Raw genomic sequence first — 72,089 nt, 5'->3', positions numbered from 1 at the left:
AGCTGCCAATAAAGGCCAGCAACAAGTGTAGTGCATTAACAGAGGGATAGATATTCAAGATCAATGGTGTGATAGTATTAATACCACTCTTCATGCCTTGTAAGGCTATAACACTTGGATATACGGATCCAGTTTTGGTCACCACGATGTAAAAAAGATGTTGAGACTCTAGAAAGAGTACAGAGAAGAGCAACAAAGATGATAGGGGACTGGAGGCTAAAACATATAAGGAACGGTTGCTAGAATTGGGTATGTCTAGTTTAATGAAGAGAAGGACAAGGGGGGACATGATAGCAGTATTCCAATATCTCAGGGGCTGCCGTAAAGAAGAGGGAATTAAGCTATTTTCCAAAGCACCTGAAGGCAGGACAAGAAGCAACGGGTGGAAACTAATCAAGGAGAGAAGCAACCTAGAACTAAGGAGAAACTTCCTGACAGTGAGAACAATTAATCAGTAGAACAGCTTGCCTCCAGAAGCAGTAAATGCTCCAACACTGGAAGTTTTTAAGAAGAGACTGGACAGCCATTTGTCCGAAATGGTGTAGGGTTTCCTGCCCGAGCAGGGGGTTGGACTAGATGACCTCCAAGGTCCCTTCCAACTTTACTAATATGAACAAGGACCTAACTAAAATACTGTACTTAGAATAATATTATAAAGATAGGATGACACAGCACTGAATTCTCCACATCAGATCAATAGCACATTTATATACCTCACGGCATTTAGAAATGAAACATGCTTTCCCTAGGAATGTATTCCCTTAGTCTGTCAAACCAACTGTGGTAAATCTAATGAAAGTAGATTAACTATCTATTGACAGCAAAGAGAGTGAAAATGTTAGTGTACTGAAAAGCATATTGATTCAGTGATGTGACTTGTGCTCAAATCCAAATGACTTCCAACAGTTCTCACACATTCTGAAACAAGGATCACAGTATTACTTATCTTTCTAATTCAAATGTAATTGACTCTCTCCCCAAGTGGTGGGATTCAAATATGGGAAAAACTGGTTCTTTGTTTGGATGCTGCTTCCGGAAGTCTATTCTGAGCCTGGGCAACAGAAAATTAGCTACCGGACTTCCGGTTTTGAGTTGCAGTGGGTACAGGCACACAAAGAGACTCTCTCTCTTCGTTATCTGCTTTTCCTCTGCCGGTAGACCCTTAATTGGGTCGAAAAGTCACCCTGGAGGGGTGACTACTGATGAGGATGACTCTTGTTGATTGCGGGGGGAGGAGGCAGCTACTTCCATGCTCCGTGGCAGCTCCTCAGGCCGACGGAGAAAAGGTCGGCCAGTAACATGGCCGATCATTTAGCTGCTCCAGCCGAAAGTCAAAAGAATATCTAAGCATTAAGAAACCATCGTGGATGATCCTGGTGTGACTTTTCCCTCTCTCTCTTTGCCTAACTACTCTCCTGTTAAAAGCCTTTTGGAATTACTTTCCTGCTTTGAAAGAGCTGCTTTTGTTTATCTGGGGAAAAGAGCTTTCCATAAGAAAGGAAAAAACGTCTTATTGACTATTTTTATTTTTGGTTACTTGGGGGCCGTGGAAAAATCCTTATCATAAAACTTTATTATTATATCTCCTAAGCTGGAGAATATTGTTTTCCTATGTCTTGGACTTATTTTTTTAAAGGGATAAAGCTTTATTGTTTGAAAAAACAACAAAGAAGAACTCTATGAGAAGCTGGAAAAGAGATTCCATAGCTCTTTGACTTTGCTAATCTCATTCTTAGTGTCTGGAAGAGACTTTCATAGTTTACTGAGGACATCTTGTGGAGAAATTTAAAACTGCAACCATTTCTTGTTTGTGTTACTACTGAAATGGAGAAACCATATTCACAACTCAACTGTAAACTCATACTGGAAAAAATTATGAAGCTACTGAGGAAATATGTTCCCAAATAAGAGAGAGAACTGCAGAAATAATAAACAGAAATTCTACTGTGAACTTACAAACTGACCTTCAGACTCTTTGATCATTCTACAGACCAAAAAGCAATAGAAGAGGAATTAATTTACATACAACCTATGGAGACTTTGGATGACCAAAAATGATTGTAACTAAACTATCTACAATTGCAAAACTAACAGAAATGGTCTTGAAATTACAACTGTTGGAGAATTATGACAACTTTGATAATCAACTACTAATTATAAAATTGGACATGATCAAGTGTTTTATCCAGCAGACAGCAGCCAGGCGTCAAAAAACAGAGGATGGGAGGTCTTTTACTGACCCAAATGACATTAGAAGCAATAATGGGAGATCTATTTGCTGAAACAGAGGCTTTGTTATGGAAACCTTCTTGGCATAAAAAGAAAGCCAGAATAAGACTAAAAAGATAAATTTAAAATTATATGTAATAGATTAAAAAGGTTTTGAGAAATATGGATTGATTTAAGGACTAAGATTTAGAGTTGAAAATTTGTGATTATTAGAATATATATGTTAAACAGAGTAAGAATGTATTTTTTGGAATAATATGTTTATTTGTATGAAAATTATTTTGTAATGGAATGAGAATAAGAATATGAAAGAGATTTTTAGAAATTTGGATTGCTTTAACAACTAATTGAGTGTGTTAAGTTAGTAAGACGATGTTTTGTGTAATAATAGGTGTGTTCTTGTTTTTAGACATGATAATTATTTGAATGAGATTTAAATGCTATCTGAAGAAATAAGAGAGATCTGTGATAAAATCAATGATTTATGAGATTATGAATTAGAATATATTTGGATTAGTATTTTAGAAGGGATACTACATTTATCTAAGATTAAATTGGACTATGATAACTGTAAATTAAAGTTCAAAACAGGGTTAGGATTTATAGATATGTAATGTAGAAATATTATTTGAGGGAAATAGAGAGGGAACATTTAATGTATTTACTTGAGCTATTATATGATTTTGCTTTTGGATGATTGATCACCTAACCACCATGGTGTGACTTGAGTATTCTGTTGTAAAAGTTAAAAAACCAATAAAATTTGTTATAAAAAAAATTAGCAACTGGTTCTGCCGAAATGGTGCGAACTGGCTGAATCCCACCACTGCCCTCCTCCAAAAAATCCAATGTTCCTGAATCTTTGAAATTTTGAGGTCTGTGGACAATTCTGGGAGTTTGATTTTAAAGATCAAAACTTTGAACTGCATTTAGAAGCTAGTAAGGACCAAAGCTAATAGGAAATCAGTGCAGAATCCCTTTGACACACCAACAGCTGAGTAATTGCATTCTAGTCCAATTGAATATATCATTACCTAGAGATCAGCATTCAGGAATATATGACCTTCATTGAAGAAGATGGTTTTGTTCACACAAGACACAATAAGAAGAAATTAAAATTTCTCCACTGGCTAGTGAAAGAAGTAGACTTAGGCAGAGATTATGCTAGTCTGAAATTGCAGGTTTCTCTTCCATAATTGGAGCAAACTGGAAAATCTTCACTGCAGAGGAGCTATTTTGAGATTGCTGAACTTCAATTTTATGCCAGAGAAAGAACTTTAGGAAGCATCTCCATCAATATCTTCAAGTGCTATTGCTGAAAATGCATTTCTTTCTGTTTCTGTCCCAATTTCCCTGTGCCATGATGCAGATGAAATGTCCATTGAAGGTGACAATAGAAGAATTTAAGAAGTTTAATCACTACAAGCCAGGAGATTACCTGATTACAGCAATAACATCTACAATATTTTCTTGACGTTTCCCATATATTTTCTCTAAGCCTCCACTACTTTGAACATGGATGGGAAATTAAAATGAAAAAAAGCAAAAATAGGATATGGATTAAATAAGTGGAAATTGAGATATGCTTTGGCTAGAAAAGATATTTTAAACTGATATTATTGATATTATTAAAAAAGTGTAACAATTGTGGATATACAATTGTATGCTTACTAACAATAATAAGAACTGTGTTTGCTTGATGTGGAAAAATGGTTATTGGCAGAAGAAGAGAGGATGTACTGGCAGGAGTAATAGTGGACTTAGATGGAAGAAGCTTATATGTACCACAGAATTACTAATGGACTCAATCATCACGTTGTATATGAAAATGTGAGCACTTGTATGTGAGCACTTGTATGTGAAAATAGAAAATCAATAAAACATTTATAAAAAATAAAAGAAAATCATGAGAATAAAAGTTGTCATGATGTTTATCAAAAATTAAAATATCAAGTTGCCCATTAGGAGTATTTTTTTCCCTTTCCCTTTGAAACATGTTGGTTTTGGGATTTGAGATGATTAAAAGCAAATGATAAGATTCAACTGAAAGTACATTCAAGGAATGCCAGATTTGTAGAATTTCTTCAGCTGTATTATACCTCTATTATTGCTTAATGGTTTCCACTCTTTTAAAAGTGAAGGGTGGCAAATCCAATAAATATTTTATTTAGAAAAAGGCCCTGCTTTTAAAAAAATTAATGGGGGTCCCCATAACTTATCTTTATGATTGTTATGTATATGATTCTCATAGCCAAAAACATCTGTTCCCCTCTGTTTCTCTCACAGGAAATGAGTAAAATCCTAGATCCAAACTAAGCCAAAACATACATATAAATACACATACACACACACACACACACATACATACATACATACATACATACTTCACATATCTAGGAACCAGAAGTGTGTGACTCTTGCAAAGGAATGGCAGGATTTTTCATGATGTGCAGACCATCTCTTTGCAGATAACCCAGAAGTAACTAGGGTAGGTAAGAAGCTACAATGACAGAAATCAAAATTAGGACAATCTAGAATCCTGACTTAGCATAATGAGTGAAATTGATCAGTATGTGAATAAAAGACCTACATTGCAATTGCATTTGGGAGGGCTTTGCTTTTCCAGTGCTTTCTGAATATCCAAAGACAGATAGTGTAGAAGGCAGAGGTAATGGCATTATCAGAACAAGATCAAATAAAAGTAGTACTGACTTACATGACATAGCATTCCTAATCTGTTTTACATTAGACAAAAAAACAAAGACAAAGAAAAGACACATGCACACAAAAAACCCTTACATATTTAAAGGTAAAGGTTTAGATTGGTATAGGTAAAGATTGCTTCTGTCAGTCTTGACCAACCGAAGGACTGGTGCTTATCTTTGATTCACAAATGAAAAACCAGCTTTGTCTGAAGATGCTTTCATGGTCATATGGCCGGCATGACTATACACCGTGCAAAGGGGCAGAGGACATTGTTACTTTCCCACTGAATTGGTACCTATTTATCTATTTCAATTTACGTTCTTTCTAATTGCTAAGATGGCAGCACACACAAAAACACACACACACTATATGTATATGGAAATGGATATGGATATGGACATGGATAAAAAACAGGAATTTGCTTTAATACTTCTCATAAACACACCTTCATTGTCACATCAGGTGTCTACATGACTTTTTATCAAATCATTCAGAATTGTACATATTTTTCTTTTGATTGAAGACAGTCTAAAATAATAATTTGTCTCATTAATTTATTCAAAAGTATGGAGAAAAAAAAAATAAAAGTTACCCCAGTGTTCATGTTGATATTTTATCTATTCTTAATACTTAGAATCTTATCTGTCTCTCTGTTTCTCTCTCTCTCTCAATCTCTCTCATCTATCTATCTATCTATCTATCTATCTATCTATCTATCTATCTATCTATCTATCTATATCTTTCCTATCTATCTATCTATCTATCTATCTATCTATCTATCTATCTATCTATTATCTTCCATTATCCAGCCAGAAGAGACCAATCAAATATATATTTGAAATTAACTATTTTTAAAGTCAGAATATCATCCCCCAAAATAAAATATAACACCAATATATATAGCAACAAAAACATACATCAGCATTAGCCGTAGTCTTTCATTTAATCTAAAACAATGTCAGAACATCTCTGGTAACATCTCTGGCCTGGTTTCAGAAATTTTATTAATGTCATTGATGATACTTATGATTTAACATGAATTCAGATTGTGGCAATTGAAGGATATTGTTATTTCAAATAATTTCAGTTGTTTTAGCAACATTACTACTCAATTATTATAATACAAAATTCACATGGAATGAAGAAAGATAAGCTATAACACATAAAACATGACTTCAAAGTATGTGATGTTATACTGAATGTAAACTGTACAAAAATAAAGACCAATATCCGGACACTTAATGATTTTTTATCATCAGATTTTCTTTGGTGTTCATGGCAGGTCTCAGAATAATAATGTAGCATTTGGGGATAAAGATGCAGACTAGTAAACCCAGGCTGGAGGCCAGGATGGAGAAGATTTGCACAGCTACCATGTATTTCCCTTTGGAGCTCAAGTAGGTGGGTACAAAGGAGATCCATACACTACAAAAAACCAACATGCTGAAGGTGATCAGTTTGGCTTCATTGAAGCTCCCTGGCAGCTTTCGAGCCAGAAATGCCACCAAGAAGCAAATGGCAGCTAGAAAACCCATGTAGCCAAGGGCAGTGTAGAACATGGCAACCGAGCCTTCATTGCACTGCAACAAGATGTGTCCTGGTTGGGAATGAAAGTCAGAATCTGGGAATGGGGGGAAAATTCCCAGCCATATCATACAGATGCCTACTTGAATACCAGAGCAGGATAAGACAATAGAGTTGGGCAGACTCTTCCCCAGCCATTTCCTCATGCTGCTGCCTGGCTTTGTGGCCAGAAAGGCCACCACCACCATTACCGTCTTGGCCAGAACAGAAGATACAGCAACTGAAAAAACAATACTGAAAATGGTTTGTCGAAGCAAACAAGTCATTTTCATGGGGCGACCAATGAATAGAAGAGGGGTCAAGAAAGAAAGCAGGAGTGAAACCAGGAGGATGTAGGTGAGTTGACAGTTGTTGGCTTTGACTATGGGAGTTTCTCGATATTTAATGAAGGTTCCCAGAATTAAGGCAGTGGTCAGGGAGAAAACAATGGCAAAGAAAGCCAGGATGAATCCCAACAATTCTTCATAAGATAAGAAGCTTATAGTTTTGGGGACACACTGATCTCGCTTCTTATTGGAATGATGGTCATCTGGACACTTGTCACAGTGGGATGCATCTGAAAAAAATTGTTAGTATGTATCTGTTTCTGCAGCTGTAAGAGCATGAAAACCACAACAAAATCAATTACTTCATTTTCAAGGAATAATATAATATTTCTGCCCAGTGATATCCATATGACACAACATTTGTTAAAATAGTCGACATTCTTTTTTTAAAGGCTAAAGATAAATGTGATTATCAGCTTCTCCACTTGCCTAAAACCAAATAAGAAAATTACAACTCAATAGAAAACAACAACCTTTCATTATTTATTTTAATGTTCACATCATCAAACAAAATTTGGTGCTAGTGCCCAATCTTTGAAATGTTTGTGGATGCCTAAAAGAAATTTAATGTTTTTCTTGCTTCTTTATCAAATACTCTAAAAAAGCAAGAGAGAATATTGATTGTATACTGTTTTTTTTCTTTCTTTCTTTTTTCTTTTTGGAGCCACCTACTATACCTTCTTGCACAGAGAATGTTCCTTTCATACACAGAGAACAGTCATAGCAGCAAACTGGTGCCCCCTCTCTCACAAGCTTGGCATAACCTGGGAAGCAACTTTTTGTACATCTTGAATAAGGCACTGTCTAAAAATAAACAGAACAATTACTCAGGGCAATATATGAATTAGAAGGGCTAAGTGAAATCTACTCGTGGCATGGGTTTTAATTACTCTGCTTGCAAGTGTCAAATGAAAGGTGATTCTCTTTCTCTATCAATCTCTATTGCAGATCCCAAAACAGACTTGTTGCCTTATTCTTCTTTCCAAAGGAAAGTAGTTCCATTGCAAAAGGTTTTTCTCCTTTGGGCATTTATGAGAATGCTATAATTTTTTTTTTTTACCAACTTTGCTTTCTCAGGAAACCTCCAAAATTTAGCTTTCTCTTCAGTCATTATTTTTCTCTCTTACAATTGATCATTGTATAATTTTATGTAAATGCCTTTTTTAGCTGCCCTCATTTCCCTCACCACATTCTTAATGACATATTTCTCTCATGCAATTCAGTGGGCTAAGTTCTTCATATTCTGGATTTTTCTCAAAGGTACTTTTTCAAAAGGCAACTGGTCTTTGTTTTCCCTTGAATACATTTCGCCTTTCATATTGGAAGCTGCTTCACTTCTGATTTAATGGTGGAGGATGAAAGGATTTCTATTCCTTGTAGTCATCTGGTCATTAGCAGTCTTTCTGAGAGTTGTTAAGGCTACTTGTAGGGTCACCTGAATAGTGCAAATGGGTGTGGAACCTTGGAACTGCTGAATCTGTATCCTGTTTACAACATAATCCTTCAGCAGTTGCAAATCCTTCTATCCTCCATGATTCAGTCAGAACTGAAGAAGTTTCTTGTATGAGAAGTGAAATGTCTTCAAGGAAAAACAAACTCCTTTTTAAAAAGCGCCTTTGGCACAACAATGATGTGGATACCGAGAATCTCCATAGGTATTTTGGATTTTCTCTTACTGAAAACAAGATGATTTGATATACTGTAAATTATGGGTTCCTATTCCAATTTAATAATGTAGATTGCAAATTCCCTAATACAATTGATGGTACAGCAGGTTCCAATGTGTGATAGATTACTGAAAAACCTCTAAAATAAAATGTTATTTAATAAATTAATGAGGCTTATTTGGAAGTCATCACAATTGGCTTCAATAAGTATTATTTCTGAGCAGAAAAGATTGCACATATGGAGGTAAATAGAAAAGCAAAAACCATCAACTACTTTGTTAAATGACGTTGGCCATTGAATGGCACTCTGATTGATGGAAATCTTGACTTCCGAGGAGGCTTCTCTTTCTACACTCCCAATTTTCACCCCTGCATCAGACTTTTCCCAAAATGATGTCCAGTGCATGATATCAAAGTCACCAAGAGGAACTCCATTTTCATCAAAATAAATCCCATCTCTGGAAATATTGTGATGTTGGAAGTTTTTCAGGAACCTATGAAGCTGCAGAAGCAGAGAAAAAAAACATTACAATTTGAGCCTTTATTCAATGTTTTTCTGCTATTATTTTGGACTAGAAGTACTCTGAATAATTCAACCTCGTCAGAACACCTCTACAGTCTGAAAGAGATTGATTCAGCATTTCATGGGAAGCTTCTCTCATCATTCTCCAGGGCTCCACAGCTCTTTTTCAGACATTTATCTCACTTTGTTGAAAATGTGGGATAGACAACACCACCACCAAATGGTTTATAACTGGCTGACAAATCATACTCAATGTGTAGTCCTCTAGGGAATTACATCCATATGGAGGGAATAAGCTGTGGGATACTCCAAGGTTCCATTTTAGGCCCAACTCTCTTCAATATCTTCATAAAAAATCTAGATGAGCGAATTGAAAGGGAACTCATCAGATTTGCAGATGATACTCAACTGGGAGGAATAGCCATCTCCCCAGAAGACAAGCCCAAGATCCAAAAAGGATAGACTTGAAAACGGAGCCCTATCTAACAACATAGATAAAAGTAAGGTTTTGCACTTAGGCAAGAAAAACTAACTGTATAGATATAGACTAGGTGAAACTTGGCTTAATGTCAGTAACTGTGAGAGGGATCTTGGAGTCCTAGTAGACAATTACTCAAATATGAGGCAATAGTGTGTGGCAGCAGTCAAAAAAGCCAATGCAATTCTAAGCTGCATTAATGGAGGGATAGAATCAAGATCATGTGAAATTCTAGTATTGCTTTACAAAGCCTTAGAAAGAACATAGTTGGAATACTGCATCCAGTTTTGGTCATCATAATTTAAAAAAGATGTTGAAACTCTGGAAACAGGGCAGAGAAGAGCAGCAAAAATGATTAGAGGGCTGGAGGCTAAAACATATAAAGAACAGTTGCAGGAATTTGGTATGTCTAGTCTAAGGAAAATAGGGACTAGGGGAAACATGATAGCAGTCTTCCACTATTTGAGGGGCTCCTACAAAGATGATGGGGTCAAACTATTTTCCAAAGCACCAATAGGTAAGACAAGAAACAATGGTGGAAATTAACCAAGGATAGATGCAACCTAGAACTAAGGAGAAATTTTCTAATGGTGAGAGCAATCAACCAATGAAATAGCTTGCCTTCAGAAATAGTGGGTGCTGTATCACTGGAGCATCAAAAAAGAGACTGCACAACCATTTTTCTGAAATGGCATAGGGTCTCCTGCTCGAGTAGGGTTGGACTAGAAAATCTCTGAGATCCCTTCCAACTCTATTATTCTGTGTTTTATGTTCTCCATTTTGTTGTTTCACCATCACAGCCCCAACTGAGGTAAGACCATTTGGAAATATGGGAAACCTTGTAATGGGAGAAGATGGAGAATACAATTTTACCATCAGTCCTGATCAAGATGAAGTTAGCAGAGCTTAACTCCGGGCTAGGAATGCAATACAAATTGCATAGTGATGTTATCTCTTTCAAAGACTAGCTATGGAAGCCTCTGCATTAGTTCAGGAGATGTGTGGATGAACTTTTTTGGCCCTCAGAAGATGCTTTTAAAAGACATTGATTTCTATCTTGTTGCTATGTTAGAAATCTTTAGTTAGCAAAGTCCAATTTCAATCCAGAACAAACAATCAAGCCTAACACCTTAGCTAGGAAACTAGATCACTTTGTGATCAGAAAAAAGGGTTGAGGATTGCTGAAATATTCGGATGCTTATTTAATTTTGAAAATCACCTTGTCACCGTAGAGCTATTTCTGTCACAAACGCATCCTATACCATTACAGTTTGTTTAACTTTGGAAGATTTTTCTCCATCATCTCGTTCTCAAACTCACTCTCAAATACTACAAACTGGGCAATTGTTCTTTGGAATATTTCACCCCTCTATACATCTAATTTAATATTGAGGAATTGGAAGGGGGAAATCAGTAGAACCTCAAAGAAGAAGACTTACCTGCCATGGCTGCACACTCTGGGATGATTCATAATATCCAACTTGCATTCTCCTCTTACTCCGTTGGGAGGAAGAGGCAGCACTGAGGACCCATGCCACATTTTGAATTACTTTGGAAATACCAGAGGGATCCTGAGAGAGGATTCTTGCAATCACATCATGGGGTGGGAATTCCCAGTTCTCTTTTTCTTTGCATTTTTTCCAAACCTTCTTAGATAACAAAGGACTTGAAATGGAACATTGGAATGCTTCCTTTCCATACACTGTGACCATAGATGTATAAGATTTAAAGTCATAATACTGAGTCCTTCCCTTTGTCTGGATGAGGAAGGAAAACAAAGCATATTTATTTTGGAGATCAACCAAGAGGTCAAAAAGAACTACACTTAAAGCTGTCAAAGTTGTTGCAATCCATACTCTTCCCACAATGAATTTCTTACTCTTATCAAGCTCTTGTATTACTGTTGTTAGTATCCCCGAGGCCTTAAAATCCAGTTGGCATACTATAATTTTTATTTGACTCTTGATAAGAGAAAGGAACATTTCCCATTTTTCTTGCATGAGGGTGTCTCTAGCACTTGTCTTCATATTTGCTTCTGGGATGGTTCCTGAGAGGACAATGCAAATCCCATTTTTTAGAGCAAGAGCTTCCAAGCTTCTTTTGAATTTTTCTCCTCTGTCATTGTCCAGAGAAAGGAGGCCGATCCACGTCCATTGGAAATGCAGGAGCAGATTGACAATCGCAGAGTAGGGAGGTTTTTGGTTTGGGGTCATCCGATATGAAAAAGGAAAATGTTTATTTTGCTCAGCAATCTGGTTGATGACATTATAGTTGATCTAAGATAAAACAGAAGGTATTCGTATTTGGGTCAGTTTTAATGATAAAAGTCACATGGTAAATCTAAGGGCCTTTCTCTATTGCTGAGAGAAGTTTCAAACAATAACTGCATGAATTTTACTGGCTCCCTTGATGTTCCTTCTGTTGTCTTGTATGCTCCCTTTGAAACTAGGGAGCTCTGAATTATCTGTGGGTGGTGTTCATGGGTGGTCCTGTTGGAGCACATCTCTCTGGTCAACCCTTACCCTTGCAGTTTTGCCTGAGTGATGGAGTAAATGCAATGCAGCACTTTTGCTGTCAACAACTTATGCTCACATGATCCCTACATACTCTTTTTTTTACCCACATTGTAACTCTGTGGGTCACCCACCCACTCATGGAATATCTTTTTAAACTGACAAACATGTTAAATTCTCATAGAACATTACTGCTTATTTCATTGCTTCATATGTTGGAGTTGAAATACTGTTTTTTATATCCCCCCTAGCAATTGTTTAATATTGTTATATTATTTCATTGTCTTCATTCATATAATTGTTTTCAAATATTTCTATGTGAACTCTTTAATTGGTTGAATTTCTTTCAGACATATGGAATGCAGAAGTCTGTTTAATAATCTAACTTTAAAAAAAAAAACCCAAGACAACTGGCATTGTGCCAAGTTCCAGTTCAAAATAGGAAAGAATATTATGACATACTTTCTTTTGTCTTGTACACTGGAGAAAGTATGTAAAAGCTGCTTTCTGGAGGTGCCCTCAAACTATCTTGACCCATTCGTTTTTCTTTCATATCTTTCTTTCCCAATTTTTACTTCAGTTTCAAGATTATAATAATGAGGAATTCCTCACTGAAAGTTATTAAGAGTTGGAACATCCTGTGTCCTGGAGCTCCATCGCTGGATATTTTTGAGGAAATATTGGACAGCAATTTATTTGTAGTGGTCTGACCATTCTTGGCCCGTGCAGGGAATTGGACTTTTCTATTCTATGATTCTGTATACAAAACCAGCTCTTTTGTATTGGTCACTTTTCAGCTCTTCTAATATTTATTCTCTAACTCTGATATATTTGTATATCTGAAGAATTTACAACATGGAATTAATTTCATTTGGCTTTATACCTGTGGGATTTTGTAAATGCTCAAGACATTAGAAACATGATCAAAGAGTTCAGAATCCACCTCTTCAAGGACTGCCAGCAGGTTCTTTTGTCTTCCACATCTGTAGTTTGGGATGTTCTCCTGCCCTGTGGACACCACGTCCATCATGGCCTCATATGTCATTCTTGCACTGAAAAAGTTCTGATAGATGTTGTAGCCCAGGGTGATGTTGGGTAAGAGCCTTGAATTCTGGTTGATTTCATGAACAGCCAACAAGAAGGGCAGAAGGTGGTAGAAGGTGTTCTCACTGCAACATAAGAAATTTCCAAAGGTCATCATCTTCAATTTGGATTTTCATAAAAGCATGTCATATTTACTGTAGCTTTATAGCTATATAGTGCAATGCCAAAAAGATAATCAGACACTCATTATTTAATTAAATTATTCAATTTACTTGATCTTTGCAGGTGATAGATATCTTTGAAATTTCTATTAGAAGAACAGTCCCATTGTCACCACTAGCAGCTTCTTGCCAAAAGAAATATCAGGGAGATATAGTAAGCTTCTTATGTCAGGATCAAAAGAGTCCTACCAAAATTACCAGAACTGATTCTGCCTACAATTATCTCCAAATTATGACTTGGGGGGAAAAATGAGGAAAATGATTCTTATACTTTAGTAACCAGGTAAGAAAAACAAACACAATAGTTAGAAGCCTTTGTACTTTCTTTTATTGTTTCAATCTGTTTAGAATAACCTTTTGCAAAATCAAAGCATTTATTTTGTTTACTTAACTATTTCCTGAGATAATATATCAGTTCACAACAATCCATAAAATATAATTAAAATCATGCCCTTACCCCAGGCACCAGACTAGATATGCTTACAGCTCACAACCCCCATCCTAGCACAATGCTTAAGGGAAGATCTGTGTCTTCCCAGTCCTCCAGAATGCTAATGAGGGATGCTACCAAGTATACATGTATATGTTGTGTTCATATTATAGGATTTCTTCCTGTTATATCCCCCTGGAGATGACTAACAGCTGGATTCAAGTGCTAGATTAGCCAGTGGTATTTCCTATCTGAAGATGGATGTCTCTTCATAAGCCTTCTTTAGATCTAGAGATTTGCTGCAGAATATTCATGACTTTAGAATTATTTCCCTATATTCTACAGTTAACTACAATTAATGTGATCCTCTGTGACTAAATATTCACTTATAAGTCTCTCCCCTCCTTGAATTTGGTTTTTAAAAGGTATGCGTTTTATTTAAACCAAAAGGAACAGGGTAACCACAAAAGTAGCAAAAGTGTTAAAGGGTGGAAAGAAAGAGTGGAGAGGGTGGTAGGAATTACAGACTAAATGTAAAGAAAGGGAAGAAATGGTAGGGAGAAAGTACAAGTAATCTCCCTCTGCTCTGAGGTTTTCAATTACTTTATTGGGAGTTACTGTTTATCTATTAATAAATAAATAAAATAAATATGAATAAATTGCTGACTCTCCACAGTACCAAGGTAATCATTTTGAAAGTAGGCAGAACCCCATCCAGGTAAGAGTCATTTGGGACCGTGTTGGCAATGCCCAGTGTTGCCCAGTGTTGAGCTTGACACTAGTGGAGGAACTCAGGTTTTGCAAAATCATCATGTTCCCTAGTAACCTTTCCTCCAAAGCAAATTGGGAGAAGCAATAATGACTTGCCTTTCTCAAGGTGAGGAATAGGGGAAAGGAAATCATTGCTAGAAAAGACCAGAATCCTGGACCTGCTGACAGTTACCTTTTCAGTTGGTGGGCTGGAGGTTTGGAGAATGAAAATTGGTACAGTCGAGATAAGGTTCCAGACAATATTCCAGTAATTAAATAGTCTCCTGGCTTGTAGTAATGGAAACATTCCTTTTCTTCTATTATCACCTTAAGTGGACATTTCATCAGCATATAGGCACAGGGAATTTGAGACAGAAGCTGAAGAAGAAAAAGTTGTTTACGCAGCAACAGCAACATTTGATACATACTGCAGAAGATCCTTCCTATAGTTCTTTATTCAGCACAGAGTTAAATCTCAAAATTCATAGAAGACTACAGTAAAGAAGTTCTAGTTTGGCCCCAGATTTGGAAGAATTATCTGCAATTGCAGACTGTTACAGTATTTGCTTGATTTTACTCCAACCTCTGCTCTCATCATAGAAGGAGGCTGTTATAAATCAGGCTTTCAGGTGCTGTATATCCCATTTGTTGTCACATTGATTGGTAACTAATTGGGATGGTGGAAATCCAATAAACCTTGTTCAAAGGGGAATAAATAATTATGATTTTAATAATTAGAAGGGGAATTGGGAACGAGCATTGCCACAAAAGTGTGAAGATAGAGAAATGAATTTTGTTTGGCTCAGGACAATAATCCTAATCTGAGAATCAAGAAATCAATAATTCAGGGAAGTTTGATTTTTTTTTTACTCTATAAACCTATTCTTGGGATTCTAAAGATTAAAATGTGGAAAAACAGTTCAACACTCTTGAACTAGTCAGCAGGCCATTGTAATTCCATCTTATTCTGTCTGATGTGGATAAAATCATCTTCCTCAATATAAAGTCAGATACCCCAGAATGGTTAACTCCAGATGATGATATATTGGACAACCTATTGGAGGGCCCTGTTAAATGTCTTGTATCTTTCAAAATGTGGAAGACTATCAGTCTTCATGATTACAAATAAGATCTAGTCGAAATTCCCTGGTGCATTAATCTGAAAAATGGCCTGTTAATGACTTCCTCATAATGTGATGACATTTGCTGTCATACATTATTTAGTAGGGGGTCAGGAGATGGTGCTTTGGAGTGCAATACCAAAAAAGGCTGAAGTGGAAGGGGTAAACAAAATCTGAGAAGCTGAGACCATGCTCAATGCTATGCAATGAGCAGATTTGAGTCTTTCAGTTAAATATGCACCTGAGACATTATCCATGGCATTCTCCAAAACCCATCTGATGGAGTATAAGTAAATTAATTACATATATTTCCTGAAAAATCAGTTGCTTCAAGGATGAACATAAATCTGAAGCCAGAATGGGACAACTCACCATAGCCAACTCATTGTGGCCAACTGGCTCTGGCCAACTCACCATGGAACAAGTCACCATGGGACAATTTAACAATTTAATATAATCATTTAAAATAAATAAAAAAAATATTTTAATTTTTGTCATTCCCATTTCATTTTGTCTTTCCTTTTGTATCCTTTTTTAAATGATTCTATTCCACCATTTCTTAGACATTAGTGTAACCAGTGCTTTTTTCTTAAAAAAAAAAAAATGTTCCGGAAATCACACACGTAATACAACCTGCCTTGCCTACCCTACAAGGTTCCATCCAAAAAAAGGTGCCGGAACTCCGTTCTGAGTGTTCTATGAGAAAAAAAGCCCTGAGTGTAACTCCTGTCCCTCAGTGAGTTGGCTGTGGTGAGTTGTCCTGCAGGAATTATCTGAAGTTCTAATTCCAAAGGTGTAGATTGCAAAGTATGGACTTTTCTGTGTTGGCACTTCAAACCTCTTACCTGATTTCCTTCCAAATTCATGGGAAAAGAAATATGTCATTATTCACACATCTTGACTTTACCTTTGAAATATATGGGAGGAACAGGCAATCCAGTACAATAACATCTATTCATCTAGGTGTCTGTCTCTTCTGATTGGAGAGAATGCAATATCATGAGATCTCAACAGAAACCAATGTGCTGGGTGTGATTTACTTTTTTATTATTTGGAAGTGGGGAAAGATCCACTTCCAAGTAATATTTTCCCCATTGTTCCCTGGGTACATTTTTTTGAGGTTTCCTTAGAAGGTGGGTGGATTGGGATAAATAATATTTCTGTCGCCCCTTATATCAGTAAGAAATCAGGTGATTTCAGGGACTTGAAAATAGAAAGAAGAAATAATAGAGAATTACCAAAGGGGCCCTATCTTTTATTCAGAGTCTGGATTATGATATTTCACCTCTGGCTTAATTATACAAGGACTTAACTAAAATACTGTACTTAGAATAATATTATAAAGACAGGATGGCACAGCACTGAATTCTTCACATCAGATCAATAGGACATTTATATACCTCATGGCATTTAAAAATGAAACAGGCTTTCCCTAGGAATGTATTCCCTTAGTCTGTTAAACCAACTGTGGGAAATCTAATGAAAGTAGATTAACTATCTATTGACTAGCAAAGAGAGAAAAAATGTTAGTGTACTAAAGAGCATATTGATTCAGTGACGTGATTTGTGCTCAAATCCAAATTGTCAGACCCAGCGTGATACTTACCTTCCAAAGTCCAGAATGTTCCAGTTAACCCTGTGTTCCAGCCGAGTCCGGTAGCTTCGTGAGCTACATCGCCAACAGCAGCGGCCGAACGGGTCACGTGAACATCCTATGTTGCCAACACATAACCGGACGGAGGCTACATAGAAATGGAATATGGAGAAGCCGACTGCTGTTAAAACTGTTATGGCTTATGTTGCTGGAACTGTGACTCTGTGAATGATGGGAACTGGGACGCTGGGTCTGACAACACTTGGATACCGGGAGGGGGTATTAAAGGAAGAGGTTGAGTGGGACATTAGGGATGAGAATGGCGTGAACGGAACGCATGGACTCAATGCAAGGTTTGAACATAAGTACTAGCTGGATCGGGGCGTGGACTCAATGCAAGGTTTGAACATAAGACTAGCTGGATCGGGGCGTGGACTCAATGTAAGGTTTGAACATAAGTACTAGCTGGATCAGGGCGTAGGTAGGGTGGAGGACTATCACAAGGCAGGTATGGGGAGGGGGACAGGTGGATTCCAGATGACCAATTAACCGTCAATTGGGGTGTGTACTCTGGGTGTGGTGGAGGAATGTATTTAGGGCAATGAATGGAGCTTCGTTCCAGTGCTAACTTAGTTTCAACATAGTGAATAAAGCTTGTTGAATACTGCAACGTTCCTGTTTCCTGGCTTTCGCGAAGCACGGTTAGGACGTTCTGTTAGTAAGTTAGCACTCACCCCAAAGCCATCTAGCTTACAGCATAATGGCGGAGGGGACACAGGGAGTGGAGCCGTTGGAGGAGGAGCAGTTAGAAGCTGCTGAGCAGATGGAGGTGCCTGTAGCCGGTGATACAGAGGCTCCTCAGATGGTGGTTCGACCAAAGGAGAAGCTGCAGGTTCCTGAGGCTACAGAGCATGCAGTGAAACCGCGAACAACCACAGCTTCAGACGGAGAGTGGTGGCTGAGTCCTGCATTGCGGCATCCGGAGGAGCGCGGAGACAGGGGATTGGCGCCGAGTTTGAGCGGATGGAGGGAACGGCGGGTCACTGGAGACGACAAAGATGAGTGGAGCTATTCCACGGCTCCGGGCAATACACCTTGGACGTTCTTAGAGACCAGTTTGGGGAGCGGGGTTATTCAGTTCCCGCTAGTATCCTTCCCCAGTCTAGGGCTGCCCCAGGGGCGTGTATAACATCCGAGTCATCCCATTTCCAGTTAGTGAGTCCGAGGCTCAAATTACAGCCAAGTAGCCGCTTTACCTTGCAGAATACCATGGGGAGGCAGGGCACAGCTGAGTATTCCCAATACCGGCAGGAGGCACGAGGGGCCGGAGTTCCGCCGGTGGATTCAGGTAGGCAAGGGGCGGGCCCAGTAGGCTCAGGTGACCGACCCATGTTACTTCCAGAAAATATCCCATATGGAGGCCAGATACCAGCTCCTTGGCCACAAGCCATGATGTGGAATCCACCTCCCATTACGCTTACTTTTGACGGCAATCCAGATCGTTTGGCTGTATTCTTAAGCCATGTGCTCAGCCACTTGGATCGTTTTACTACCCTATATCCGTCTAATTGGGCGATGGTGGTTGCAGTGACAGCCAGCCTACAAGGGGAAGCTGCTGCTTGGGCTGCTGACCTGTATAGAGACCATGCCAGGGAGCTGTCAGATATAGGACTATTCTTAGACGCCCTGAAAACGAGATTTGAGGATCCCACCCGACTACAACGGGCGGAAGCACAGTTAGTAGGTCTGCGACAGGGGGCCAGGCCAGTACAAGATTATATACGGGACTTCCAAAAAGTGGCAGGAAGGCTTAGATCGTGGCCAGATCGTTTACTGGTCCATCATTTCCACACGGGACTAGATATTGACCTACGCAGGGCATGTGTGGTTAGAGGGATCGTAGGACGCCTTTCCGAATGTTCAAGGCGGCGGTGGAGTTAGATGTTTGGCTAAGGGAATTGCCTGGAGCACGTGAAGTACGGTTGCAGCCTCGTAAGGGCAAGGATCAATCCAAGGACAGTACCAATCAGATGCCAAGTAGTAATGCACGTCCTAAACCGGTGTTCCGGTTGCAACCGGCCAGGTCACCGTGCGGCGGAGTGCACATTCCCCGAATCAACTAACATACCAACAGGCGTGGGCAGACCCGGTACGACACCAAAGAAGATGACGGAGAAATCACGAGTCGCCCATCAAGTAGGACAAACCGCTCCAGGTGATATTTCTCCGGCATTGGAAGAATATGAAGAAGAAGGCCCGGTGGAGGATCCGATGGTGAGTGATCCCATAGTTCCGTTCACCATCCCCATAACATTAACGAGTCCGGTTACTGGGGAGTCAGGGTCATTTCAGGCATTGCTTGATACCGGGTGCACTAGGTGTCTGATTAGTAAGGAGGTGGTCCGGCAGATGAGTATTAGGGTGACCCGGTTAAAGTCTCCGATTCGTTTCGAACAAGTAGATGGCTCCCTCTTGGGGGGAGCTCCGACCAACTGGGTGACGGAGCCTGTGAGGATGGAGATAGGTATTCACTGGGAGGTAATACGGTTTATAGTAGTGCCTTCTATGTCCGAATCCATCATCCTTGGTCTAGCGTGGTTGGATAAATGGACCCCGAACATGTGGTGGGCAGATTTAAGGCTTGCAGTAGGTCCCCAGCCACCCCATCTGGCTGTGCATAGTGAGGATAGGGCGGTTGAAGACTCGAAATCTGGGCTGGCTGGGAGTGATCCTGGATATCCGGCGGTGTATAGTGATCTGGCAGCAGTTTTTAGCGAGCAAGAATGTAATAGTTTACCACCCCATCGGTCAACGGATTGCGCAATAGAAATTGTTCCTGGTGCGAGGTTGCCGAAACCCAGGATGTATCCGATGACATCTTCGGAGCAACAGGAAATGAGGAAATACATAGATGAAAATTTGGCCAGAGGCTTTATAGAACCAGCATGTTCCCGGATAGCAGCCCCGGTATTATTCCAAGGGAAAAAGGATGGAGGATTAAGGTTATGTGTGGATTTTAGGGGTCTTAACGCTGTATGTATAGAACAGACATATCCCCTGCCATTGATGAAAGACCTCCTTGCCCATCTAGTTGCTGGGAAAATCTTCACGAAATTAGACCTTCGTGAAGCGTACTATAGGGTGAGGATTAAGAAAGGGGACGAGTGGAAGACAGCGTTTAATTGCCCTCTGAGCAGCTATCAATTTAAAGTGATGCCTTTCGGGTTGCAAGGGGCCCCAGCTGTATTCATGCAGCTTATTAACGAAGTTTTGCACGAACATCTGTACCGGGGTATGCTGGTATATCTGGACGATATACTCATCTATTCCCAAACATTGGAGGAGCATGTGAAGTTGGTGCGCACTGTGCTGAAAAAATTGTTAGACGCCCGGCTATATTGTAAGCTATCAAGGTGCGAATTTCACAAGGAGCGCATTGAATACCTAGGATTCCGAGTTTCAGCAGCCGGTATAGAGATGGATCCCAGTAAAGTACGAACTGTATTAGAGTGGCAAGCCCCAAAGACCCGCCGTCAATTACAACGGTTCTTGGGGTTTGCTAATTTCTATCGGCAATTTATTCCCTCTTTTGCTGATGTGGCACTCCCATTGACCCAGCTATTGCGTACCAAGCATATTGCAGGGAAACCCCGTCCAGGACAATCCTTGAACTGGACTGTTGCTTGTCAAAGAGCATTCGAGTCCTTAAAGATATTATTCGCTCAAGAACCTGTATTAGTACATCCTGATCCGGGGCGGCCGTTTGTTGTACAGGCCGATGCGAGCGACGTGGCAGTCGGTGCGGTATTATTGCAGCGTAATGACCAAGGTATTCTACAACCTTGCGCTTATACCTCCAAGAAGTTCACTGATACAGAAAGACGCTGGGCGGTATGGGAAAAGGAAGCATTTGCTGTGAAATGGGCCCTGTCCACATGGCGCCATTTGTTGGAGGGCGCACAGCATCCCTTTGAAGTGTGGACAGACCACAAGAATTTAACGGTCCTCCAGACACCGTGGAGATTAGCTCCCAAACATGTTCGTTGGGCACAATATTTCCAACGATTTAGGTTTCATTTTAAAGTTGTTCCAGGAGGGAAGAATTTTTAGCGGACGCACTCTCATGCACTCTCACGACAGCAAAAAGGAAGAGGTGATCCAAGCTATCATGCCTTCTGACAGTGTTGAAGTCATACGAGCAGATGCCTGTGAAAAAACGACAGCATTCGAGGATGAAGTAAAGTCTGCTTTGTTAAATGACTCTTGGTCACTAGCTAATCCTGGATTGTTGACCTACCGAGATGGTTTAGCCTGGCACAGTGATAGACTATACATTCCACAGCGGTTATGGGACCGAGTGTACCACCGGTGCCATGACTCCAAATTAGCAGGCCATTTTGGGTTTTTGAAAACATTACATTTGGCGAGACGGCAGTTCTGGTGGCCGAGTTTGCGGAAGGACATTGAAAGCTATGTGAAAGGGTGTCATATTTGTGCACAGGCGAAGGTAATTCCTAAAAAAACAATGGGATTACTCCAGTCAGTGTCTAATCCAACTCGGCCATGGCAGGACATTGGGATGGACTTTATAGTAGATTTACCAAATGTAAAAGGATATACAGTTATATGGACGGTGGTCGATTTATTTTCAAAGCAGGCCCATTTCATACCGTGTAAGGGACTACCATCGGCGAGGAAATTGGCTAAAATGTTCATACACCAAGTGTTCCGACTGCATGGGGCGCCTCGCCGGATTATTTCGGACCGAGGTGTCCAATTTACAGCTCATTTTTGGCGGCAATTTCTGAGGTTTATTGGTACCACACAAGGGCTGAGTTCTGCATATCACCCTTGTACTAATGGGGCGGCAGAGCGGGCCAATGCTTCTATAGAGAGATATCTCCGATGTTACGTGTCTTACCAACAGTCCAATTGAGTAGATTTGGTACCATTTGCGGAGATTGCGTATAACAATGCGGTACATAAAAGTACTGGCCTAACCCCATTCCAAGTGGTATATGGACATGATATTACTCCACTACCGGAAAGTAGAAACCGGGAAACCCAGGTCGGTCAACCAAATGAGTGATTGTCGCGAGTAGGTAAGGTTTGGAGTACAGTACGACACGCTCTGCAGCGGGCAGCTCAGACATCAAAGTATCAGGCAGATAAAGGTCGCAGAATGCCATTTCAATTACAGGTAGGCGACCTGGTATATTTGTCAACCAAGTATATTAAGTTGCAGGTGCCATGCAGAAAATTAGCACCAAAATACATTGGACCATTTCGTATACTCCAGATCCTCAATCCTGTGACGGTGAAGCTCCACTTACCGAAACTACTTGGTAAGATATACCCGGTTTTTCATGTAAGTTTGTTGAAACCCATGGGAGGACCGTCCCATGAGACACCCCCAGGACCTGTTACGCCAGGACGATATGAAATACAGGACATAATTGATTCGCGAGTAAGGGGGGGTAGACTCTATTATCTGATATTGTGGAAGGGATACCCTCTGTCCGAAGCCTCTTGGGTAGAAAAACACGATATATCTGCCCCTGATCTAATCCGTCGGTATCACAGAGCACTACCACACAAACCAGGGGGTGACTAGAAAGGTTATTGTATGTGAACATTGGCATGATTAATCAATTTCCCATTTCTCACCTTCAGGGGGCCCTGTGGTGAGGGGGGCCGAATATCAGACCCAGCGAGATACTTACCTTCCAAAGTCCAGAATGTTCCAGTTAACCCTGTGTTCCAGCCGAGTCCGGTAGCTTCGTGAGCTACATTGCCAACAGCGGCGGCCGAACGGGTCACGTGAACATCCTATGTTGCCAACACATAACCGGACGGAGGCTACATAGAAATGGAATATGGAGAAGCCGACTGCTGTTAAAACTGTTATGGCTTATGTTGCTGGAACCGTGACTCTGTGAATGATGGGAACTGGGACGCTGGGTCTGACAACACTTGGATACCGGGAGGGGGTATTATAGGAAGAGGTTGAGTGGGACATTAGGGATGAGAATGGCATGAACGGAATGCATGGACTCAATGCAAGGTTTGAACATAAGTACTAGCTGGATCGGGGCGTGGACTCAATGCAAGGTTTGAACATAAGGACTAGCTGGATCGGGGCGTGGACTCAATGTAAGGTTTGAACATAAGGACTAGCTGGATCGGGGCATAGGTAGGGTCGAGGACTATCACAAGGCAGGTATGGGGAGGGGGACAGGTGGATTGCAGATGACCAATTAACCGTCAATTGGGGTGTGTACTCTGGGTGTGGTGGAGGAATGTATTTAGGGCAATGAATGGAGCTTCGTTCCAGTGCTAACTTAGTTTCAACATAGTGAATAAAGCTTGTTGAATACTGCAACGTTCCTATTTCCTGGCTTTCGCGAAGCACGGTTAGGACGTTCTGTTACAAATGACTTCCAACAATTCTAACACATTCTGAAACAAGGATCACAGTATTACTTATCTTTCTAATTCAAATGTAGTTGACTCTCTCCCCCAGTGGTGGGATTCAAATATGGGGAAAACCGGTTCTTTGTGTGGATGCCGCTTCCGGAGATCTATTCTGAGCATGGGCAACAAAAAATTAGCTACCGGTTCTGCTGAAATAATGCGAACTGGCTGAATCCCACCACTGCCCTCGCCCCCAAAATCCAATGTTCCTGAATCTTTGAAATTTTGAGGTTTCTACATGACTTTTCTTTTCAAATGATTCAGAGTTTTTGATGGAAGACAGTGTAAAATTATAATTTGTCCCAAATTATTTGTATAGAGGAAAAAAAAATTATCTATTCTTAATATATATAATGTTATCTGTCTCTCTGTTTCTCCTTATCTATCTATCTATCTATCTATCTATCTATCTATCTATCTATCTATCTACCCATCTATCTATTTATTATCTTACATTATCCAGCCAGAAGAGACCAATCAAATATATATTTGAAATTAACTATTTTTTAAAATCAGAACATCTTCCCCCAAAATAAAATATAACACCAACATATATAGCAACAAAAACACACATCATCATTAGCCATAGTCTTTAATTTAATCTAAAACAATGTCAGAACATCTCTGGTAACATCTCTTGCCTGGTTTCAGAAATTTTATTAATGTATTTGATGATATTTATGATTTACATGAATTCAGATTGTGGCAATTGAAGGATATTGTTATTTCAAATAATTTCAGTTGTTTTAGCAACATTACTACTCAATTATTATAATACAAAATTCACATGGGATGAAGAAAAATAAGCTACAACACATAAAACATGACTTCAAAGTATGTGATTTTATACTGAATGTAAACTGTACAAAAATAAAGACCAACATCAGGAGACTTAATGATTTTTTATCATCAGATTTTCTTTTGTGTTCATGGCAGGTCTCAAAATAATAATATAGCATTTGGGGATAAAGATGCAGACTAGTAAACCGAGACTGGAGGCCAGGATGGAGAATATTTGAACAGCTACCATGTATTTCCCTTTGGAGCTCAAGTAGGTGGGTACAAAGGAGATCCATACGCTACAAAAAACCAACATGCTGAAGGTGATCAGTTTGGCTTCATTGAAACTCCCTGGCAGTTTTCGAGCCAGAAATGCCACCAAGAAGCAAATGGCAGCCAGAAAACCCATGTAGCCAAGGGCAGTGTAGAACATGGCAACCGAGCCTTCATTGCACTGCAACAAGATGTGTCCTGGTTGGGAATGAAAGTCAGAATCTGGGAATGGGGGGAAAATTCCCAGCCATATCATACAGATGCCTACTTGAATACCAGAGCAGGATAAGACAATAGAGTTGGCCAGACTCTTCCCCAGCCATTTCCTCATGCTGCTGCCTGGCTTTGTGGCCAGAAAGGCCACCACCACCATTACCGTCTTGGCCAGCACAGAAGATACAGCCACTGAGAAAACAATACTGAAAATGGTTTGTCGAAGCAAACAAGTCATTTTTATGGGGCGACCAATGAATAGAAGAGGGGTCAAGAAAGAAAGCAGGAGTGAAACCAGGAGGATGTAGGTGAGTTGACAGTTGTTGGCTTTGACTATGGGAGTTTCTCGGTATTTAATGAAGGTTCCCAGAATAAAGGCAGTGATCAGGGACAAAGCAATGGCAAAGAAAGCCAGAATGAATCCCAACAATTCTTCATAAGATAAAAAGCTTATACTTTTTGGGACACACTGATCTCGTTTCTTATTGGAATAATGGTCATCTGGACACTTATCACAGTGGGATGCATCTGAAAAAAAATTGTTAGCATGTATCTGTTTCTGCAACTGTAGGAGCATGAAAACCACAACAAAAATCAATTACTTCATTTTCAAGGAATAATATAATATTTCTGCCCAGTGATATCCATATGACACAACATTTATTAAAATAGTCGACATTCTTTTTTTAAAGGCTAAAGATAAATGTGATTATCAGCTTCTCCTCTTGCCGGAGATCAAACAAGAAAATTACAACTCAATAGAAATCAACAATCTTTGAAACGTTTGTGGATGCCTTCAAGAAATTTAATGTTTTTCTTGCTTCTTTATCAAATACCCTAAAAAAGCAAGAGATTAATATTGATTGTATACTGTTTTTTTCTTTCTTTTTTTTTCTTTTTGGAGCCACCTACTATACCTTCTTGCACAGAGAATGTTCCTTTCATACACAGAGAACAGTCATAGCAGCAAACTGGTGCCCCCTCTCTCACAAGCTTGGCATAACCTGGGGAGCAACTTTCTGTACATCTTGAATAAGGCACCGTCTAAACATAAAAAGAAAGATTAGTCAGGGCAATATATGAATTAGAAGAGTTTACTGAAATCAACTGGTTTCCAGAAGCTCAGAAGCACACTGAGCAAAATCAGTCAAGGACTGGTGGCATGGGCTTTTATTAGTCTGCTTGAAAGCGGCAAAAGAAAGATGATTGTCTTTCTCTATCAATCTCTATTGCAGATCCCAAAACAGACTCATTGCCTTATTCTTCTTTCCAAAGGAAAGTAGTTCCATTGCAAAAGTTTTTTCTCCTTAGGGCATTTATGAGAATGCTATAATTTATTTTTTTTACCAACTTTGCTTTCTCAGGAAACCTCCAAAATTTAGCTTTCTCTTCAGTCATTATTTTTCTCTTTTACAATTGATCATTGTATAATTTTATTTAAATGACTTTTTTAGCTGCCCTCATTTCCCTCACCACATTCTTAATGACATCTTTCTCTTATGCAATTCAGTGGGCTAAGTTCTTCATATTCTGGATTTTTCCCAAAGGTACTTTTTCAAAAGGCAACTGGTCTTTGTTTTCCCTTGAAGACATTTCGCCTTTCATCTCAGAAGCTTCGTCACTTCTGACTGAATGGTGGAGGATAAAAGGATTTATATTCCTTGCAATCATCTGGTCATTAGCAGTCTTTCTGAGAGTTGTTAAGGCTACTTGGAGGGTCACCTGAATAGTGCAAATGGATGTGGAACCTTGGAACTGCTGAATCTATATCCTGTTTACAATATAGTCCTTCAGCAGTTCCAAATCCTTCCATGCTCCACAATTCAGTCAGAACTGAAGAAGTTTTTTGTATGAGAAAGTAAAATGTCTTCAAGGAAAAGCAAGTTCCAGGTGCCTTTTTAAAAAGCACCTTTGGCACAACAATGACCTGGATGACTGAGAATCTCCAGGTTCCAATGTGTGATAGATTACTTAAAAACCTCTAAAATAAAATATTATCTAATAAATTAATGAGGCTTATTTGGAAGTCATCACAATTGACTTCAATAAGTATTATTTCTGAGCAGAAAGGTTTGCACATATGGAGGTAAACAGAAGAGTAAAGACCAAGCAGCATCAGCTACTTTGTTAAATGATGTTGGCCATTGAATGGCACTCTGATTGATGGAAATCTTGACTTCCGAGGAGGCTTCTCTTTCTACACTCCCAATTTTCACCCCTGCATCAGACTTTTCCCAAAATGATGTCCAGTGCATGATATCAAAATCACCAAGAGGAACTCCATTTTCATCAAAATAAATCCCATCTCTGGAAATATTGTGATGTTGGAAGTTTCTCAGGAACCTATGAAGCTGCAGAAGCAGAGAAAAAAACATTACAATTTGAGCCTTTATTCAATGTTTTTCTTGCTATTATTCTGTTACTCTGAATAATTCAACCTCGTCAGAACACCTCTACAGTCTGAAAGAGATTCATTCAGCATTTCATGGGAAGCTTCTCTCATCATTCCCCAGGGCTCCACAGCTCTTTTTCAGACATTTATCAAACTTTCTTGAAAATGTGGGATAGACAACACCACAACCAAATGGTTTATAACTGGCTGACAAATCATACTCAATGTGTAGTCGTCTAAAGAACTACATCCATATGGAGGGAATAAGCTGTGGGATACTCCAAGGTTCCATTTTAGGCCCAACACTCTTCAATATCTTCATAAAAAATCTAGACGAGGGAATTGCAGATGATACTCAACTGGGAGGAATACCCATCTCCCCAGAAGACAAGCCCAAGATCCAAAATGATCTTGACAGACTTGAAAACGGAGAGCTATCTATCAACATAGATAAAAGTAAGGTTTTGCACTTAGGCAAGAAAAACTAACTGTATAGATATAGACTAGGTGAAACTTGGCTTAATGTCAGTAACTGTGAGAGGGATCTTGGAGTCCTAGTAGACAATTACTCAAATATCAGGCAACAGTGTGTGGCAGCAGTCAAAAAAGCCAATGCAATTCTAAGCTGCATTAATGGAGGGATAGAATCAAGATCATATGAAATTCTAGTATTGCTTTACAAAGCCTTAGAAAGAACATAGTTGGAATACTGCATCCAGTTTTGGTGATCATAATTTAAAAAAAAATGTTGAAACTCTGGAAACACTGCAGAGAAGAGCAGCAAAAATGATTAGAGGGCTGGAGGCTAAAACGTATAAAGAACAGTTGCAGGAATTTGGTATGTCTAGTCTAAGGAAAATAGGGACTAGGGGAAACATGATAGGAGTCTTCCACTATTTGAGGGGATCCTACAAAGATGATGGGGTCAAACTATTTTCCAAAGCACCAATAGGCAAGACAAGAAACAATGGTGGAAATTAACCAAGGATAGATGCAACCTAGAACTCAGGAGAAATTTTCTAATGGTGAGAGCAATCAACCAATGAAATAGCTTGCCTTCAGAAGTAGTGGGTGCTGTATCACTGGAGCATCAAAAAGAGACTGCACAACCATTTTTCTGAAAGGTTATAGACTCTCCTGCTCGAGTAAGGGGTTGGACTAGAAAATCTCTGAGATCCCTTCCAACTCTTTTATTCTATGTTTTATGTTCTCCATTTTGTTGTTTCACCATCACAGCCTGACCTGCACTAAGACCATTTGAGATATGGGAAAACTTGTAATGGGAAAAGATGGAGAATACAATTTATCAAGATGAAGTTAGCAGAGCTTAACTCCGGGCTAGGAATGCAATACAAATTGCATAGTGATGTTATCTCTTTCAAAGACTAGCTATGGAAGCCTATACATTAGTTCAGGAGATGTGTGGATGAACTTTTTTGGCCCTCAGAAGATGCTTTGAAAAGACATTGATTTATATCTTGTTGTTATGTTAGAAATCTTTAGTTAGCAAAGTCCAAATTCAATCCAGAACACACAATCAAGCCGAACTCCTTAGCTTGGAAACTAGATCACTTTGTGATCCCCAAAAAGTGTTGAGGATTGCTGAAATATTCTGATGCTTATTTAATTTTGAAAATCACATTCTCAGCATAGAGCTATTTCTGTCACAAAAGCATCCTATACCAGTACAGTTTGTTTAACTTTGGAAGATTTTTCTCCATCATCTAGTTCTCAAACTCACTCTCAAATACTACAAACTGGGCAATTGTTCTTTGGAATATTCCACCCCTCTCTACATCTAATTTAATATTGAACAATTGGAAGGGGGAAATCAGTAGAACCTCAAAGAAGAAGACTTACCTGCCATGGCTGCACAATCTGGGATGATTCATAATATCCAACTTGCATTCTCCTCTTACTCCATTGGGAGGAAGAGGCAGCACTGAGGACCCATGCCACATTTTGAATTACTTTGGAAATACCGGAGGGATCCTGAGAGAGGATTCTTGCAATCACATCATGGGGTGGGAATTCCCAGTTCTCTTTTTCTTTGCATTTTTTCCAAACCTTCTTAGATAACAAAGGACTTGAAATGGAACATTGGAATGCTTCCTTTCCATACACTGTGACCATAGATGTATAAGATTTAAAGTCATAATACTGAGCCCTTCCCTTTGTCTGCATGAGGAAGGAAAACAAAGCATATTTATTTTGGAGATCAACCAACAGGTCAAAAAGAACTACACTTAAAGCTGTCAAAGTTGTTGCAATCCACACTCTTCCCACAATGAATTTCTTACTCTTATCAAGCTCTTGTATTATTGTTGTTAGTATCCCCGAGGCCTTAAAATCCAGTTGGCATACTATAATTTTTATTTGACTCTTGATAAGAGAAAGGAACATTTCCCGTTTTTCTTGCATGAGGGTGTCTCTAGCACTTGTCTTCATATTTGCTTCTGGGATGGTTCCTGAGAGGACAATGCAAATCCCATTTTTTAGAGCAAGAGCTTCCAAGCTTCTTTTGAATTTTTCTCCTCTGTCATTGTCCAGAGAAAGGAGGCCGATCCACGTCCATTGGAAATGCAGGAGCAGCTTGACAATTGCAGAGTAGGGAGGTTTTTGGTTTGGGGTCATCCGATATGAAAAAGGAAAATGTTTATTTTGCTCAGCAGTCTGGTTGATGACATTATAGTTGATCTAAGATAAAACAGAAGGTATTGGTATTTGGGTCAGTTTTAATGATAAAAGTCACATGGTGAATCTAAGGGCCTTTCTCTATTGCTGAGAGAAGTTTCAAACAATAACTGCATGAATTTTACTGGCTCCCTTGATGTTCCTTCTGTTGTCTTGTATGCTCCCTTTGAAACTAGGGAGCTCTGAATTATCTGTGGGTGGTGTTCTGATGGAGCACATCTCTCTGTCAACCCTTACCCATGCAGTTTTGCCTGAGTGATGGAGTAAATGCAATGCGGCACTTTTGCTGTCAACAACTTACGCTCACATGATCCCTACATACTCTTTTCTTTACCCGCATTGTAACTCTGTGGGGCACCCATCCACTCATGGAATATCTTTTTAAACTGACAAACATGTTAAATTCTCATAGAATATTACTGCTTATTTCATTGCTTCATATGTTGGAGTTGAAATATTGTTTGTTATATCCCCCCTAGCAATTGTTTAATATTGCTATATTATTTCATTGTCTTCATTCATATAATTGTTTTCAAATATTTCTATGTGAACTCTTTAATTGGTTGAATTTCTTTCAGACATATGGAATGCAGAAGTCTGTTTAATAATCTAACTTTAAAAAAAAAACCAAGACAACTGGCATTGTGCCAAGTTCCAGTTCAAAATAGGAAAGAATATTATGACATACTTTCTTTTGTCTTGTACACTGGAGAAAGTATGTAAAAGCTGCTTTCTGGAGGTGCCCTCAAACTATCTTGACCCATTCGTTTTTCTTTCATATCTTTCTTTCCCAATTTTTACTTCAGTTTCAAGATTATAATAATGAGGAATTCCTCACTGAAAGTTATTAAGAGTTGGAACATCCTGTGTCCTGGAGCTCCATCGCTGAATATTTTTGAGGAAATATTGGACAGCAATTTATTTGTAGTGGTCTGACCATTCTTGGCCCGTGCAGGGAATTGAACTTTTCTATTCTATGATTCTGTATACAAAACCAGCTCTTTTGTATTGGTCACTTTTCAGCTCTTCTAATATTTATTCTCTGACTCTGATATATTTGTATATCTGAAGAATTTACAACATGGAATTAATTTCATTTGGCTTTATACCTGTGGGATTTTGTAAATGCTCAAGACATTAGAAACATGATCAAAGAGTTCAGAATCCACCTCTTCAAGGACTGCCAGCAGGTTCTTTTGTCTTCCACATCTGTAGTTTGGGATGTTCTCCTGCCCTGTGGACACCACGTCCATCATGGCCTCATATGTCATTCTTGCACTGAAAAAGTTCTGATAGATGTTGTAGCCCAGGGTGATGTTGGGTAAGAGCCTTGAATTCTGGTTGATTTCATGAACAGCCAACAAGAAGGGCAGAAGGTGGTAGAAGGTGTTCTCACTGCAACATAAGAAATTTCCAAAGGTCATCATCTTCAATTTGGATTTTCATAAAAGCATGTCATATTTACTGTAGCTTTATAGCTATATAGTGCAATGCCAAAAAGATAATCAGACACTCATTATTTAATTAAATTATTCAATTTAGTTGATCTTTGCAGGTGATAGATATCTTTGAAAATTCTATTAGAAGAACAGTCCCATTGACACCACTAGGAGCTTCTTGCCAAAAGAAATATCAGGGAGATATAGTAAGCTTCTTATGTCAGGATCAAAAGAATCCTACCAAAATTACGAGAACTGATTCTGCCTACAATTATCTCCAAATTATGACTTGGGGTGAAAAATGAGGAAAATGATTCTTATACTTTAGTAACCAGGTAAGAAAAACAAACACAATAGTTAGAAACCTTTGTACTTTCTTTTATTGTTTCAATCTGTTTAGAATAACCTTTTGCAAAATCAAAGCATTTATTTTGTTTACTTAACTATTTCCTGAGATAATATATCAGTTCACAACAATCCCTAAAATATAATTAAAATAGTGCCCTTACCCCCAGGCACCAGACTAGATATGCTTACAGCTCACAACCCCCATCCTAGCACAATGCTTAAGGGAAGATCTGTGTCTTCCCAGTCCTCCAGAATGCTAATGAGAGATGCTACCAAGTATACATGTATATGTTGTGGTCATATTATAGGATTTCTCCCTGTTATATCCCCCTGGAGATGACTAATAGCTGGATTCAAGTGCTAGATTAGCCAGTGGTATTTCCTATCTGAAGATGGATATCTCTTCATAAGCCTTCTTTAGATCTAGAGATTTGCTGCAGAATATTCATGACTTTAGAATTATTTCCCTATATTCTACAGTTAACTACAATTAATGTGATCCTCTGTGACTAAACATTAACATATAAAGTCTCTCCCCTCCTTGAATTTGGTTTTTAAGAGGTATTCAATTAATTTATTGGGAGTTACTGCTTAACTATTAATAAATAAATAAAATAAATATGAATAAATTGCTGACTCTCCACAGTACCAAGGTAATCATTTTGAAAGTAGGCAGAACCCCATCCAGGTAAGAGTCATTTGGGACGGTGTTGGCAATGCCCAGTGTTGCCCAGTGTTGAGGTTGACACTAGTGGAGGAACTCAGGTTTTGCAAAATCATCATGTTCCCTAGTAACCTTTCCTCCAAAGCAAATTGGGAGAAGCAATAATGACTTGCCTTTGTCAAGGTGAGGAATAGGGGAAAGGAAATCATTGCTAGAAAAGACCAGAATCCTGGATCTGCTGACAGTTACCTTTTCAGTTGGTGGGTTGGAGGTTTGGAGAATGAAAATTGGTACAGTAGAGATAAGGTTCCAGACAATATTCCAGTAATTAAATAATCTCCTGGCTTGTAATAATGGAAACATTCCTTTTCTTCTATTATCACCTTAAGTGGACATTTCATCAGCATATAGGCACAGGGAATTTGAGACAGAAGCTGAAGAAGAAAAAGTTGTTTATGCAGCAACAGCAACATTTGATACATACTGCAGAAGATCCTTCCTATAGTTCTTTATTCAGCACAGAGTTAAATCTCAAAGTTCACAGAAGACTACGGTAAAGAAGTTCTAGTTTGGCCCCAGATTTGGAAGAGTTATCTGCAATTGCAGACTGTTACAGTATTTGCTTGATTTTACTCCAACCTCTGCTCTCATCATAGAAGGAGGCTGTTATAAATCAGATTTTCAGGTGCTATATATCCCATTTGTTGTCACATTGATTGGTAACTAATTGGGATGGTGGAAATCCAATAAACCTTGTTCAAAGGGGAATAAATAATTATGATTTTAATAATTAGAAGGGGAATTGGGAACGAGCATTGCCACAAAAGTGTGAAGATAGAGAAATGAATTTTGTTTGGCTCAGGACAATAATCCTAATCTGAGAATCAAGAAATCAATAATTCAGGGAAGTTTGATTTTTTTTTTACTCTATAAACCTATTCTTGGGATTCTAAAGATTAAAATGTGGAAAAACAGTTCAACACTCTTGAACTAGTCAGCAGGCCATTGTAATTCCATCTTATTCTGTCTGATGTGGATAAAATCATCTTCCTCAATATAAAGTCAGATACCCCAGAATGGTTAACTCCAGATGATGATATATTGGACAACCTATTGGAGGGCCCTGTTAAATGTCTTGTATCTTTCAAAATGTGGAAGACTATCAGTCTTCATGATTACAGATAAGATCTAGTCGAAATTCCCTGGTGCATTAATCTGAAAAATGGCCTGTTAATGACTTCCTCATAATGTGATGACATTTGCTGTCATACATTATTTAGTAGGGGGTCAGGAGATGGTGCTTTGGAGTGCAATACCAAAAAAGGCTGAAGTTGAAGGGGTAAACAAAATCTGAGAAGCTGAGACCATGCTCAATGCTATGCAATGAGCAGATTTGAGTCTTTCAGTTAAATATGCACCTGAGACATTATCCATGGCATTCTCCAAAACCCATCTGATGGAGTATAAGTAAATTAATTACATATATTTCCTGAAAAATCAGTTGCTTCAAGGATGAACATAAATCTGAAGCCAGAATGGGACAACTCACCATAGCCAACTCATTGTGGCCAACTGGCTCTGGCCACCTCACCATGGAACAAGTCAACATGGGACAATTTAACAATTTAATATAATCATTTAAAATAATTAAAAAAAATATTTTAATTTTTGACATTCCCATTTCATTTTGTCTTTCCTTTTGTATCCTTTTTTAAATGATTCTATTCCACCATTTCTTAGACATTAGTGTAACCAGTGCTTTTTTCCTAAAAAAAAAACGTGCCGGAAATCACACACGTAATACAACCTGCCTTGCCTACCCTAAAAGGTTCCATCCCAAAAAGGTGCCGGACCTCCGTTCTGAGTGTTCTATGAGAAAAAAAGCCCTGAGTGTAACTCTTGTCCCTCAGTGAGTTGGCTGTCATGAGTTGTCCTGCAGCGAATTATCACAGATCCATCTGAAGTTCTAATTCCAAAGGTGTAGATTGCAAAGTATGGACTTTTCTGTGTTGGCACTTCAAACCTCTTACCTGATTTCCTTCCAAATTCATGGGAAGAGAAATATGTCATTATTCACACACCTTGACTTTACCTTTGAAATATATGGGAGGAACAGGCAATCCAGTACAACAGTGTTTCCCAAACTTGACAATTTTAAGGCATGAGGACTTCAACTCCCAGAATTCCACAGCCAGCAACGTTGGCTGTGGAATTCTGGGAGTTCATGCCTTAAAATTGTCAAGTTTGGGAAACACTGCAGTACAATAACATCTATTCATCTAGGTGTCTGTCTCTTCTGATTGGAGAGGATGCAATATCATGAGATCTCAACAGAAACCAATGTGCTGGGTTTGATTTACTTTTTTATTATTTGGAAGTGGGGAAAGATCCACTTCCAAGTAATATTTTCCCCATTGTTCCCTGGGTACATTTTTTTGAGGTTTCCTTAGAAGGTGGGTGGATTGGGATAAATAATATTTCTGTCGCCCCTTATATCAGTAAGAAATCAGGTGATTTCAGGGACTTGAAGATAGAAAGAAGAAGTAATAGAGAATTACCAAAGGGGCCCTATCTTTTATTCAGAGTCTGGATTATGATATTTCACCTCTGGCTTAATTATACAAGGACTTAACTAAAATACTGTACTTAGAATAATATTATAAAGACAGGATGGCACAGCACTGAATTCTTCACATCAGATCAATAGGACATTTATATACCTCATGGCATTTAAAAATGAAACAGGCTTTCCCTAGGAATGTATTCCCTTGGTCTGTCAAACCAACTGTGGGAAATCTAATGAAAGTAGATTAACTATCTATTGACTAGCAAAGAGAGAAAAAATGTTAGTGTACTGAAGAGCATATTGATTCAGTGACGTGATTTGTGCTCAAATCCAAATGACTTAAAACAGTTCTCACACATTCTGAAACAAGGATCACAGTATTTCTATCTTTCTAATTCAAATGTAGTTGACTCTCTCCCCCAGTGGTGGGATTCAAATATGGGGAAAACCGGTTCTTTGTGTGGATGCCGCTTCCGAAGATCTATTCCGAGCCTGGGCAACAAAAAATTAGCTACCGGTTCTGCCGAAATGATGCAAACTGGCTGAATCCCACTACTGCCCTCCCCCCAAAAATCCAATGTTCCTGAATCTTTGAAATTTTGAAGTCTGTGGACAATTCTGGGAGTTGACCTTTAAAATCAAAAACTTTGAATTGCATTTAGAAGCTAGTAAGGACCAAAGCTAATAGGAAATCAGTGCAGAATCCCTTTGACACACCAACAGCTGAGTAATTGCATTCTAGTCCAATTGAAACTATTGAACGGTCTTTGAAGAAACCCATGTACAACACATTGAAGTAATCCAGGCAAGGGTGAAAAGGGCTTGGGTTACTCTGGCAAGTTCCTCTTACTCAAGATAGCATTGTAAAGATGTACTGTACTAGACAGATCTGGGAAAAGGGAGAAGGAAAGAGAAGAACATGACCAGCATCAAGGTGGCTAGACTCAAGTAGTGTCAAAGTGTGTGTCACTGAGATACATGAAGGTCCATGTTATGGACAGATCAACCTGAAAATGATCCAGTTATGATGTCAGTAGATGTTGATGCCACATGACAGTTGATAATCAATCCAGATGAACTTATTCTCTATAGAGGCCAAAAGAGTGCAGTATTCAAGAAAAAAATCATTCAAAACAATATTGATGTTAGGATATATCATTACCTAGAGATAAGCATTCTGGAATATCTGACCTTCATTGAAGAAGATGGTTTCATTCACACAAGACACAATAAGAACAAATTAAAATTTCTCCACTGGCTAGTGAGAGAAGAAGTAGACTTAGGCAGAGATTATGCTAGTCTGAAACTGCAGGTTTCTCTTCCATAACTGGGACAAACTGGAAAATCTTCACTGCAGAGGAGCTATTTTGAGACCGCTGAACTTCAACTTTTTGCCAGAGAAAGAACTTTAGGAAGCATCTCCATCAATATCTTCAAATGCTATTGCTGAAAACGCATTTCTTTCTGTTTCTGTTTCTGTCCCAATCTCGCTGTGCCACGATGCAGATGAAATGTCCATTGAAGGTGACAATAGAAGAATTTAAGAAGTTTAATCACTACAAGCCAGGAGATTACCTGATTACTGCAATAACATCTAAAATATTTTCTCGTCGTTCCCCATATATTTTCTCTAAGCCTCCAACCCACTACTTTGACCATGGATGGAAAATTGAAATGAAAAAAAGCAAAAATAGGATATGGATTAAATAAGTGGAAATTGAGATATGCTTTGGCTAGAAAAAATATTTTAAACTGATATTATTAGAAAAGTATAACAAATGTTGATATACAATTGTATGCTTACTAACAATAATAAGAACTGTGTTTGCTTGATGTGGAAAAATGGTTATTGCCAGAAGAAGAGAGGATGTACTGGCAGGTGTAATAGTAGACTTAGCTGGAAGAAGCTTATATGTACCACAGAATTACTAATGGACTCAGTCATCATGTTGTCTATATCTATATCTATGTCTATATCTATATCTATATCTACATCTATATCTATAGATATAGATATATAGACAACGTGATGACTGAGTCCATTAGTAATTTCATATATATGAAAATCATGAGAATAAAAGTTGTCATGATGTTTATGAAAAATTAAAATATCAAGTTGCCCATTAGGAGTATTTTTTTCCCTTCCCTTTTGAAACATGTTGGTTTCAGGATTTGAGATGATTAGAAGCAAATGATAAGAATCAACTGAAAGCACATTCAGGGAAAGCCAAGTGTGTAGGATTTCTTCAGCTGTATCGCTGAATTGCTAGGATGGCAGCACACACTCACTCACACACAAACACACACACACACACACACACACACTATCTGTACAGTATATATATATGGAAATGGATATGGACATGGATAAAAAACAAGAATCCATTTTAATACTTCTCATAAGCACACCTTCATTGTCATATCAGGTGTCTACATGATTTTTCTTTTCAAATGATTCAGAGTTTTTGATGGAAGACAGTGTAAAATAATAATTTGTCCCAAATTATTTGTATGGAGGAAAAAAATAAAAGTTGCCCCAATGTTCATGTTGATATTTTATCTATTCTTAATATATATAATGTTATCTGTCTCTGTGTTTCTCCTTATCTATCTATCTATCTATCTATCTATCTATCTATCTATCTATCTACCTACCTACCTACCTACCTATCTATTTATTATCTTACATTATCCAGCCAGAAGAGACCAATCAAATATATATTTGAAATTAACTATTTTTAAAAGTCAGAATATCATCCCCCACCCAAAAAAATATAACACCAACATATATAGCAACAAAAACACACATCATTATTAGCCATAGTCTTTAATTTAATCTAAAACAATGTTAGAACATCTCTGGCCTGGTTTCAGAAATTTTATTAATGTCATTGATGATACTTATGATTTAACATGAATTCAGATTGTGGCAATTGAAGGATATGGTTATTTCAAATAATTTTATTTTTAGCAACATTACTACTCAATTATTATAATACAAAATTCACATGGAATGAAGAAAAATAAGCTACAACACATAAAACATGACTTCAAAGTATGTGATTTTATACTGAATGTAAACTGTACAAAAATAAAGACCAACATCAGGAGACTTAATGATTTTTTATCATCAGATTTTCTTTTGTGTTCATGGCAGGTCTCAGAATAATAATGTAGCATTTGGGGATAAAGATGCAGATTAGTAAACCCAGGCTGGAGGCCAGGATGGAGAAGATTTGCACAGCTACCATGTATTTCCCTTTGGAGCTCAAGTAGGTGGGTACAAAGGAGATCCATACACTACAAAAAACCAACATGCTGAAGGTGATCAGTTTGGCTTCATTGAAACTCCCTGGCAGCTTTCGAGCCAGAAATGCCACCAAGAAGCAAATGGCAGCCAGAAAACCCATGTAGCCAAGGGCAGTGTAGAACATGGCAACCGAGCCTTCATTGCACTGCAACAAGATGTGTCCTGGTTGGGAATGAAAGTCAGAATCTGGGAATGGGGGGAAAATTCCCAGCCATATCATACAGATGCCTACTTGAATACCCGAGCAGGATAAGACAATAGAATTGGCCAGAGTCTTCCCAAGCCATTTCCTCATGCTGCTGCCTGGCTTTGTGGCCAGAAAGGCCACCACCACCATTACCGTCTTGGCCAGAACAGAAGATACAGCAAGTGAAAAAACAATACTGAAAATGGTTTGTCGAAGAAAACAAGTCATTTTCATGGGGCGACCAATGAATAGAAGAGAGGTCAAGAAAGAAAGCAGGAGTGAAACCAGGAGGATGTAGGTGAGTTGACAGTTGTTGGCTTTGACTATGGGAGTTTCTCGGTATTTAATGAAGGTTCCCAGAATAAAGGCAGTGATCAGGGACAAAGCAATGGCAAAGAAAGCCAGAATGAATCCCAACAATTCTTCATAAGATAAAAAGCTTATACTTTTTGGGACACACTGATCTCGTTTCTTATTGGAATAATGGTCATCTGGACACTTATCACAGTGGGATGCATCTGAAAAAAAATTGTTAGCATGTATCTGTTTCTGCAACTGTAGGAGCATGAAAACCACAACAAAAATCAATTACTTCATTTTCAAGGAATAATATAATATTTCTGCCCAGTGATATCCATATGACACAACATTTATTAAAATAGTCGACATTTTTTTTTTAAAGGCTAAAGATAAATGTGATTATCAGCTTCTCCTCTTGCCGGAGATCAAACAAGAAAATTACAACTCAATAGAAATCAACAATCTTTGAAACGTTTGTGGATGCCTTCAAGAAATTTAATGTTTTTCTTTCTTCTTTATCAAATACCCTAAAAAAGCAAGAGATTAATATTGATTGTATACTGTTTTTTTCTTTCTTTTTTTTTTCTTTTTGGAGCCACCTACTATACCTTCTTGCACAGAGAATGTTCCTTTCATACACAGAGAACAGTCATAGCAGCAAACTGGTGCCCCCTCTCTGACAAGCTTGGCATAACCTGGGGAGCAACTTTCTGTACATCTTGAATAAGGCACCGTCTAAACATAAAAAGAAAGATTAGTCAGGGCAATATATGAATTAGAAGAGTTTACTGAAATCAACTGGTTTCCAGAAGCTCAGAAGCACACTGAGCAAAATCAGTCAAGGACTGGTGGCATGGGCTTTAATTAGTCTGCTTGCAAGTGGCAAATGAAAGGTGATTCTCTTTCTCTATCAATCTCTATTGCAGATCCCAAAACAGACTTGTTGCCTTATTCTTCTTTCCAAAGGAAAGTAGTTCCATTGCAAAAGGTTTTTCTCCTAAGGGCATTTATGAGAATGCTATAATTTATTTTTTTTACCAACTTTGCTTTCTCAGGAAACCTCCAAAATTTAGCTTTCTCTTCAGTCATTATTTTTCTCTTTTACAATTGATCATTGTATAATTTTATTTAAATGACTTTTTTAGCTGCCCTCATTTCCCTCACCACATTCTTAATGACATCTTTCTCTTATGCAATTCAGTGGGCTAAGTTCTTCATATTCTGGATTTTTCCCAAAGGTACTTTTTCAAAAGGCAACTGGTCTTTGTTTTCCCTTGAAGACATTTCGCCTTTCATCTCAGAAGCTTCTTCACTTCTGACTGAATGGTGGAGGATAAAAGGATTTATATTCCTTGCAATCATCTGGTCATTAGCAGTCTTTCTGAGAGTTGTTAAGGCTACTTGGAGGGTCACCTGAATAGTGCAAATGGATGTGGAACCTTGGAACTGCTGAATCTATATCCTGTTTACAATATAGTCCTTCAGCAGTTCCAAATCCTTCCATGCTCCACAATTCAGTCAGAACTGAAGAAGTTTTTTGTATGAGAAAGTAAAATGTCTTCAAGGAAAAGCAAGTTCCAGGTGCCTTTTTAAAAAGCACCTTTGGCACAACAATGACCTGGATGACTGAGAATCTCCATAGACATTTTGGATTTTCTCTTTCTGAAAACAAGATAATTTGATACACTGTAAATTATGGCTTCCTATTCCAATTTAATAATGTAGATTGCAAATCCCATAATACAATTGATGGTACAGCAGGTTCCAATGTGTGATAAATGACTTAAAAACCTCTAAAATAAAATATTATCTAATAAATTAATGAGGCTTATTTGGAAGTCATCACAATTGACTTCAATAAGTATTATTTCTGAGCAGAAAGGTTTGCACATATGGAGGTAAACAGAAGAGTAAAGACCAAGCAGCATCAGCTACTTTGTTAAATGATGTTGGCCATTGAATGGCACTCTGATTGATGGAAATCTTGACTTCCGAGGAGGCTTCTCTTTCTACACTCCCAATTTTCACCCCTGCATCAGACTTTTCCCAAAATGATGTCCAGTGCATGATATCAAAATCACCAAGAGGAACTCCATTTTCATCAAAATAAATCCCATCTCTGGAAATATTGTGATGTTGGAAGTTTCTCAGGAACCTATGAAGCTGCAGAAGCAGAGAAAAAAAACATTACAATTTGAGCCTTTATTCAATGTTTTTCTTGCTATTATTCTGTTACTCTGAATAATTCAACCTCGTCAGAACACCTCTACAGTCTGAAAGAGATTCATTCAGCATTTCATGGGAAGCTTCTCTCATCATTCTCCAGGGCTCCACAGCTCTTTTTCAGACATTTATCTCACTTTCTTGAAAATGTGGGATAGACAACACCACAACCAAATGGTTTATAACTGGCTGACAAATCATACTCAATGTGTAGTCGTCTAAAGAACTACATCCATATGGAGGGAATAAGCTGTGGGATACTCCAAGGTTCCATTTTAGGCCCAACACTCTTCAATATCTTCATAAAAAATCTAGACGAGGGAATTGCAGATGATACTCAACTGGGAGGAATACCCATCTCCCCAGAAGATAAGCCCAAGATCCAAAATGATCTTGACAGACTTGAAAACGGAGAGCTATCTATCAACATAGATAAAAGTAAGGTTTTGCACTTAGGCAAGAAAAACTAACTGTATAGATATAGACTAGGTGAAACTTGGCTTAATGTCAGTAACTGTGAGAGGGATCTTGGAGTCCTAGTAGACAATTACTCAAATATCAGGCAACAGTGTGTGGCAGCAGTCAAAAAAGCCAATGCAATTCTAAGCTGCATTAATGGAGGGATAGAATCAAGATCATATGAAATTCTAGTATTGCTTTACAAAGCCTTAGAAAGAACATAGTTGGAATACTGCATCCAGTTTTGGTGATCATAATTTAAAAAAAAATGTTGAAACTCTGGAAACACTGCAGAGAAGAGCAGCAAAAATGATTAGAGGGCTGGAGGCTAAAACGTATAAAGAACAGTTGCAGGAATTTGGTATGTCTAGTCTAAGGAAAATAGGAACTAGGGGAAACATGATAGGAGTCTTCCACTATTTGAGGGGATCCTACAAAGATGATGGGGTCAAACTATTTTCCAAAGCACCAATAGGCAAGACAAGAAACAATGGTGGAAATTAACCAAGGATAGATGCAACCTAGAACTCAGGAGAAATTTTCTAATGGTGAGAGCAATCAACCAATGAAATAGCTTGCCTTCAGAAGTAGTGGGTGCTGTATCACTGGAGCATCAAAAAGAGACTGCACAACCATTTTTCTGAAATGGTATAGGGTCTCCTGCTCGAGTAAGGGGTTGGACTAGAAAATCTCTGAGATCCCTTCCAACTCTTTTATTCTATGTTTTATGTTCTCCATTTTGTTGTTTCACCATCACAGCCTGACCTGCACTAAGACCATTTGAGATATGGGAAAACTTGTAATGGGAAAAGATGGAGAATACAATTTATCAAGATGAAGTTAGCAGAGCTTAACTCCGGGCTAGGAATGCAATACAAATTGCATAGTGATGTTATCTCTTTCAAAGACTAGCTATGGAAGCCTATACATTAGTTCAGGAGATGTGTGGATGAACTTTTTTGGCCCTCAGAAGATGCTTTGAAAAGACATTGATTTATATCTTGTTGTTATGTTAGAAATCTTTAGTTAGCAAAGTCCAATTTCAATCCAGAACACACAATCAAGCCGAACTCCTTAGCTTGGAAACTAGATCACTTTGTGATCCCCAAAAAGTGTTGAGGATTGCTGAAATATTCTGATGCTTATTTAATTTTGAAAATCACATTCTCAGCATAGAGCTATTTCTGTCACAAAAGCATCCTATACCAGTACAGTTTGTTTAACTTTGGAAGATTTTTCCCCATCATCTCGTTCTCAAACTTACTCTCAAATACTACAAACTGGGCAATTGTTCTTTGGAATATTTCACCCCTCTCTACATCTAATTTAATATTGAACAATTGGAAGGGGGAAATCAGTAGAACCTCAAAGAAGAAGACTTACCTGCCATGGCTGCACAATCTGGGATGATTCATAATATCCAACTTGCATTCTCCTCTTACTCCATTGGGAGGAAGAGGCAGCACTGAGGACCCATGCCACATTTTGAATTACTTTGGAAATACCGGAGGGATCCTGAGAGAGGATTCTTGCAATCACATCATGGGGTGGGAATTCCCAGTTCTCTTTTTCTTTGCATTTTTTCCAAACCTTCTTAGATAACAAAGGACTTGAAATGGAACATTGGAATGCTTCCTTTCCATACACTGTGACCATAGATGTATAAGATTTAAAGTCATAATACTGAGCCCTTCCCTTTGTCTGCATGAGGAAGGAAAACAAAGCATATTTATTTTGGAGATCAACCAACAGGTCAAAAAGAACTACACTTAAAGCTGTCAAAGTTGTTGCAATCCACACTCTTCCCACAATGAATTTCTTACTCTTATCAAGCTCTTGTATTATTGTTGTTAGTATCCCCGAGGCCTTAAAATCCAGTTGGCATACTATAATTTTTATTTGACTCTTGATAAGAGAAAGGAACATTTCCCGTTTTTCTTGCATGAGGGTGTCTCTAGCACTTGTCTTCATATTTGCTTCTGGGATGGTTCCTGAGAGGACAATGCAAATCCCATTTTTTAGAGCAAGAGCTTCCAAGCTTCTTTTGAATTTTTCTCCTCTGTCATTGTCCAGAGAAAGGAGGCCGATCCACGTCCATTGGAAATGCAGGAGCAGCTTGACAATTGCAGAGTAGGGAGGTTTTTGGTTTGGGGTCATCCGATATGAAAAAGGAAAATGTTTATTTTGCTCAGCAATCTGGTTGATGACATTATAGTTGATCTAAGATAAAACAGAAGGTATTGGTATTTGGGTCAGTTTTAATGATAAAAGTCACATGGTGAATCTAAGGGCCTTTCTCTATTGCTGAGAGAAGTTTCAAACAATAACTGCATGAATTTTACTGGCTCCCTTGATATTCTTCCTGTTGTGTTGTATGCTCCCTTTGAAACTAGGGAGCTCTGAATTATCTGTGGGTGGTGTTCTGATGGAGCACATCTCTCTGTCAACCCTTACCCATGCAGTTTTGCCTGAGTGATGGAGTAAATGCAATGCGGCACTTTTGCTGTCAACAACTTATGCTCACATGATCCCTACATACTCTTTTCTTTACCCGCATTGTAACTCTGTGGGGCACCCATCCACTCATGGAATATCTTTTTAAACTGACAAACATGTTAAATTCTCATAGAATATTACTGCTTATTTCATTGCTTCATATTTTGGAGTTGAAATATTGTTTGTTATATCCCCCCTAGCAATTGTTTAATATTGCTATATTATTTCATTGTCTTCATTCATATAATTGTTTTCAAATATTTCTATGTGAACTCTTTAAATGGTTGAATTTCTTTCAGACATATGGAATGCAGGAGTCTGTTTAATAATCTAACTTTAAAAAAAAAAAACCAAGACAACTGGCATTGTGCCAAGTTCCAGTTCAAAATAGGAAAGAATATTATGACATACTTTCTTTTGTCTTGTACACTGGAGAAAGTATGTAAAAGCTGCTTTCTGGAGGTGCCCTCAAACTATCTTGACCCATTCGTTTTTCTTTCATATCTTTCTTTCCCAATTTTTACTTCAGTTTCAAGATTATAATAATGAGGAATTCCTCACTGAAAGTTATTAAGAGTTGGAACATCCTGTGTCCTGGAGCTCCATCGCTGGATATTTTTGAGGAAATATTGGACAGCAATTTATTTGTAGTGGTCTGACCATTCTTGGCCCGTGCAGGGAATTGGACTTTTCTATTCTATGATTCTGTATACAAAACCAGCTCTTTTGTATTGGTCACTTTTCAGCTCTTCTAATATTTATTCTCTGACTCTGATATATTTGTATATCTGAAGAATTTACAACATGGAATTAATTTCATTTGGCTTTATACCTGTGGGATTTTGTAAATGCTCAAGACATTAGAAACATGATCAAAGAGTTCAGAATCCACCTCTTCAAGGACTGCCAGCAGGTTCTTTTGTCTTCCACATCTGTAGTTTGGGATGTTCTCCTGCCCTGTGGACACCACGTCCATCATGGCCTCATATGTCATTCTTGCACTGAAAAAGTTCTGATAGATGTTGTAGCCCAGGGTGATGTTGGGTAAGAGCCTTGAATTCTGGTTGATTTCATGAACAGCCAACAAGAAGGGCAGAAGGTGGTAGAAGGTGTTCTCACTGCAACATAAGAAATTTCCAAAGGTCATCATCTTCAATTTGGATTTTCATAAAAGCATGTCATATTTACTGTAGCTTTATAGCTATATAGTGCAATGCCAAAAAGATAATCAGACACTCATTATTTAATTAAATTATTCAATTTAGTTGATCTTTGCAGGTGATAGATATCTTTGAAAATTCTATTAGAAGAACAGTCCCATTGACACCACTAGGAGCTTCTTGCCAAAAGAAATATCAGGGAGATATAGTAAGCTTCTTATGTCAGGATCAAAAGAATCCTACCAAAATTACGAGAACTGATTCTGCCTACAATTATCTCCAAATTATGACTTGGGGTGAAAAATGAGGAAAATGATTCTTATACTTTAGTAACCAGGTAAGAAAAACAAACACAATAGTTAGAAACCTTTGTACTTTCTTTTATTGTTTCAATCTGTTTAGAATAACCTTTTGCAAAATCAAAGCATTTATTTTATTTACTTAACTATTTCCTGAGATAATATATCAGTTCACAACAATCCATAAAATGTAATTAAAATCATGCCCTTACCTCCAGGCACCAGACTAGATATGCTTACAGCTCACAACCCCCATCCTAGCACAATGCTTAAGGGAAGATCTGTGTCTTCCCAGTCCTCCAGAATGCTAATGAGGGATGTTACCAAGTATACATGTATATGTTGTGTTCATATTATAGGATTTCTTCCTGTTATATCCCCCTGGAGATGACTAACAGCTGGATTCAAGTGCTAGATTGGCCAGTGGTATTTCCTATCTGAAGATGGATATCTCTTCATAAGCCTTCTTTAGATCTAGAGATTTGCTGCAGAATATTCATGACTTTAGAATTATTTCCCTATATTCTACAGTTAACTACAATTAATGTGATCCTCTGTGACTAAACATTAACATATAAAGTCTCTCCCCTCCTTGAATTTGGTTTTTAAAAGGTATGCATTTTATTTAAACCAAAGAGAACAGGGTAACCACAAAAGTAGCAAAAGTGTTAAAGGGTGGAAAGAAAGAGTGGAGAGGGTGGTAGGAATTACAGACTAAATGTAAGGAAAGGGAAGAAATGGTAGGGAGAAAGTACAAGCAATCTCCCTCTGCTCTGAGGTATTCAATTACTTTATTGGGAGTTACTGCTTAACTATTAATAAATAAATAAAATAAATATGAATAAATTGCTGACTCTCCACAGTACCAAGGTAATCATTTTGAAAGTAGGCAGAACATCCAGGTAAGAGTCATTTGGGACGGTGTTGGCAATGCCCAGTGTTGCCCAGTGTTGAGCTTGACACTAGTGGAGGAACTCAGGTTTTGCAAAATCATCATGTTCCCTAGTAACCTTTCCTCCAAAGCAAATTGGGAGAAGCAATAATGACTTGCCTTTGTCAAGGTGAGGAATAGGGGAAAGGAAATCATTGCTAGAAAAGACCAGAATCCTGGACCTGCTGACAGTTACCTTTTCAGTTGGTGGGTTGGAGGTTTGGAGAATGAAAATTGGTACAGTAGAGATAAGGTTCCAGACAATATTCCAGTAATTAAATAATCTCCTGGCTTGTAATAATGGAAACATTCCTTTTCTTCTATTATCACCTTAAGTGGACATTTCATCAGCATATAGGCACAGGGAATTTGAGACAGAAGCTGAAGAAGAAAAAGTTGTTTATGCAGCAATAGCAACATTTGATACATACTGCAGAAGATCCTTCCTATAGTTCTTTATTCAGCACAGAGTTAAATCTCAAATTTCACAGAAGACTACGGTAAAGAAGTTCTAGTTTGGCCCCAGATTTGGAAGAGTTATCTGCAATTGCAGACTGTTACAGTATTTGCTTGATTTTACTCCAACCTCTGCTCTCATCATAGAAGGAGGCTGTTATAAATCAGATTTTCAGGTGCTGTATATCCCATTTGTTGTCACATTGATTGGTAACTAATTGGGATGGTGGAAATCCAATAAACCTTGTTCAAAGGGGAATAAATAATTATGATTTTAATAATTAGAAGGGGAATTGGGAACGAGCATTGCCACAAAAGTGTGCAGATAGAGAAATGAATTTTGTTTGGCTCAGGACAATAATCCTAATCTGAGAATCAAGAAATCAATAATTCAGGGAAGTTTGATTGTTTTTTAGTCTATAAACCTATTCTTGGGATTCTAAAGATTAAAATGTGGAAAAACAGTTCAACATTCTTGAACTAGTCAGCAGGCCATTATAATTCCATCTTATTCTGTCTGATGTGGATAAAATCATCTTCCTCAATATAAAGTCAGATACTCCAGAATGGTTAACTCCAGATCATGATATATAGAACAATCTATTGGAGGCCTTTGTATCTTTCAAAATGTGGAAGACTATCAGTATTCATGATTACAAATAAGATCTAGTCGAAATTCCCTGGTGCATTAATCTGAAAAATGGCCTGTTAATGACTTCTTCATAATGTGATGACATTTGCTGTCATACGTTATTTAGTAGGGGGCCAAGAGATGGTGCTGTAGGAGTGCAATACCAAAAAAGGCTGAAGTTGAAGGGGTAAACAAAATCTGAGAAGCTGAGACCATGCTCAATGCTATGCAATGAGCAGATTTGAGTCTTTCAGTTAAATATGCACCTGAGACATTATCCATGGCATTCTCCAAAACCCATCTGATGGAGTATAAGTAAATTAATTACATTTATTTCCTGAAAAATCAGTTGCTTCAAGGATGAACATAAATCTGAAGCCAGAATGGGACAACTCACCATAGCCAACTCATTGTAGCCAACTGGCTCTGGCCAACTCACCATGGAACAAGTCAACATGGGCCAATTTAACAATTTAATATAATCATTTAAAATAAATAAAAAAAATATTTTAATTTTTGTCATTCCCATTTCATTTTGTCTTTCCCTTTGTATCCTTTTTTAAATGATTCTATTCCACCATTTCTTAGACATTAGTGTAACCAGTGCTTTTTTCCTAAAAAAAAAAAAAAACGTGCCAAATATCACACACGTAATACAACCTGCCTTGCCTACCCTACAAGGTTCCATCCAAAAAAGGTGCCGGAACTCTGTTCTGAGTGTTCTATGAGAAAAAAAGCCCTGAGTGTAACTCTTGTCCCTCAGTGAGTTGGCTGTGGTGAGTTGTCCTGCAGCGAATTATCATAGATCCATCTGAAGTTCTAATTCCAAAGGTGTAGATTGCAAAGTATGGATTTTTCTGTGTTGGCACTTCAAACCTCTTACCTGATTTCCTTCCAAATTCATGGGAAGAGAAATATGTCATTATTCACACACCTTGAATTTACCTTTGAAATATATGGGAGGAACAGGCAATCAATAACATCTATTCATCTAGGTGTCTGTCTCTACTGATTGGAGAGGATGCAATATCATGAGATCTCAACAGAAACCAATGTGCTGGGTTTGATTTACTTTTTTATTATTTGGAAGTGGGGAAAGATCCACTTCCAAGTAATATTTTCCCCATTGTTCCCTGGGTACATTTTTTTGAGGTTTCCTTAGAAGGTGGGTGGATTGGGATAAATAATATTTCTGTCATCCCTTATATCAGTAAGAAATCAGGTGATTTCAGGGACTTGAAGATAGAAAGAAGAAGTAATAGAGAATTGCCAAATGGGCCCTATCTTTTATTCAGAGTCTAGATGATGATATTTCACCTCTGGCTTAATTATACAAGGACTTAACTAAAATACTGTACTTAGACTAATATTATAAAGACAGGATGGCACAGCACTGAATTCTTCACAGCAGATCAATAGCAAATTTATATACCTCATGGCATTTAAAAATGAAACATGCTTTCCCTAGGAATGTATTCCTTTAGTCTGCCAAACCAACTGTGGGAAATCTAATGAAAGTAGATTAACTATCTATTGACTAGCAAAGAGAGAAAAAATGTTAGTGTACTGAAGAGCATATTGATTCAGTGACGTGATTTGTGCTCAAATCCAAATGACTTAAAACAGTTCTCACACATTCTGAAACAAGGATCACAGTATTACTTACCTTTCTAATTCAAATGTAGTTGACTCTCTCCCCCAGTGGTGGGATTCAAATATGGGAAAAACCGGTTCTTTGTGTGGATGCCGCTTCCGGAGATCTATTCCAAGCCTGGGCAACAAAAAATTAGCTACCAGTTCTGCCGAAATGATGCGAACTGGCTGAATCCCACCAGTGCCCTCCCCCAAAAAATCCAATGTTCCTGAATCTTTGAAATTTTGAGGTCTGTGGACAATTCTGGGAGTTGACCTTTAAAATCAAAAACTTTGAATTGCATTTAGAAGCTAGTAAGGACCAAAGCTAATAGGAAATCAGTGCAGAATCCCTTTGACACACCACCAGCTGAGTAATTGCATTCTAGTCCAATTGAAACTATTGAACGGTCTTTGAAGAAACCCATGTACAACACATTGAAGTAATCCAGGCAAGGGTGAAAAGGGCTTGGGTTACTCTGGCAAGTTCCTCTTACTCAAGATAGCATTGTAAAGATCTACTGTACTAGACAGATCTGGGAAAAGGTAGAAGGAAAGAAAAGAACATGACCAGCATCAAGGTGGCTAGAGTCAAGTAGTGTCAAAGTGTGTGTCACTGAGATACATGAAGGTCCATGTTATGGACAGATCAACATGAAAATGATCCAGTTATGATGTCAGTAGATGTTGATGCCACATGACAGTTGATAATCAATCCATATGAACTTATTCTCTATATAGGCCAAAAGAGTGCAGTATTCAAGAAAAAAAATCATTCAAAACAATATTGATGTTAGGATATATCATTACCTAGAGATAAGCATTCTGGAATATCTGACCTTCATTGAAGAAGATGGTTTCATTCACACAAGACACAATAAGAACAAATTAAAATTTCTCCACTGGCTAGTGAGAGAAGAAGTAGACTTAGGCAGAGATTATGCTAGTCTGAAACTGCAGGTTTCTCTTCCATAACTGGGACAAACTGGAAAATCTTCACTGCAGAGGAGCTATTTTGAGACCGCTGAACTTCAACTTTTTGCCAGAGAAAGAACTTTAGGAAGCATCTCCATCAATATCTTCAAATGCTATTGCTGAAAACGCATTTCTTTCTGTTTCTGTTTCTGTCCCAATCTCCCTGTGCCACGATGCAGATGAAATGTCCATTGAAGGTGACAATAGAAGAATTTAAGATGTTTAATCACTACAAGCCAGGAGATTACCTGATTACAGCAATAACATCTAAAATATTTTCTCGTCGTTCCCCATATATTTTCTCTAAGCCTCCAACCCACTACTTTGACCATGGATGGAAAATTGAAATGAAAAAAAGCAAAAATAGGATACGGATTAAATAAGTGGAAATTGAGATATGCTTTGGCTAGAAAGGATATTTTAAACTGATATTATTAGAAAAGTGTAACAAATGTTGATATACAATTGTATGCTTACTAACAATAATAAGAACTGTGTTTGCTTGATGTGGAAAAATGGTTATTGCCAGAAGAAGAGAGGATGTACTGGCAGGTGTAATAGTAGACTTAGCTGGAAGAAGCTTATATGTACCACAGAATGACTAATGGACTCAGTCATCACATTGTCTATATCTATATCTATGTCTATATCTATATCTATATATCTACATCTATATCTATAGATATAGATATATAGACAATGTGATGACTGAGTCCATTAGTAATTTCATATATATATGAAAATCATGAGAATAAAAGTTGTCATGATGTTTATGAAAAATTAAAATATCAAGTTGCCCATTAGGAGTATTTTTTTCCCTTCCCTTTTGAAACATGTTGGTTTCAGGATTTGAGATGATTAGAAGCAAATGATAAGAATCAACTGAAAGCACATTCAGGGAAAGCCAAGTGTGTAGGATTTCTTCAGCTGAATCACTGAATTGCTAGGATGGCAGCACACACTCACACACACACACACACACACACACACACACACACACACACTATATGTACAGTATATATATATGGAAATGGATATGGACATGGATAAAAAACAAGAATCCATTTTAATACTTCTCATAAGCACACCTTCATTGTCATATCAGGTGTCTACATGACTTTTCTTTTCAAATGATTCAGAGTTTTTGATGGAAGACAGTGTAAAATAATAATTTGTCCCAAATTATTTGTATGGAGGAAAAAAAATAAAAGTTGCCCCAATGTTCATGTTGATATTTTATCTATTCTTAATATATATAATGTTATCTGTCTCTGTGTTTCTCCTTATCTATCTATCTATCTATCTATCTATCTATCTATCTACCTACCTACCTACCTACCTATTTATTCTTACATTATCCAGCCAGAAGAGACCAATCAAATATATATTTGAAATTAACTATTTTTAAAAGTCAGAATATCATCCCCCACCCAAAAAATATAACACCAACATATATAGCAACAAAAACACACATCATTATTAGCCATAGTCATTAATTTAATCTAAAACAATGTTAGAACATCTCTGGTAACATCTCTGGCCTGGTTTCAGAAATTTTATTAATTTCATTGATGATACTTATGATTTAACATGAATTCAGATTGTGGCAATTGAAGGATATGGTTATTTCAAATAATTTTATTTTTTTAGCAACATTACAACTCAAATACTATAATACAAAATTCACGAGGAATGAAGAAAGATAAGCTACAACACATAAAACATGACTTCAAAGTATGTGATTTTATACTGAATGTAAACTATACAAAAATAAAGACCAACATCAGGAGACTTAATGATTTTTTATCATCAGATTTTCTTTGGTGTTCATGGCAGGCCTCAGAATAATAATGTAGCATTTGGGGATAAAGATGCAGATTAGTAAACCCAGGCTGGAGGCCAGGATGGAGAAGATCTGCACAGCTACCATGTATTTCCCTTTGGAGCTCAAGTAGGTGGGTACAAAGGAGATCCATACACTACAAAAAACCAACATGCTGAAGGTGATCAGTTTGGCTTCATTGAAACTCCCTGGCAGTTTTCGAGCCAGAAATGCCACCAAGAAACAAATGGCAGCTAGAAAACCCATGTAGCCAAGGGCAGTGTAGAACATGGCAACCGAGCCTTCATTGCACTGCAACAAGATGTGTCCTGGTTGGGAATGAAAGTCAGAATCTGGGAATGGGGGGAAAATTCCCAGCCATATCATACAGATGCCTACTTGAATACCAGAGCAGGATAAGACAATAGAGTTGGGCAGACTCTTCCCCAGCCATTTCCTCATGCTGCTGCCTGGCTTTGTGGCCAGAAAGGCCACCACCACCATTACCGTCTTGGCCAGAACAGAAGATACAGCAACTGAAAAAACAATACTGAAAATGATTTGTCGAAGGAAACAAGTCATTTTCATGGGGCGACCAATGAATAGAAGAGAGGTCAAGAAAGAAAGCAGCAGTGAAACCAGGAGGATGTAGGTGAGTTGACAGTTGTTGGCTTTGACTATGGGAGTTTCTCGGTATTTAATGAAGGTTCCCAGAATAAAGGCAGTGGTCAGGGACAAAGCAATGGCAAAGAAAGCCAGGATGAATCCCAACAATTCTTCATAAGATAAGAAGCTTATACTTTTGGGGACACACTGATCTCGCTTCTTATTGGAATGATGGTCATCTGGACACTTGTCACAGTGGGATGCATCTGAAAAAAAATTGTTAGCATGTATCTGTTTCTGCAGCTGTAGGAGCATGAAAACCACAACAAAAATCAATTACTTCATTTTCAAGGAATAATATAATATTTCTGCCCAGTGATATCCATATGACACAACATTTGTTAAAATAGTTGACATTCTTGTTTTAAAGGCTAAAGATAAATGTGATTATCAGCTTCTCCACTTGCCTAAAACCAAACAAGAAAATTACAACTCAATAGAAAGCAACAACCTTTCATTATTTATTTTAATGTTCACATCATCAAACAAAATTTAGTGATAGTGCCCAATCTTTGAAATGTTTGTGGATGCCTTCAAGAAATTTAATGTTTTTCTTGCTTCTTTATCAAATACCCCCCCCCCCAAAGCAAGAGAGAATATTGATTGTATACTGTTTTTTTTCTTTCTTTCTTTTTTCTTTTTGGAGCCACCTACTATACCTTCTTGCACAGAGAATGTTCCTTTCATACACAGAGAACAGTCATAGCAGCAAACTGGTGCCCCCTCTCTCACAAGCTTGACATAACCTGGGGAGCAACTTTCTGTACATCTTGAATAAGGCACTGTCTAAACATAAAAAGAAAGATTAGTCAGGGCAATATATGAATTAGAAGAGTTTACTGAAATCAACTGGTTTCCAGAAGCTCAGAAGCACACTGAGCAAAATCAGTCAAGGACTGGTGGCATGGGCTTTTATTAGTCTGCTTGCAAGCGGCAAATGAAAGATGATTGTCTTTCTCTATCAATCTCTATTGCAGATCCCAAAACAGACTCATTGCCTTATTCTTCTTTCCAAAGGAAAGTAGTTCCATTGCAAAAGGTTTTTCTCCTTAGGGCATTTATGAGAATGCTATAATTTATTTTTTTTACCAACTTTGCTTTCTCAGGAAACCTCCAAAATTTAGCTTTCTCTTCAGTCATTATTTTTCTCTTTTACAATTGATCATTGTATAATTTTATGTAAATGACTTTTTAGTTGCCCTCATTTCCCTCACCACATTCTTAATGACATCTTTCTCTTATACAATTCAGTGGGATAAGTTCTTCATATTCTGGATTTTTCCAAAGGTACTTTTTCAAAAGGCAACTGGTCTTTGTTTTCCCTTGAAGACATTTCGTCTTTCATCTCAGAAGCTTCTTCACTTCTGATTGAATGGTGGAGGATGAAAGGATTTATATTCCTTGCAGTCATCTGGTCATTAGCAGTCTTTCTGAGAGTTGTTAAGGCTACTTGGAGGGTCACCTGAATAGTGCAAATGGATGTGGAACCTTGGAACTGCTGAATCTATATCCTGTTTACAACATAGTCCTTCAGCAGTTCCAAATCCTTCCATCCTCCACAATTCAGTCAGTGGATCACCAAGAATCTCCATAGACATTTTGGATTTTCTCTTACTGAAAACAAGATGATTTGATATACTGTAAATTATGGCTTCCTATTCCATTTTAATAATATAGATTGAGGATTTTGCGCGCGCGATGGCGGCTACTTTGTAGCCGTCTCTCCTGGGTAAGTATAAGAACCGCTATGAACAGCAGACACCAGCTGTTCAGCGGTTCAAAATCCCCCTCCCGGGCAAAGGGGGGGGTAGAGAGTGTCTGAATAGTGGTAGAGCCTCTTTTGCACCCCCCAAGTTTTTTTGGGGGGGGTGAAAGAAGTGCTCCCACGGAGTTCAGACTTGTCTCTGCTTCCCAGCTGTTTTTGTCCTCAAGGACAAAACGAGCCGCTGCAAACACCTCCGTGCTTAAAGAGAACTGGTGAGTTTTTTTTTTTTTTATAAACGGACAGAGCTGAGTAGAGGATTTAGTTTTTGCTTTCTTTGATTTATTTGGATTTTAAGTTTTAAGACTTGTTTCTATTATTATTCTCTCTTTTTATTTTTCTTTCTTTGTTGAAAGGGAAAGTAAAATGGCGATCGGCAAATCTCTCGGTGTTTTTTTTTCTGAAGTTAGAATGCTGACCGGCAGGTTTTTTGGTGTTTCTCTTTCTTTCCTTTCCCTTTCCCTTTTTATTTTCTTATGATTGGAATGGTTGTTTTTGGTATCTCTAAGTATTTTTTTGGGAACGGACTTTTTCTATTTAATTATTTTTTTTTCTTCTCCCTTTTTTTTTTCTTTGAACTCCCTTCTTTTTATTGTAATGACCGTTTTTTGAAGGACTTTTTTCTGTTTAATTTTTGCAATTTTTAAGAAGGAGTAAAGCTTTTTTTTAATTCCTTTTCTCTTCCTTTTTTTTCCCTTTTTTCTTTTTATTATAATGACCTTCTTTGGAGGGAGTTATGATTTTTGAAGGAATTTTTATAATTTTTTAAGAAGGACTAAAGGTTTTTCTTTAAGATGGCTCCAAAGCGTCCAGGGATTTCTACAGCTTCTAAATCAACAGTTTCACCCTCTTCTGGGGGTCAGCTAATAACTATGAAGGATTTGCAAGACATGATGGGAGATGTTATAATTCAAATTAGGGCAGAAATGAAAAAGATTTTAGAGGAAAATAATAAGATCTTGAGACAAGATTTTGTTTTGGCTTTAGAAGGAGTTGCTTCTGTTCTTGAAAAGGTGAACTCCCATGTGGAAGAGGTAGCTGAAAAAGTGTACATAATGGAGGGGAAAATTGAAAGTATGGAAAAAGAAATGGAAAATGAGATTCTTATGCTTCAATATGGACAAATGGAATATGCCTTAAGAATTAGGGGCCTGGGAGAGTCTTTGCAAGGAGATCTGAAAGAGATGGTTGCAAAGGACTTTGCATTGATTTTGAATAAAGAAAAAGAGGGAATACTTAGTGAAATTGAAAAATTATTTAGGGTTAACTCTGTGGTGGCAGCACAGAAGAATCTGCCAAGAGATGTGGTAATTTACTTTGGTAAAAGATCTTTACGCAATGAAATTGTGCAAGCCTATTATAAGAAGAGATTTCAAATTGCTTCACAAGATGTTATAATTTTTAAGGAGATCCCATCTAAAATTTTAAGAAGAAGAAAGGAGTTTGCTTTTCTAGCAAATGAACTTAAAAAGAGAAAAATTCTATTCAGATGGGATGTTCCGACTGGAATGGTGGTGAACTACCTGGGGACATGTTATAGACTTAATACTGTTTCTCAAGCAAAAGATTTTTATACTTCGGTCCTGGGGGTATGTGCATCGCCATCTATTAAGTTTAAAGCTTTGGAAGAAAAGAATGTAGAATTACAGTTTGAAGAGCCTATATTTATGAAAACTGGCGAATCTTTGTGTGAGAGGCCTCAACAAGTCCAGGTTGAGGAGCAGAAGACAACTTGTGCAGCATACAATTCCAAAGAAAAGCAGCAACAGAAGAAGGTTAAGGAAGTTTCATATTCAGTGGTTTCTGAATCTCTGGGAGATGTTAGACCTACAAAGTCTTTGGAGCAATCTTCAAGGGTGGAATTGCTGCCTGAAATGGAAATTGGGAAATCTCAGTTTGAGGGGCATCAACAAGAGAGGAACAGGCAGAGGATAACTTGTATAACTTATAATTGTAAAGACCAACACAAGGAGGAATTTAAGGAACCCTTACCTGTATTGGCTTCGGAGTCGATGGGAGATTCAGGAATTTTGGCTTCAAGGGTGGAACTGCTGTCTGAAATGGAAGTTGGGAAGGCTCCAGAGTCGTTGAGAGATTCAGGAATTTTGGAGCAACAGAACAAGGTTAAGGAGGTTTCATATTCAGTGGTTTCTGAATCTCTGGGAGAAGCTAGATCTACAAAGCCTTTGGAGCAATCTTCAAGGGTGGAATTGCTGTCTGAAATGGAAATGGGGAAGGCCCCGGAGTCGTTGGGAGATTCAGGAATTTTGGAGCAGTCTTCTAAGGCAGAATTTGCAGCATTTCTCTTGAGTATGATACGAGGATCGATGACAATGGATAACTGAGACTGATAATAATGACACTAGTATAATTGAGATTGATAAGGATGGAGTTTCTTATGGATGGAATTTGTTATTGGTGAAGATTGAAATGTTTAATGTGTTTATTGTAGATAGACGTATAAGGGAATTTTAAAGTTTCAAGTTTTAAATTTGTGTTCTGGAGGGAGTTTATAAAGAATAATGATAATATTAGTAATTATTATTATTATTACTTATAAGATGAAATTTGATTAAATTTGCATAAGGGGATTTTAAAGTTTTAAGTTTTCAGTATTGTTTAAGTTTGTGTTTTGAAGGGAGTATAATTTGTTTATTCTTGCCAGGGGACCTTAATGTTTTAAGTTTTTTGTGTTTTGAAGGGAGTATAACCTGTTTAAGTTTTAAGTAATGTTTAAAATTGTCTTTTTAAATATTATTATTAATTTTTTTAAGAGAAAATAATTTGCTTAACTAAAAGTGTCTAGATTTGTTTAAGATTTATATGTTTTTTAAGTTTTTTTTTTGGATAGGAGAGAAGACTATGAAGATTGAAGGAAATATGTACTTATTTTTAGTTTTTAAAGAGTACTTAGTTTTAATGGTATAATAAAGGTTTTTTTTTCTTGTTTGTTTTAGGATAAAGAAAGAGGGAGAAATTAGACTTTATATTATAGGTATAGATATTCAAAGAAAGTAATGTTTAAATTTGTGTTTTTTGGAGGGAGTTTATATAGAATGATGATTGTATTTAGATTTGTTTAGGTTTTAAAAGTGTTTTAAGTTTTTTTTTTGTTTTGTTTTGTTTTCAATTAAGCCTGTACTCAGCTCTGGGAAGTCTAGGGGGAGGGATTGGGAGGTTGGGGGAGGGGGGGGGTGAGGTGGGGGGGGTATGGGAAGGGGATTTGTTTTTGTAAAATTTAAAAATTTTCAATAAATAAATAAAAAAATAATAATAATATAGATTGCAAATCCCATAATACAATTGATGGTACAGCAGGTTCCAATGTGTGATAGATTACTGAAAAACCTCTAAAATAAAATGTTATCTAATAAATTAATGAGGCTTATTTGGAAGTCATCACAATTGGCTTCAATAAGTATTATTTCTGAGCAGAAAAGATTGCACATATGGAGGTAAATAGAAGAAAAAAAACCAAGCAACATCAGCTACTTTGTTAAATAATGTTGGCCATTGAATGGCACTCTGATTGATGGAAATCTTGACTTCCGAGGAGTTTTCTCTTTCTACACTCCCAATTTTCACCCCTGCATCAGACTTTTCCCAAAATGATGTCCAGTGCATGATATCAAAATCACCAAGAGGAACTCCATTTTCATCAAAATAAATCCCATCTCTGGAAATATTGTGATGTTGGAAGTTTCTCAGGAACCTATGAAGCTGCAGAAAAAGAGAAAAAAAACATTACAATTTGAGCCTTTATTCAATGTTTTTCTGCTAATATTCTGGACTAGAAGTACTCTGAATAATTCAACCTCGTCAGAACACCTCTACAGTCTGAAAGAGATTGATTCAGCATTTCATGGGAAGCTTCTCTCATCATTCTCCAGGGCTCCACAGCTCTTTTTCAGACATTTATCTCACATTCATGAAAATGCGGTGCACGTGCTCACAGAGAGGGTTCTGAGTACCGCCTCTGGCACCCGTGCCATATGTTCACCACCACTGGTCTAGTCTAAGGAAAATAAGGACTCTGGGAAACATGATAGCACTATTCCACTATTTGAGGGGCTCCTAAAAAGATGAGGGGGTCAAACTATTTTCCAAAGCACCAATAGGCAAGACAAGAAACAATGGTGGAAATTAACCAAGGATAGATGCAACTTAGAACTAAGGAGAAATTTCCTAATGGAGAGAGCACTCAACCAATGAAATAACTTGCCTTCAGAAGTAATGGGTTCTGTATCACTGGAGCTTCAAAAAGAGACTGCACAACCATTTTTCTGAAATGTTATAGAGTCTCCTGCTCGAGTAAGGGGTTGGACTAGAAAATCTCTGAGATCCCTTCCAACTCTTTTATTCTATGTTTTATGTTCTCCATTTTATTGTTTCACCATCACAGCCCCACCTGCAGTAAGACCATTTGAGATATGTAATGGGAAAAGATGGAGAATATAATTTTACCATCAGTCCTGATCAAGATGAAGTTAGCAGAGCTTAACTCCGGGCTAGGAATGCAATACAAATTGCATAGTGATGTTATTTCTTTCAAAGACTAGCTATGGAAGCCTATGCATTAGTTCAGGAGATGTGTGGATGAACTTTTTTGGCCCTCAGAAGATGCTTTGAAAAGACATTGATTTATATCTTGTTGCTATGTTAGAAATCTTTAGTTAGCAATGTCCAATTTCAATCCAGAACAAACTTTCAAGCCTAACTCCTTAGCTTGGAAACTAGATCACTTTGTGATCACAAGAAAGCATTGAGGATTGCTGAAATATTCTGATGCTTATTTAATTTTGAAAATCACATTCTCAGCATAGAGCTATTTCTGTCACAAAAGCATCCTATACCAGTACAGTTTGTTTAACTTTGGAAGATTTTTCTCCATCATCTCGTTCTCAAACTCACTCTCAAATACTACAAACTGACAATTGTTCTTTGGAATATTCCACCCCTCTCTACATCTAATTTAATATTGAACAATTGGAAGGGGGAAATCAGTAGAACCTCAAAGAAGAAGACTTACCTGCCATGGCTGTACAATCTGGGATGATTCATAATATCCAACTTGCATTCTCCTCTTACTCTGTTGGGAGGAAGAGGCAGCACTGAGGACCCATGCCACATTTTGAATTACTTTGGAAACACCGGAGGGATCCTGAGAGAGGATTCTTGCAATCACATCATGGGGTGGGAATTCCCAGTTCTCTTTTTCTTTGCATTTTTTCCAAACCTTCTTAGATAACAAAGGACTTGAAATGGAACATTGGAATGCTTCCTTTCCATACACTGTGACCATAGATGTATAAGATTTAAAGTCATAATACTGAGTCCTTCCCTTTGTCTGGATGAGGAAGGAAAACAAAGCATATTTATTTTGGAGATCAACCAAGAGGTCAAAAAGAACTACACTTAAAGCTGTCAAAGTTGTTGCAATCCACACTCTTCCCACAATAAATTTCTTACTCTTATCAAGCTCTTGTATGACTGATATTAGTATCCCTGAGGCCTTAAAATCCAGTTGGCATACTATAATTTTTATTTGACTCTTGATAAGAGAAAGGAACATTTCCCATTTTTCTTGCATGAGGGTGTTTCTAGCACTTGTCTTCATATTTGCTTCTGGGATGGTTCCTGAGAGGGCAATGCAAATCCCACTTTTTAGAGCAAGAGCTTCCAAGCTTCTTTTGAATTTTTCTCCTTTGTCATTGTCCAGAGAAAGGAGGCCGATCCACGTCCAATGGAAATGCAGGAGCAGTTTAAAAATCGCAGAGTAGGGAGGTTTTTGGTTTGGGGTCATCCGATATGAAAAAGGAAAATGTTGATTTTGCTCAGCAATCTGGTTGATGACACTATAGTTGATCTAAGATAAAACAGAAGGTATTGGTAATTTGGGTCAGTTTTAATGATAAAAGTCACATGGTAAATCTAAGGGCCTTTCTCTATTGCTGAGAGAAGTTTCAAACAATAACTGCATGAATTTTACTGACTCCCTTGATGTTCTTTCTGTTGTCTTGTATGCTCCCTTTGAAACTAGGGAGCTCTGATTTATCTGTGGGTGGTGTTCATGGGTGGTCCTGATGGAGCACATCTCTCTTGTCAACCCTTACCCATGCAGTTTTGCCTGAGTGATGAAGTAAATGCAATGTGGCACTTTTGCTGTCAACAACGTACGCTCAAATGAGCCCTACATACTCTGTTTTTACCCACTTTGTAACTCTGTGGTCAGCCACCCACTCATGGAATATATTTTTAAACTGAGAAACATGTTAAAATTGTCATATAATATTATTGCTTATTTCATTGCTTCATATGTTGGACTTGAAATATTGTTTGTTATATCCCCCCTAGCAATTGTTTAATATTGCTATATTAGTTCTTTGTCTTCATTCATATAATTGTTTTCAAATATTTCTATGTGAACTCTTTAATTGATTAAATTTCTTTCAGACATATGGAATGCAGAAGTCTGTTTAATAACCTCACTTTGTTCCAAGCTCCAGTTCAAAATAGGAAAGAATATTATGACATACTTTCTTTTGTCTTGTACACTGGAGAAAGTATGTAAAAGTTGATTTCTGGAGGTGCCCTCAAGCTGACTTGACCCATTCATTTTTCTTTCATATCTTTCTTTCCCAATTTTTACTTCAGTCTCAAGATTATAATAATGAGGAATTCCTCACTGAAAGTTATTAAGAGTTGGAACATCCTGTGTCCTGGAGCTCCATCGCTGGATATTTTTGAGGAAATATTGGACAGCAATTTATTTGTAGTGGTCTGACCATTCTTGGCCCGTGCAGGGAATTGGACTTTTCTATTCTATGATTCTGTATACAAAACCAGCTCTTTTGTATTGGTCACTTTTCAGCTCTTCTAATATTTATTCTCTGACTCAATTTATTTCGAAAAATATATACAAGTGCTGCCTTTTATATATTTGTATATCTGAAGAATTTACAATATGGAATTAATTTCATTTCGCTTTATACCTGTGGGATTTTGTAGATGCTCAAGACATTAGAAACATGATCAAAGAGTTCAGAATCCACCTCTTCAAGGACTGCCAGCAGGTTCTTTTGTCTTCCACATCTGTAGTTTGGGATGTTCTCCTGCCCTGTGGACACCAGGTCCATCATGGCCTCATATGTCAGTCTTGCACTGAAAAAGTTCTGATAGATGTTGTAGCCCAGGGTGATGTTGGGTAAGAGCCTTGAATTCTGGTTGATTTCATGAACAGCCAACAAGAAGGGCAGAAGGTGGTAGAAGGTGTTCTCACTGCAACATAAGAAATTTCCAAAGGTCATCATCTTCAATTTGGATTTTTATAAAACCATGTCATATTTACTGTAGCTTTATAGCTATATAGTGGAAAGCCTTTGCAGGTGATAGATATCTTTGAAATTTCTATTAGAAGAACAGTCCCATTGATACCACTAGGAGCTTCTTGCCAAAAGAAATATCAGGGAGATATAGTAAGCTTCTTATGTCAGGATCAAAAGAATCCTACCAAAATTACGAGAACTGATTCTGCCTATAATTATCTCCAAATTATGACTTGGGGGGAAAATGAGGAAAATGATTCTTATACTTTAGTAACCAGATAAGGAAAACAATCACAGTAGTAAGAAGCCTTTGTACTTTCTTTTACTCAAAAAGAAAAGCTGGAGGTTTATTACTATTGTAACTGTTTCAATCTGTTTAGAATAACCTTTTGCAAAATCAAAGCATTTATTTTATTTACTTACCTATTTCCAGAGATAATATATCAGTTTGCAACAATCCATAAAATGTAATTAAAATCATGCCCTTACCCCAGGCACCATATTAGATATGCTTACAGCTCACAACCCCCATCCTAGCACAATGCTTAAGGGAAGATCTGTGTGTTCCCAGTCCTCCAGAATGCTAATGAGAGATGCTACCAAGTATACATGTATATGTTGTGTTCATATTATAGGATTTCTTCTTGTTATATCCCCCTGGAGATGACTAACAGCTGGATTCAAGTGCTAGATTAGCCAGTGGTATTTCCTATCTGAAGATGGATATCTCTTCATAAGCCTTCTTTAGATCTAGAGATTTGCTGCAGAATATTCATGACTTTAGAATTATTTCCCTATATTCTACAGTTAACTACAATTAATGTGATCCTCTGTGACTAAACATTAACATATAAAGTCTCTCCCCTCCTTGAATTTGGTTTTTAAAAGGTATGCATTTTATTTAAACCAAAAGGAACAGGGTAACCACAAAAGTAGCAAAAGTGTTAAAGGGTGGAAAGAAAGAGTGGAGAGGGTGGTAGGAATTACAGACTAAATGTAAGGACAGGGAAGAAATGGTAGGGAGAAAGTACAAGCGATCTCCCTCTGCTCTGAGGTATTCAATCACTTTATTGGGAGTTATTGCTTAACTATTGTTAATAAATAAATAAAATAAATATAAATAAATGGCTGAGTCTCCACAGTACCAAGGTAATCATTTTGAAAGCAGGTAGAACCCCATCCAGGTAAGAGTCATCCTGGGACAGTGTTGGCAATGACCAGTGTTGCCCGTTGTTGAGGTTAACACTAGTGGAAGAACTTAAAAGGAACTTTGCAAACTCAGGTTTTACAAATTAATCATGTTCCCTAGGAGCCTTTCCTCCAAAGCAAATTTTGAGAAGCAATAATGACTTGCCTTTCTCAAAGTGAGGAATAGGGGAAAGGAAATAATTGCTAGAAAAGACATTAAAATCAATCACCAGAATCCTGGACCTGCTGACAATTACCTTTTCAATTGGTGGGTTGGAGGCTCGGAGAATGAAAATTGGTACAGTCGAGATACGATCCCAGACATTATTCCAGTAATTAAATAGTCTCCTGGCTTGTAGTAATGGAACCATTCCTTTTCTTCTATTATCACCTTAAGTGGACATTTCATCAGCATATAGGCACAGGGAATTTGAGACAGAAGCTGAAGCAGAAAGACTTGTTTATGCAGCAACAGGAACATTTGACACATACTGCAGAAGATCCTTCCTATAGTTCTTTATTCAGCACAGAGTTAAATCTCAGAGTTCACAGAAGACCATAACTACAATGAAGAAGTTTCAGTTTGGCCCCAGATTTGGAAGAGTTATCTGCAAATTCAGACTGCTAGAGTATTTGCTTGATTTTACTCCAACCTCTGCACATTGATTGGTAACTAATTGGGGTGGTGGAAATCCCATAAACCTTGTTCAAAGAATAAATAATCATGATTTTAATAATTAGACGGGGAATTGGGAAATAGCTTTGCCACAAAAGTGTGCAGTTGAAAAAAAGAATGTTGTTCGGCTCAGGAGAATAATCCTAATCTGAGAGTCAAGAAAGCAACAATTCAGGGAAGTTTGATTGTTTTTAGTCTATAAACATATTCTTGGGATTCTAAAGATTAAAATGTTCAACGCTCTTGAACTAGTCAGCAGGCCATTATAATTCCTTCTTATTCTGTCTGTTCTGGATGAAATTATCTTCCTCAATGAAAGTCAGATACTCCAGAATGGTTAACTCCAGATGATGATATATTGGACAACCTATTGGAGGGCCCTGTTAAATGTCTTGTATCTTTCAAAATGTGGAAGACTATCAGTCTTCATGATTACAAATAAGATCTAGTCGAAATTCCCTGGTGCATTAATCTGAAAAATGGCCTGTTACTGACTTGTTCATAATGTGATGACATTTGCTGTCATACATTATTTAGTAGGGGGCCAAGAGATGGTGCTGTAGGAGTGCAATAGCAACAAAGGATGAAGTTGAAGGGGTAAACAAAATCTGAGAAGCTGAGACTATGGTCAATGCTATACGATGGGCAGATTTGTGTGTTTCTGCGAAATATGTACCTGAGACCTTTATCCATTGCATTCTCCAAAACCCATTTGATGTAGTATAAGTAAATTAATTACATATATTTCCTGGAAAATCAGTTGCTTCAAGGATGAAAGTTAGTCTGAAGCCAGAATGGGACAACTCACCATAGCCAACTCATTGTGGCCAACTGGCTCTGGCCACCTCAACATGGGACAAGTCGCCATGGGACAATTTTACAATGTAATATAATTATTTAAAATAAATAAAAATATATTTCAATTTTTGTCATTCCCATTTCATTCTTTCGCTCCTTTTATATCCCTTTTTAAATCATTCTATTCCACCATTTCTTAGACATTAGTGTAACTCTTGTCCTGCAGCGAGTTGGCCATGGTGAGTTGTCCTGCAGCGAATTGTCCCAGATTCATCTGAAGTTCTAATTCCAAAGGTGTAGATTCCAAAGTATGGAGTTTTCTGTGTTGGCACTCCAAACATCTTACCTGATTTCCTTCCAAATTCATGGGAGAAGAAATATGTAATTATTCACACACCTTGACTTTACCCTTGAAATATATGGGAGGAACAGGCAATCCAGTACAATAACATCTATTCATCTAGGTGTCTGTCTCTACTGATTGGAGAGGATGCAATATCATGAGATTTCAATAGAAACCAATGTGCTGGGTGTGATTTACTTTTTTATTATTTGGAAGTGGGGAAAAATCCACTTCCAAGTAATATTTTCTCCATTGTTCCCTGTGTACATTTTTTTGAGGTTTCCTTAGAAGGTGGGTGGATTGGGATAAATAATATTTCTGTCATCCCTTATATCAGTAAGAAATCAGGTGATTTCAGGGATTTGAAGACAGAAAGAAGAAGTAATAGAGAATTGACAAAGGGGACCTATCTTTTATTCATGGGTTATGATATTTCACCTCTGAAGTGATCATGCAATATTAGAATTCAACATTATAGAAGCACAAGCAATAGAACACAGTCAAACTAGAGTCTTGGACTTCAAGAGAGCTAATTTCAATAAACTTAGAGAGGGCTTGGGAAGGATTCCATGGATGAGAATCCTCAAGGGGAAAACAACTCAAGAAGCTTGGGAAATTTTGAAAAATGAGATAATAAAAGCACAGTCTAGCACAATACCAACAAAGAGGAAAAACAACAGCTCCCAAAAGAAACCAGCATGGCTGCATAAAGAACTCTCTGACAAATTGAAAGATAAAAAGGACAAGTATAGAAAGTGGAAAGAGGGGAACATAACTAAGTCAGAATATCAGCAAATAGCCCGAGCCTGCAAAGATGAAGTGAAGAAAGCCAAGGCTCAAAATGAGCTAAGGCTTGCGACCAAAGTCAAAAACAACAAAAAAAGCTTCTTTCAACATGTAAAAAACAAGAAAAATGTGAAGGAAATGATTGGTCCATTAGTGGGTGGAAGCGGCAAGAAGGTGACAAGCAACAGGGAGAAAGCAGAACTATTTAACTCATTTTTTGCATCTGTCTTTACACAAGGGGAAAAAACAGACCAACCTATCAAAAATAGTGCCATAAAAAACAAAACAGAAACACAAATTAAGATAGGCAAGAAAATGGTTAGTGAGCACCTGTCCAGCCTAGATGAGTTCAAATCGCCAGGACCAGATAGATTACATCCCAGAGTTCTCAAGGAACTGGCAGATGTGATATCGGAGCCACTGAACTATATTTTTCAAAGATCCTGGAACACAGGGGAACTACCAGAGGACTGGAAAAGAGCTGATGTAGTTCCCATCCTCAAAAAAGGAAAAAAAATGGATCCAGGAAATTACAGACCTATCAGCCTGACCTCAATACCTGGGAAGATCCTGGAAAAGATAATCAAACAACGAATCAACGAACACCTAGAGGCAAACAAAGTCATTACTAAAAGCCAACATGGGTTTGTCAAAAATAGATCATGCCAGACAAATCTTATTGCATTCTTTGACCAAGTGACAAAATTAGTGGATCAGAGGAATGCTGTGGACATAATTTACTTGGACTTCAGTAAGGCATTTGATAAAGTAGATCACAACCTACTACTTGACAAGATAGAAAAATGTGGGGTAGACAGAACCACCACCAGATGGATCCGTAGCTGGCTGACCGGCCGTACTCAGCGAGTGGTCCTCAATGGAACTGCATCTATATGGAGGGAAGTGTGTAGTGGGGTGCCCCAGGGCTCTGTTCTGGGCCCAGTACTCTTCAACATCTTCATCAACGATTTGGATGAAGGGATAGATGGGGAACTCATCAAATTTGCAGATGACACCAAGCTGGCAGGAATAGCCAACACTCCAGAAGACAGGCTTCAGATACAGAAGGATCTGGACAGACTTGAACACTGGGCACTAACTAACAAAATGAAATTCAATGGTGAAAAAAGCAAGGTTCTACATTTAGGCAAGAAAAACCAAATGCACAAGTACAGCATAGGTGGCACCATGCTCAATAGTAGTAACTGTGAGAGGGACCTCGGAGTCCTAGTAGACAATCACCTAAATATGAGCCAGCAGTGTGCTGCAGCTGCCAAAAAGGCCAACACAGTGCTAGGCTGCATTAACAGAGGGATAGAATCAAGATCACGTGAAGTATTAATACCACTCTTCAATGCCTTGGTAAGGCCACACTTGGAATACTGCATCCAGTTTTGGTCACCACGATGCAAAAAAGATGTTGAGACTCTAGAAAGAGTACAGAGAAGAGCAACAAAGATGATTAGGGGACTGGAGGCTAAAACATATAAGGAACGGTTGCTAGAATTGGGTATGTCTAGTTTAACGAAGAGAAGGACAAGGGGGGACATGATAGCAGTATTCCAATATCTCAGGGGCTGCCGTAAAGAAGAGGGAATTAAGCTATTTTCCAAAGCACCTGAAGGCAGGACAAGAAGCAACGGGTGGAAACTAATCAAGGAGAGAAGCAACCTAGAACTAAGGAGAAACTTCCTGACAGTGAGAACAATTAATCAGTAGAACAGCTTGCCTCCAGAAGCAGTAAATGCTCCAACACTGGAAGTTTTTAAGAAGAGACTGGACAGCCACTTGTCCGAAATGGTGTAGGGTTTCCTGCCCGAGCAGGGGGTTGGACTAGATGACCTCCAAGGTCCCTTCCAACTTTACTAATATGAACAAGGACCTAACTAAAATACTGTACTTAGAATAATATTATAAAGATAGGATGACACAGCACTGAATTCTCCACATCAGATCAATAGCACATTTATATACCTCACGGCATTTAGAAATGAAACATGCTTTCCCTAGGAATGTATTCCCTTAGTCTGTCAAACCAACTGTGGTAAATCTAATGAAAGTAGATTAACTATCTATTGACAGCAAAGAGAGTGAAAATGTTAGTGTACTGAAAAGCATATTGATTCAGTGATGTGACTTGTGCTCAAATCCAAATGACTTCCAACAGTTCTCACACATTCTGAAACAAGGATCACAGTATTACTTATCTTTCTAATTCAAATGTAATTGACTCTCTCCCCAAGTGGTGGGATTCAAATATGGGAAAAACTGGTTCTTTGTTTGGATGCTGCTTCCGGAAGTCTATTCTGAGCCTGGGCAACAGAAAATTAGCTACCGGACTTCCGGTTTTGAGTTGCAGTGGGTACAGGCACACAAAGAGACTCTCTCTCTTCGTTATCTGCTTTTCCTCTGCCGGTAGACCCTTAATTGGGTCGAAAAGTCACCCTGGAGGGGTGACTACTGATGAGGATGACTCTTGTTGATTGCGGGGGGAGGAGGCAGCTACTTCCATGCTCCGTGGCAGCTCCTCAGGCCGACGGAGAAAAGGTCGGCCAGTAACATGGCCGATCATTTAGCTGCTCCAGCCGAAAGTCAAAAGAATATCTAAGCATTAAGAAACCATCGTGGATGATCCTGGTGTGACTTTTCCCTCTCTCTCTTTGCCTAACTACTCTCCTGTTAAAAGCCTTTTGGAATTACTTTCCTGCTTTGAAAGAGCTGCTTTTGTTTATCTGGGGAAAAGAGCTTTCCATAAGAAAGGAAAAAACGTCTTATTGACTATTTTTATTTTTGGTTACTTGGGGGCCGTGGAAAAATCCTTATCATAAAACTTTATTATTATATCTCCTAAGCTGGAGAATATTGTTTTCCTATGTCTTGGACTTATTTTTTTAAAGGGATAAAGCTTTATTGTTTGAAAAAACAACAACAGCAAGAACTCTATGAGAAGCCGGAAAAGAGATTCCATAGCTCTTTGACTTTGCTAATCTCATTCTTAGTGTCTGGAAGAGACTTTCATAGTTTACTGAGGACATCTTGTGGAGAAATTTAAAACTGCAACCATTTCTTGTTTGTGTTACTACTAAAATGGAGAAACCATATTCACAACTCAACTGTAAACTCATACTGGAAAAAATTTATGAAGCTACTGAGGAAATATGTTCCCAAATAAGAGAGAGAACTGCAGAAATAATAAACAGAAATTCTACTGTGAACTTACAAACTGACCTTCAGACTCTTTGATCATTCTACAGACCAAAAAGCAATAGAAGAGGAATTAATTTACATACAACCTATGGAGACTTTGGATGACCAAAAATGATTGTAACTAAACTATCTACAATTGCAAAACTAACAGAAATGGTCTTGAAATTACAACTGTTGGAGAATTATGACAACTTTGATAATCAACTACTAATTATAAAATTGGACATGATCAAGTGTTTTATCCAGCAGACAGCAGCCAGGCATCAAAAAACAGAGGATGGGAGGTCTTTTACTGACCCAAATGACATTAGAAGCAATAATGGGAGATCTATTTGCTGAAATAGAGGCTTTGTTATGGAAACCTTCTTGGCATAAAAAAGAAGGCAGAATAAGACTAAAAAGATAAATTTAAAATTATATGTAATAGATTAAAAAGGTTTTGAGAAATATGGACTGATTTAAGGACTAAGATTTAGAGTTGAAAATTTGTGATTATTAGAATATATATGTTAAACAGAGTAAGAATGTATTTTTTGGAATAATATGTTTATTTGTATGAAAATTATTTTGTAATGGAATGAGAATAAGAATATGAAAGAGGTTTTTAGAAATTCAGATTGCTTTAACAACTAATTGAGTGTGTTAAGTTAGTAAGACGATGTTTTGTGTAATAATAGGTGTGTTCTTATTTTTAGACGTGATTTAAATGCTATCTGAAGAAATAAGAGAGATCTGTGATAAAATCAATGATTTATGAGATTATGAATTAGAATATATTTGGATTAGTATTTTAGAAGGGATACTACATTTATCTAAGATTAAATTGGACTATGGTAACTGTAAATTAAAGTTCAAAACAGGATTAGGATTTATAGATATGTAATGTAGAAATATTATTTGAGGGAAATAGAGAGGGAACATTTAATGTATTTACTTGAGCTATTATATGATTTTGCTTTTGGATGATTGATCACCTAACCACCATGGTGTGACTTGAGTATTCTGTTGTAAAAGTTAAAAAACCAATAAAATTTGTTATAAAAAAAATTAGCAACTGGTTCTGCCGAAATGGTGCGAACTGGCTGAATCCCACCACTGCCCTCCTCCAAAAAATCCAATGTTCCTGAATCTTTGAAATTTTGAGGTCTGTGGACAATTCTGGGAGTTTGATTTTAAAGATCAAAACTTTGAACTGCATTTAGAAGCTAGTAAGGACCAAAGCTAATAGGAAATCAGTGCAGAATCCCTTTGACACACCAACAGCTGAGTAATTGCATTCTAGTCCAATTGAATATATCATTACCTAGAGATCAGCATTCGGGAATATCTGACCTTCATTGAAGAAGATGGTTTTGTTCACACAAGACACAATAAGAAGAAATTAAAATTTCTCCACTGGCTAGTGAAAGAATTAGACTTAGGCAGAGATTATGCTAGTCTGAAATTGCAGGTTTCTCTTCCATAATTGGAGCTGAAAAATCTTCACTGCAGAGGAGCTATTTTGAGATTGCTGAACTTCAATTTTATGCCAGAGAAAGAACTTTCTCCATCTCCATCAATATCTTCAAGTGCTATTGCTGAAAATGCATTTCTTTCTGTTTCTGTCCCAATTTCCCTGTGCCATGATGCAGATGAAATGTCCATTGAAGGTGACAATAGAAGAATTTAAGAAGTTTAATCACTACAAGCCAGGAGATTACCTGATTACAGCAATAACATCTACAATATTTTCTTGATGTTTCCCATATATTTTCTCTAAGCCTCCACTACTTTGAACATGGATGGGAAATTAAAATGAAAAAAAGCAAAAATAGGATATGGATTAAATAAGTGGAAATTGAGATATGCTTTGGCTAGAAAAGATATTTTAAACTGATATTATTGATATTATTAAAAAAGTGTAACAATTGTGGATATACAATTGTATGCTTACTAACAATAATAAGAACTGTGTTTGCTTGATGTGGAAAAATGGTTATTGGCAGAAGAAGAGAGGATGTACTGGCAGGAGTAATAGTGGACTTAGATGGAAGAAGCTTATATGTACCACAGAATTACTAATGGACTCAATCATCACGTTGTATGTGAAAATGTGAGCACTTGTATGTGAGCACTTGTATGTGAAAATAGAAAATCAATAAAACATTTATAAAAAATAAAAGAAAATCATGAGAATAAAAGTTGTCATGATGTTTATCAAAAATTAAAATATCAAGTTGCCCATTAGGAGTATTTTTTTCCCTTTCCCTTTGAAACATGTTGGTTTTGGGATTTGAGATGATTAAAAGCAAATGATAAGATTCAACTGAAAGTACATTCAAGGAATGCCAGATTTGTAGAATTTCTTCAGCTGTATTATACCTCTATTATTGCTTAATGGTTTCCACTCTTTTAAAAGTGAAGGGTGGCAAATCCAATAAATATTTTATTTAGAAAAAGGCCCTGCTTTTAAAAAAATTAATGGGGGTCCCCATAACTTATCTTTATGATTGTTATGTATATGATTCTCATAGCCAAAAACATCTGTTCCCCTCTGTTTCTCTCACAGGAAATGAGTAAAATCCTAGATCCAAACTAAGCCAAAACATACATATAAATACACATACACACACACACACACACATACATACATACATACATACATACTTCACATATCTAGGAACCAGAAGTGTGTGACTCTTGCAAAGGAATGGCAGGATTTTTCATGATGTGCAGACCATCTCTTTGCAGATAACCCAGAAGTAACTAGGGTAGGTAAGAAGCTACAATGACAGAAATCAAAATTAGGACAATCTAGAATCCTGACTTAGCATAATGAGTGAAATTGATCAGTATGTGAATAAAAGACCTACATTGCAATTGCATTTGGGAGGGCTTTGCTTTTCCAGTGCTTTCTGAATATCCAAAGACAGATAGTGTAGAAGGCAGAGGTAATGGCATTATCAGAACAAGATCAAATAAAAGTAGTACTGACTTACATGACATAGCATTCCTAATCTGTTTTACATTAGACAAAAAAACAAAGACAAAGAAAAGACACATGCACACAAAAAACCCTTACATATTTAAAGGTAAAGGTTTAGATTGGTATAGGTAAAGATTGCTTCTGTCAGTCTTGACCAACCGAAGGACTGGTGCTTATCTTTGATTCACAAATGAAAAACCAGCTTTGTCTGAAGATGCTTTCATGGTCATATGGCCGGCATGACTATACACCGTGCAAAGGGGCAGAGGACATTGTTACTTTCCCACTGAATTGGTACCTATTTATCTATTTCAATTTACGTTCTTTCTAATTGCTAAGATGGCAGCACACACAAAAACACACACACACTATATGTATATGGAAATGGATATGGATATGGACATGGATAAAAAACAGGAATTTGCTTTAATACTTCTCATAAACACACCTTCATTGTCACATC

General features: G+C 37.7%; 4 protein-coding genes across 4 annotated transcripts; all 4 read right to left on the bottom strand.

The window, feature by feature from the left end:
- Nucleotides 1-6,173: 6,173 nt before the first annotated feature.
- Nucleotides 6,174-13,224, bottom strand: LOC120320265 (vomeronasal type-2 receptor 26-like). Its single transcript, XM_039369842.1, has 5 exons — nucleotides 12,910-13,224; nucleotides 10,953-11,789; nucleotides 8,787-9,014; nucleotides 7,523-7,649; nucleotides 6,174-7,075 (listed from the first exon to the last, which is right to left on the bottom strand). The coding sequence occupies exons 1-5, from the start codon at nucleotides 13,222-13,224 to the stop codon at nucleotides 6,174-6,176; spliced, it is 2,409 nt and encodes an 802-aa protein (XP_039225776.1).
- Nucleotides 13,225-24,552: 11,328 nt separating this feature from the next.
- Nucleotides 24,553-31,436, bottom strand: LOC120320264 (vomeronasal type-2 receptor 26-like). The gene is made up of 5 exons (XM_039369841.1): nucleotides 31,122-31,436; nucleotides 29,179-30,015; nucleotides 27,050-27,277; nucleotides 25,839-25,970; nucleotides 24,553-25,491 (listed from the first exon to the last, which is right to left on the bottom strand). Exons 1-5 carry the CDS (start codon nucleotides 31,434-31,436, stop codon nucleotides 24,553-24,555), a joined length of 2,451 nt encoding a protein of 816 aa, XP_039225775.1.
- Nucleotides 31,437-38,142: 6,706 nt separating this feature from the next.
- LOC120320263 (vomeronasal type-2 receptor 26-like) lies at nucleotides 38,143-45,151 on the bottom strand. Its single transcript, XM_039369840.1, has 5 exons — nucleotides 44,837-45,151; nucleotides 42,892-43,728; nucleotides 40,762-40,989; nucleotides 39,430-39,561; nucleotides 38,143-39,081 (listed from the first exon to the last, which is right to left on the bottom strand). Exons 1-5 carry the CDS (start codon nucleotides 45,149-45,151, stop codon nucleotides 38,143-38,145), a joined length of 2,451 nt encoding a protein of 816 aa, XP_039225774.1.
- Nucleotides 45,152-51,880: 6,729 nt separating this feature from the next.
- LOC120320262 (vomeronasal type-2 receptor 26-like) lies at nucleotides 51,881-61,645 on the bottom strand. The gene is made up of 5 exons (XM_039369839.1): nucleotides 61,331-61,645; nucleotides 59,368-60,204; nucleotides 57,909-58,058; nucleotides 53,231-53,362; nucleotides 51,881-52,819 (listed from the first exon to the last, which is right to left on the bottom strand). Exons 1-5 carry the CDS (start codon nucleotides 61,643-61,645, stop codon nucleotides 51,881-51,883), a joined length of 2,373 nt encoding a protein of 790 aa, XP_039225773.1.
- Nucleotides 61,646-72,089: the final 10,444 nt, after the last annotated feature.

The sequence above is a fragment of the Crotalus tigris genome, unplaced genomic scaffold (assembly GCF_016545835.1).
Source record: "Crotalus tigris isolate CLP2741 ecotype Arizona unplaced genomic scaffold, ASM1654583v1 scf7180000021272.97247, whole genome shotgun sequence".
NCBI lineage: Eukaryota > Metazoa > Chordata > Lepidosauria > Squamata > Viperidae > Crotalus > Crotalus tigris.
Note: the sequence above shows the minus strand (reverse complement) of the source record. Positions and strands in the feature narration are given on the sequence as shown.

What these genes read in the sequence shown, in the direction of transcription:
- LOC120320265 (XM_039369842.1), bottom strand. Translation starts at nt 13,224, where the DNA reads ATGACCTTTGGAAATTTCTTATGTTGCAGTGAGAACACCTTCTACCAC. An exon ending in AGAGTGTGCAGCCATGGCAG is followed by an intron (nt 9,015 to 10,952) that starts GTAAGTCTTCTT and finishes CTGCTTCTGCAG; the next exon opens with CTTCATAGGTTCCTGAAAAA. An exon ending in AACATTCTCTGTGCAAGAAG is followed by an intron (nt 7,076 to 7,522) that starts GTATAGTAGGTG and finishes AATTTTTTTCAG; the next exon opens with ATGCATCCCACTGTGACAAG.
- LOC120320264 (XM_039369841.1), bottom strand. Translation starts at nt 31,436, where the DNA reads ATGACCTTTGGAAATTTCTTATGTTGCAGTGAGAACACCTTCTACCAC. An exon ending in GCATTTACAAAATCCCACAG is followed by an intron (nt 30,016 to 31,121) that starts GTATAAAGCCAA and finishes GTTTTATCTTAG; the next exon opens with ATCAACTATAATGTCATCAA. An exon ending in TCTCTGTGCAAGAAGGTATA is followed by an intron (nt 25,492 to 25,838) that starts GTAGGTGGCTCC and finishes ATGCTCCTACAG; the next exon opens with TTGCAGAAACAGATACATGC.
- LOC120320263 (XM_039369840.1), bottom strand. Translation starts at nt 45,151, where the DNA reads ATGACCTTTGGAAATTTCTTATGTTGCAGTGAGAACACCTTCTACCAC. An exon ending in GGCCAACATCATTTAACAAA is followed by an intron (nt 39,562 to 40,761) that starts GTAGCTGATGCT and finishes TTTTATGTTTAG; the next exon opens with ACGGTGCCTTATTCAAGATG. An exon ending in TCTCTGTGCAAGAAGGTATA is followed by an intron (nt 39,082 to 39,429) that starts GTAGGTGGCTCC and finishes ATGCTCCTACAG; the next exon opens with TTGCAGAAACAGATACATGC.
- LOC120320262 (XM_039369839.1), bottom strand. Translation starts at nt 61,645, where the DNA reads ATGACCTTTGGAAATTTCTTATGTTGCAGTGAGAACACCTTCTACCAC. An exon ending in CAGGGGTGAAAATTGGGAGT is followed by an intron (nt 53,363 to 57,908) that starts GTAGAAAGAGAA and finishes TTTTATGTTTAG; the next exon opens with ACAGTGCCTTATTCAAGATG. An exon ending in TCTCTGTGCAAGAAGGTATA is followed by an intron (nt 52,820 to 53,230) that starts GTAGGTGGCTCC and finishes ATGCTCCTACAG; the next exon opens with CTGCAGAAACAGATACATGC.